The sequence below is a fragment of the Tupaia chinensis genome, unplaced genomic scaffold (assembly GCF_000334495.1).
Source record: "Tupaia chinensis unplaced genomic scaffold, TupChi_1.0 Scaffold000567_1, whole genome shotgun sequence".
Classification (NCBI taxonomy): domain Eukaryota; kingdom Metazoa; phylum Chordata; class Mammalia; order Scandentia; family Tupaiidae; genus Tupaia; species Tupaia belangeri.
In genome coordinates this window covers 2,059,698-2,131,786 of record NW_006160080.1, presented here as the reverse complement: position 1 = coordinate 2,131,786, position 72,089 = coordinate 2,059,698, and positions in this window count along the sequence as shown.

Here is a 72,089-nt window from a genome sequence, read left to right as displayed (position 1 = left end):
TCCTACTCCACTCGCACCAACCTTCTTGGAGGGCTGCCAGCTGCTAGCAAGGACAGAGAATCTGGCTGGAGTCCCCATGGAAGATAGAGTGTGTGGCTAGGACAGGAACAATGAGAAGAGAGGAGATGGGATGGCCGCTTCCCCAGTGAAGGTGAGAAGACAGCCACGAACCTCAAAGTGTAAGGGGCAGAGAGCCAGAAGAAGAGGCTACCAGAGAGGAAGAGAGAAATGAGTCTGAGAAGCAGGGGACCAGGAGAGAGGGAAGGGCCCCATCTCAGAAACTGGAGGACAGGACGAAAAGGTTTCAAGAAGGCATTGTGATCAAGAATGACAAATGTCACCAAGAGGTTAGTGGGAGGGGTTCTGCCTGCCAAGGGCAGACCTGGCCCCTGAGGCTCTGGGAAGGGGGGTGGGGTGGAGTGGCTACTGATGGGAGGTATGTGGTGAGTAAGAAGCCTAGTTAGAGCTCCTTTAAAGAAAGGGGGAGGCAGCCATAGTGTGGTGGTTAAGGCAGCTGGATCCCACATGGCTGATTGCTCAGTTTGAGTCCTGAACCCAGCAGCATTGAGAAATATGCTGGGTGCCTGTGTGTGCATGCCCAAATTTCCCAAATGAGGGGAGAGATGGAGAAGAGATTATGTTGTGATCATGCCTCATGGGGGATGCTTTCTCACTTTCCCTCTCTCTCTCTCTTTATTTGGTGAGATCAGAGAAAGGAAGGAAAGAAGGAAGGGAGGGAAACAAAGAATGGATGAAGCAAGAAAAGGGAAGTCTTCTCCTTAGCTTTGCTCACCAGAAGACCAACAGCAGCAGCTGCAGCACCTGGAGGCTTGTTAGAGATGCACATTCTCAGTCCCCACCAGCCCTGCTGAGTTGGACTGTGAGGGTCAGACCCAGCCATCTCTGTGTTCATGAACTCTCAGATCCACTGGGGAATGGGAAGCCTCATCGTGTACAGATGCAAACCTCTCAGGCCTTAAGTTGAGAATGTATGGTGGGGTGAGCAAAACAGCCACCCTCTACTGCAATCCCTGGCAAGATTGCAGGTAGCTAGTGGCCCAGTCACTAACAACACATTCCAAGGAGATGAACTGTGTTGCTTAGGGTTGTCAGGGCTCTCTATTAAGAGGGATCCTCGACAATGAGGCTTGCAGCACTCCCCCAAAACAATGAAAATGGCTCTGTCTTTCCTCTTCACAGTTATCTTACAATAATGAGGTGGTTGTTAGTAATGATGACCAAAGTAATGCTATAACTAGATTGCTTAAACATGAACAGGTTTTAGCAATTTCCATGGCATAGAAGGGGGGGGGGAAATCATGGGCTTTGGGCCCCAAAAGACCTATGTTTGCATCCTAAACTTCTCTAGCTCTTAGCAGTGTGGCCTTGGGAAAATTATTTGACTTCTCCAAACCTTAGTTTCCTCATTTGTATAAAGGGAAGTAAGAATAACTTATTAAAAAGGTTGCTAAGAAGAGTAAATAAAATAATAGTTATAGGGGCCAGATAGTGGCACAGCAGTAAAACGCAATGCTCTGCAAGGCTGACCCACATGGGAAAGTTCTGGGTTCATGTCCACAGACCTCCCTGAGCATGCTGAGCACATGCGTGCTCATAATCCAGGGCTACGGGGAAGGCTGGGGATGGGGGACCATGTCAAGTCCTTGTTGGGAGTACTATCTCTCTCTCTCTCCCTCTTGCTTACAGAAAAATAATCTTAAATCATATAGTAGACATAAAGCATGATGATGGTGCCTGACATGTAATAAAAACTCCATGAAAGCCATGTCTTCCCACCTGTGTTAGGTCTTCACATGTAATGCTCATACTGTATTTGTTCTGAGGACCCTTACCCTGTAGGGTACCTGATATCTACTATAGCTCAAGGGTTCAAACCGAAATATGCCCCGAATATCTTTCAGATGCCAGGTGCTGTGCTGGGTGCTGGCAGGGATAGAGTAGTCTGAGTTTCATGGGGGCTGATGTCCTAAGGTTGAGTTTACATCCCAGTCCATGTGGCTGTCTCACTTGCTTTGATCAGGAGTCAAGGATACCAGGTCTCAGGAGAAAAACCACACTGCAACTATGTCCTCCCTTAAGACAGTGATAATCTATATTAGGGGTCAACAGACTTTTTCTGTAAAGGGCCTTTACAGGACATGTAGTTTCTTTCACAACTCTGCTCCATTTTGGAAATCAGCCAAAGACAATGCATAAATGCATGGGTGTGGCTATGTGCCAGTAAAATTTTATTCGCCTTTAAAGGCAGGGAGTGGGGCCCAGTCATTGTGGTGCAGATGGAGGGTGCTGCCTTACAGTGGCTAAGACAGGATAAGAAGCTCAGGTTCAGTTCCCAGACCAACTAAACAACAGGCAGGGTATAGTCATGTGTGCCTGTAGTCCTGGGTGACAGGACGATTGCTGACATGGCATGACCCTAAGATAACTATCCCTCTGTCTTCCTTATCTCTCCCTTCCACACACTGTCTCCCCCTCACTTAAAACAAAAACAAAACAAGGAGTGGGTGGAAATTGACCCATGTGCCATAGTTTGCCAACTTCCAATCTATAGCATGGTTCAGAACATAATTATCCTCCCTTAACTGGAATTGACAGGAAATACAGATGTCTCCACAGGTAATTTTCCAAATAACTGAAGTTTATCCAACCAAGAACAGTTTTCTGAAGACTCTTATCATTTAAAGCATATTTTATACTCTCTCTAGAAGAAAATGTTTCCCCTTTTCTCCTGTAGCTAGACTGCATTTCCCAGCCTTCCTTGCAGTTCCTAGGCACAGCTGTATAACTGAGTCCTGGCCAATGGAATGTGGGCAAAAGTGGTATGTGCCTCCAGGTCCATGCCATTCTTACATACTCTTCCCTCCCCTGATAGTTGAACACAGAGGCTTTATGGGGTGGAAGAGCCCCTAGAAGGAAGAAGCTTGGATATCCCAGTGACTGTATGTTGACCTGCATTAAACTGCATGGAAAGTGAGAAATAAGCCACTGAAATGGTGAAGGTTTTACCAGATGAGCATACCTTGAGGAATTCACTTTCCTATTGCTTTAATCAGATGACACAAAACACAATTGAATGCCTTGCAGATTACTTAGGGTCTTTATTAAGAAGTTTATTATTAGTCTTTATGGTAACACATTTCTATGTTTTAAGTGTAGATTTAGTAATGAGTTTCTATTAGGAATTATTTGTGTGTGTGTGTGTGTGTGTGTGTATGTATGTATGTATATATATATATAAAATGTTTATTTGTGTATTTCTTCTATGAGCAATGGAGATGAGAGAGAGAGAGAGAAATAGAAAGAGAGAGAGAGAGCATGCACCTTGCAATAGAGTTTTTTTTTCCCAATAAAGTCTTGGTGCCAAGATCTACCCCCTAGTATCAGCCACTCACTCGACATTCACAGACAACTCAACTTTTGAAATACTCTTACTCCCTGATTTTCTACACATAGATGATAAGCATCATGTGCTCCAAATGTCTACTTTAAATGTACAGTTTCTGCTTAATTATTTAGTTGACACCAACAGATCTTAGTTGACTCCTATTTAAAGGAGCTGGAAGAATTGACTCTAAAAGGGTAAATAATTCTGGGGGCAATTTATCAATAAAATCCAACTATGCTTTAGACTTGGTCTCTGGATTATTCTAATAGGTGGGGATGTGGTCTTTTCTCAGCAGGAGATAGGAAGCAGGAAAGGAATTGACCTGGCCAGATGAAGTGGAGGGAGATTGGGGAACACCATGGGAGTCCAAATACCTTGACAATTTGATTGTACTTCTTTATTGAAAGAACTAAGACAATCAGATTTAAATAATCCTCTTGACCTGTTTTTTCCTCTATAAAATAAGGAGGGTGGAGATGATCTGTAGAATTTTCTCTAGGTTTCTCATTCTGTAAGCCTATTGGTCTATGAGACCTAGAACCAATGATACCTTCCAAAGTGATTCCTGATAATTCATTACTTATGTGTCTCCTTCCCATTTCTGCTGAGCATCCAGAACTGACCATTTTACACACAAATGTCAACATCTTCAAGGACAGTAATGTGTTCTGTGATCTGCCCAGGGATGGATAACCTTTCAGTCCCAGACTAACTGTGTTGGTGACCTTAGGAATTCCACTTGCAGCTCTACTCTCCTTTCAATACACACACACCGTCTTCCTTATGTTTACCAAGGGCAACTTCTTTACTCTCTTTGGCTCCAGTATGTAATAAGACCCAATGAGGAAAACTCAGTTTCACCTCCAAGGCTTACTTCCTTGTAGCAAATTGGATGTCCTCTTCATAGCTCTGGGTGGGCCTGAGCTTGTCTTCCCATTGCACCTTGCAGTGGCACTTTACTACTGCTGCTTCCCACCACTGCTCGTGATGGACTCCCACAACTTCCAGAAGAAATCACTGCTATAAAATGGATCGCTCGTTCATAAGGAGCTGTGTGTTTATTCATATATATTTTATATCATAACAAATGTAAATTAATTTCAGAGCACAACTACCCCAGCTAGTATCTATATGGCTGCCTGTATAAAATTTCTCTCAAAATTCTCCAAACCATCTGGCATAAACTACTGTATTGTGACCTGTTAAAATAAGTAACAGCTGTGATAATCCCTCTCGATTTATAGCAAGCTATAAAGCTTTGTATATACTGGCAATGCATATAAAATAATAAATAAAACCATTATCATTCTGTGCTGTCTTGGTGGAAATTATGATGATTTAGCCAAAATGGAGCCCTATGGAATGCATCAGAGAAGTATTGAGCAGAGGTTTTGCCCAACCTAGCCTTCTCTAGCCCCCCAAGACTAACCTCACTACTAAGATAATCTAGATATGTTTAAAAACCTTATCCAGTGCAAAGGCATCCTTTTTTAAAGAGCATGGTTCTCATCCATTGTTGCCCAACTTCTATTATTTCCAAGCCTTTTTCTCTGATGGTGGGTTTGTAAAAGTCCACGGTATATCCAGACCATAAAGAAAAACAGGCTGTGCACAACTCAAACGTGGGAAATAATTTGTAGTACCAAATCCAGAAATTGTTGTGGAATTGTTAACTGTAAGTTTATGGTTGCAAACACTGCAACCATAATGTATCAAAATCATCTCTCAAAGATATGCAGTAGTGGAAAAAAGAAAAACTGGTATCTGTCAGGAAAAGGGACTGGACAGCTTTGGTTCTGAGTAAGAGTTACTATGCCCACCACACGTGGATTTCAAAAACATTAAGTGGACAGGGAAGGAAACTAGCAACATGAAATGCCTCTGTACTAGGTGTTGGGCATTACAACATAATCTTATTTAATCTTCACAACATCTCTTTGCATTTGGCATTTCTCCTGTTTCATGGTTGACAAAATGACACTCAGCAAGGTTAAGTAACTCCTCCAAGACCATCTAGCTAACAAGTTGGTGAAATGGAGTTTGTACCCAGGCCTGTCTGATTCCAAGGTTGACGCTCTTTTTGTCTCACTATGCTGCTCTTTGAGTAACTGTTCAAAAACTTATTCTGCAATGACCCAGAGATTTACATGGATCACTTACTGTCATGGCCATGAGCAATTGCCACCACTTTTTCTCCCCCTTAATAAAGTCTATGTGAATGTAATTTAGAGTTACCTTATTATTGGAAGACCTTCAAATCTAATTTCATTTATATAGGAGAAGTGTTCAAAGAGCTCATGGAAAATGTGTTATGAAAAAAAAATGCATGGATTTCAATTTTTTGAGTACCAAAATAAACTCATACTTTAACAACATTTTCTCACAAACTTTTGAAGCCCTCTTGTATTTAAAAATTTGCAATTAAGGGTGTCTGGTTGTTATGATAGATTTCAAAAATAACTAGTGATTTTCAGTGTTTCCCATCAAAAGATGGACTCTTCTTCTTCCTTGGATCTGAGGAGGCCTTATAACTTGATGTGGGCCAATAGAATGTGGTGAGAGTGACACTGTACATGTTCTTTTTTTTTTTTTTAAGTTTATCTATTCCCTTCTTCAGAAGGAAGAGAGAGAAAGAAAGACTAACAGGTCCCCATGCCATAATCTACCTGCAGCCCAGGATCATTGGCATGTGCACATCCACCATGTTCAGGGAGGTCTCTGGACCTGAACCTAGAACCCTCCTGTGTGGGCCACCTTTGTGAAACATTGCATCATTGCTGTGCCACTGTCCAGTCCTGACATTATATGTGTTCTGAGCCTGGTCTTAAAGAAGTCTTATAGCGTCTGCTTCTGCTGACCTTGGTACCTGCCCATGCTTACTGCCACTCTGAAGAAATTTGGGCTAGCCTGTTGTTGGTTGATGAGACACATGTAGTCCAGTTGTCACCCCTTGTCCTGGCCCAGAGCCTGCTAGCCACTAGACATATGAATGAGGCCACCATAGGTCATCCAGCTGTAGTTGACTGACTACAGACACATAAGCAAGCCCCTTAGAGCTCAACTGAGCCAGCAGAGACCAGAAGAATCACTCATTAACTTTTTAAAAATTTGCTAGAGCGTGCATAAACTCACTGGAGAGATGGAGAAAGAGAGGGGTAAGAAAGCAACCCCCGGGGGGGATGACCACAAAGCAATCCCTTCTCCTCCAATCTCCTTGGGATTTTGGGCATGCACTCACACACATCTGGTGTTCTTCAAGTCACTGGGTCTGGGACTCAAACTATGCAGTCAGTCATGAGGGATCCAACTGCCTTTACTACGTCACTTAGCTGGCCCAGAACCACCCATTAAATTTTAAGCCAGTAAATATTAAGGTGATTTGTTATGCAGAAAAGGCTAACTGATGCAGTTTTTGAAAATCAATTTCTGGGCATATGGTAAAGCAGATACTATTGGTTGAGAATTGTTGGTCTGAGTACAATGATCCTAAACTGAAGCCTTTTTAAACAAGAGGTAAATCCTGTCTAATGGCTTCAAATATTATCATAGTTCAAGGTCTTCAGATCACTCATTGCACCCTTTGAAAGTGCCAATTCAAAGATGCTTCCTATGGACACAGTTCTAGAAGCTCATTTTCCTTCTGTTGCTAGGCTTGTTGGGTTGATATTAGATCTTATGGTTTGAAGAGAACAATTACCAAGGTGAGTGGACCAGAGCCACCCATCAGTGAATGGAAGGAAGGGAAGAAATGATGAGTTTAAAGACTATAAATACCAAGGCATAATCCCAGAAATTCCTTAGGGAAATAGAGAAGTACTCTTATGAAACAAGAAGAACCGCAATGGCTTATAATGTGGTGTCAGGGGCAGGTCCCACAGCACAATAGTTAGGTACTTTACATTGGGAGCTATATCCTACATGGCTGACCACAGTTCAAGTCCTGGTCTTGGCAGCCTGAAAAATACTGCAGGTGTATATGTGTGAGTGCCTCAAATCCTGACAAGATGGGGAAAATGGAGGAAAAAGGATTACAATGTGACCACACCCCCACTGAGGGGTTCTCTTTCTCTCTGTCTCTGAGACATGCACATGTCATTTTTTGGTTTTGTTTTCAATTTTTGCCATATAGTGTGTGGGCACTTGCCAGAGAGGAGAGAGAGACAGAGAGAAGGGAAATGAAAGACAGAGAGAGAGGGAAAGTGAGAAATCACCCCCTGGGGGGATGGCCATGCTGCAATCCATTCTCTATTCTCCTTTCGTGATATTGGGCATGTGCGCACACACACACACACGCACACACACACATGCCAAGTCTGATTTTTCAAGCCACTGGGTCTAGGACTCAAACCACAGTCGGCCATGTGGGATCCCAGTGCCTTCACCACCATGCCTCTTGCTGGCCCCTGAGCACGTGTGTCTTGTAAGAACAACAAAAAGAGAATGCAGTGTCAGTTTTGTATTCAACAATAATAATCACACTTGTCTTCTTAAGAAGATAAAGTATCTGAGGCCAGATAGCATGGTGGTAAAATATGATAGTCTGCAAGACTGACCCACATAGGAAGGTTCTTGGTTCACATCCAGAGATCTCCCTGAGTATGGCAGGCATGCATGAACCCATGATCTGTATCTGGCTGAGATGAAGCACAGCATCAAAACCATGTGGAGGATATCTGTCTTTTTTTTCTTTCTCTGTGTCCTCTTGCTCACAGAAGAAATAAATACATAAACCTTAAAAACACAAATGGATTAAAAAAAGATAAGGTATCCAAAGACACAGGCAGAAGAGGACAACATAGATGTCTACCCTCCCCATCCCACACACTTAGAACACTTTTCTATGGAGATCCTTAAAAAGAAGGAAGAAATAATTACAAACTAAGTTGGGCCAAATTGAATGATCTGAGAAAGGAAGAAATAATGGTTACAACGAAAAACCAAGAACAGTGGCTTTCAACCTTGGGTATGCATTGAAATTTCAGCATCGTGAAAGCAACTCCAATGCTTGCATTCTTAATCACTACATTAATTACTAATTTTATTTAATAGGGAAAAATGTTCAGCTTTTGAAGTTCTTTCCAGTTTCCACAAAAGTCAAATTTCTTAAAGAGAATGCTGGTGGGTAACCTATTAGTTGATTATTCAGCTATTGTTGTGTGTGGGTATTTGGGCTTTTCTCTTTCCTTTCTTTTCCTCCTTTCTTAGAAAATTTGGGAGCCTTTGAACTTTCAATAATTCCTTTTTTATTTCTCTGTGCCCTCTGGTTATACAAACACACAAAAAAATAATTACAGAGGCAGTGTTTAGATCTATATGTCTATGGCTTTTTCATTTGGTATTTATGGTACTGAGTGAAAGAATTAATTTAGTTCATTTTGGTTGGAAAAGGGGATATGTAATGAAAGAGGGTTCCTTTTAGTTGACTCTGCCAAGGTTTTATAAAGGGCAGATAAAAGAGAAGAAGAGATAAAGCCATTTTCTAATCCTGAGAAGACATGTTGATTTAAACCCTAAACAATGTGTTTACATTTGCAGTTAAACATATACTAATTATTTTCCAGAAAAGGAGGTGGCCTCACCTCTGTAATGCATGACTGCTATGCTGGAAGCCACATGGCCAGCCGCAGGTTCAGATCCCCAGCTCAGCTGACCTGAAACACAATGGGCCCATGTATATGCACACACAGGCACCCAAGATCCCAAGGAGCTGAAGGACTAGGTAAAGGGTAAAGGGGATCACGGTGTGACCAGACTCTGTTGTGGGGGTGTTTCTCTCTCTTTTGTCTCTCTCTCTCTCTGGTGCATGTGCACATAAAAAAGGGAGGAGTTGTTTACTAAGAAACCTGGTTGATTCTCTTTTTTTAATCTCTTTTCCAGTATTTATAGTCTGTCCTAAATCAGGCTCTGAATTTGCTTCTCAACAGCTCTTCCCAGTCTGAAAATGTGGCTAGGACACTGGATTTGGCCTTGCTACACTGGCACCTCTATTAGTTGCCTTCCAAGTAGAATCAGAAATGAAAGTTCCGGATCAGAGTAGACATAAACTAGTATTATGTACCCAACTGGGAAGGAAGGTTTCCTCAATTGAGGATGGGATTGAGTGGAGCAGCAGAAAAGAGAAATGATCAGGTGTGGATAATCATGGCTCCTGTGACATATCAGAAGCTATACTAGAAATACCAGACGGAGAAATCTACCTTTCGCATCAAAAGCTCCTTTTCCATGTTTTTCCACCTGGACTGTGACATGAAAGAGATCGAAGGCACGATGTGGCTTGTCCTTGAAAGGTTTCAGTTTAGAGTAATTGATTTGTAAAAGTACAAGATGGGGGTGTACAAGATGTGCAAGATGTTGAGTACAAGAGTTTTCTGTTCCAGCCAACAGGTGGTGCTGTTGGCCCAGAGCAGCCTAGTGGCTATCCAGACTAGGTTGCCTTGGAAAATCTGGGAAAGCAGATGGTAGTGTGAAGATGGCCAATTACAAAAGGGAGACGTGTTAAAAACAGGTTTATGTAACTGCAGGAAGAGCTGAAATCATAGCCTCTACCCATTTCATTCAGATATTTTGAATGACATAAAGTATAATTCCTTAAAGCATCTTCACCAGGATTCTTAAGTTAAATAACTAGAGGACAAACAATGTTCTTCCTCATCACTAAAAAATCACCATGCCGACCCACCACCACATCCAAGAAACAGTGTGGGAAATTCTGCATTGTAACTTCTTGACCGGCCACAACCTCCAGCACTTGTCAATTCATCACCTTTTATGATCGCAAAAGACATTTACAACCATCTCTTAGGACAGGAATAATTGAACAATATGTCATTGATAAACAATGCTGGGTAATAAATACATCAGTTACAGTTAGTCAGGTTAATTAGCAAAAAGTTCTAGAGTCATTATAAGAATTGAAAGAGAAAGTAACAGGTCTGCCCATCCCCCTACCTTTTCTTGAGACCATTTTTTCCCATCAGGGATTTCAAAAAAGTTCATGAAAAAAAGTGTATTATTACAAAAACTAAGAAAGCTGGCTCCATGGCCTGGATGTTAAGGCAGCCAGACACTGCAGGGTTAACCACATTATTCAAATCCCAGCCCTGGCAGCTTGAAGAATACATTAGGGTTGTGTGCACATCCTCGAAATCCTGAAAAGATGGAGAAATGGAAGAAGGATTGTGGTGTGGTCATGCCCGGTTGGAAGGTGCTTTCTCCTTCTTTCTCTTTCTCTCTCTCTGGTGATCATATGTACCTTTTAAATTTTAAAAAGAAACACACACACACACACACACACACACACACACACACAACTATGCATAGATTTCTTTCTTTTCTTTTTCTTTTTTTTCTTTTTTCTTTTTTTTTTTTTTTGCACCAAATTAAACTTGTACTTTAGTTCCATTTTTCTACAAACTTTTGATGTCCTCTCATATTGGGTCTGACTTTTGTCTAGGTAACACTCTTCTCAGCTCAACAGTTTCATGCTTTGGTGGAGGCTACTTCTGCTGATCAGGTTTACTCTTTCAAATCAAAACTAAGTTCTTTTCTACTTCAGATGACCTAAACGGAGACTGTATCAGAGGCCATAGCACATCTTTGAACTCTTAACCTCATTGAGTGTTCCCACTTTCCCCAAGGTACTGGATGATAACCTAGAACACATTCAGTTTGGGGACATTATTTTCAAATCCCTGCAGGTAGTATAACCTAGTGGTAAAAAGTCTAGGTTTGGGAGTCAGATAGATCTGACCCTGCAACATCTAAACTGTATGTAGTCTTGGGCAGTTATGTACACACTCTAAGCCTCATCCATGGGATGAGTGAAATTGTACCTACATGAGAGGGTTGTAATGAGGATCACTATAATCAAACAATTAGCATAATCCTGTTGAGCTCCTAATAAGGGGTCATTAAATGACTTTTAATATTAACATCCTGATTTTCCCCAATCACTGGGCCTTCAAAGTGTCACAGTCACAGCTAGAGATACCTAACCTACCCAGCACTCAGTGAAAAAACAAGAGAACCAAATTGCGATGTTTAACATCTCCTGAGTCCCCGATGTCAATGGAAACATTATGTTGATCATTTATGGTGCAAGAATACTTAGCCTTCCATCTTAACTGCCAAAATATAAAAGAAATAAGTGTCATTGCCTCTTTTTAGAAGTACCTTTTCTCTGTGACCTGAATAAAATCACTGGAGGAGAAACAGATTAGAAGAAAAATAAGAGTGAATATTTTTTAAAGGTGCTAAAATAAGTGGTTGAAAACAAAGACCCATGAGAGATAATAGCATAGGCTATTGATATTCTATTTATACCTTCACCCAAATAGTCACCCACTACTGAAACTGTAAACCAGGGTAGAAGACGTTATGTTTGCAAATGGAGTAGAGTTTTAAAAAAAATCTTTTTATATTTGATTGGGTCTGTTTTCAAGTTGCCAGGGGTGTACTGATATTAACCAAAGTATGCCAACATATAAAAGCTGAGAGTGAGCCTCAGGAAAAGGGTAATATTAGAGGAAAAGAGGCCATGGAAAAGGGCTTTAATTACTTATGACTGATAGCAGTATTTCCCTATGAAGGACCTGAAGGTTTTGCTCACGCCTTCCAGTACCACCTTCTAATGACAATGATAGTAATCACAGTAACAATGACAACAACCACAGCCATTTATTCCGTCTTTATCACGTACCACTGTGATATGTGCTATATTGTCATTATGCCATTCAGTCTTCACCACAAGCCTATGAGATTGTGTGGAAGAAACAAAAGTTTGGGGATACAACCCCAGAATGCTCCTCCTAGATAATGAATTCCTGCCTATCCATCAAAGTCTAGCTTAAATCTCACCTCCTTCAGGATGTTTCCTTCCCAGTTGCCTCTCTGCCTCCTCCAGCCCATATCTACTTTATTTTTGTTTGTTTGTTTATTTGGTTTGTTGTCTTAAATAGACATACCCCAATTGGTTCTCTTGTTTTTCACTGAGTGCTGGATGGGTTAGGTATCTCTAGCTGTGACTATGATGCTTTGAAGGTCTAGGGGGAGCCTCAGCTTACCCAAAATACAGGGCAGGATGTAGGGCAGATTCTGCACCTACAGAATCTTATCCAGGCCTAGATGTCTATTAAATTGCAATAAATTGGATTTTTGCCCTTTACCAAGTTTCAGATTTCATAGCTATTTTCTGCTTGATATGATGGACCAAGGGCAGAGAAATGTCATTGTCCTACAAAAAGCTCCAGCCACAAGAATATTGTGGAACAGGAAAGGAAGTCATTTTTTATCACTGAATGCAAAAGCTTCCATTCTTATATGAATCAAGGGTGTATCTTATCTCCCAGATATTTCTTCTGAGTCCATCAGTGGCTGGGCCTGCCACCTTCCTATAAAAGGAGAGAAGACAAAGAGAAGCAGAATGTGATTTTGCAGCAAAGAACATTTTTCCCCAGCAGAAAATGGAGTGACTTTTAGCTTATCTGCTGTCACCTTGTTAATGTGGTCATTGTTCTTCAAAATAAAATCTCCTCTTCTTACCCATGATGTCTTTCGTGTAAAGAAAAAAAAAAAGCAACTAAAACTCAGAGGAGAGGGGCAGAAGAGGAAAAATAAAAGCCTAATCAAGAGAAACTACAAATCAACTTCTTTCGAAGGATAAGTACTCAACACCCAATTATCTTAATTCTTCCAGGCAGCCATTTTGCTGGCTTTCAGAGATAGGTGTGGAAAGCAACAAAAACCCATAGCCCCTGTCATCACCTCTGGTTTTCAGGGCAAGAGCCACAGGCCTGCATTAGTTGGGATAGAAATTTATCATCCACTTAAGCCATGGGCTCTGTGAATGTTGATGTGTGCCCCTAGCCTGTTCTTAAACACATCCTTATTTCAAAATTAATCATCCAGTTCTAACTTGCTGGGGAAAGTTTCCAGGGATAAAAACTTAGATGGAAGAGGGATCCTGGTTGTTAATGGCCATGGCAAGCATAACACAAAGATAAGGTGGTGAGAGAACAGTAATTTACTCTAAGTTGAAGAGTAAAACAAAATTTCCTCCTCACTCAATTGTAGGTGGGGAAAGAAAGGAGCAATGATAGCGTGCCTGGGAGGTCTCAGCTCTTCTGAGCTGAGGAAACATTTGCATCTTTTCCTTTACTGGAATTTGAGGTTTAGCCTCTGGGTACGGGAGAAGCAGTTCTGTGTTTCAGTTGTGAGAAGATGTGGCTGAGATTACTTCCCTTCTGTATCTTTTTTCTGTCATTTCTGGAGCCAGTTGATTGTGGTTTTAGCCGCAATCAAGGTCAGTATATTACAACAACACACAAGGCCGTGAGAAGCAGCACCCCTCAGCCCCACCATGCTAGTACATACTGGATGCTGCTGATAGGCAGGCTGAGACCATAGGGGAGGCCCAGGTTCGATTAGTGGCCCACCCAAAAAGCCAGGTGTGGTGGTGCGTGCCTATAGTCCCAACTACTTGGGAGGCTGAGGGAGGGGTATGAGATACAGTGAGAACCTGTCTAAAAACACCAGAGAGAGACAGAGACAGAGAGAGAAAAAAAATTATCCCTCTGGAGAGTAGAGTTCCTCAGGATTCTTGCTGACCCCAAAGAGTACTCAGGAAGAAGGGAGCCATGTTCCCCAACAGAGTATTCAGAAGCACAGGCTGGGCCTTTGAGAACATTAGAAGATTCTGCCTTGAATGCAAATAACTTCTACCTCAGTTTACCCTCACATACAGTGAGGTCATACAAGATGGAGAGAAGTATGGATAGCAGATTACAGTTACTTATAGCTTCCTGTGACCTTATCCCTTCCTAAATATTACCATCTCCTCCATGCCCCCTGATCCTCTAAACTCAGAGATGGTAAGAAGCAGCCAAACGCAAATAGCTACAATAAAACAAAAACAAACCTTCCAAAACTTGATACACCTTAATTTATTTATTGTAACATAGTCAATTAAAAAATCCCCTCCTCCACTGGCTTCCCAGGCTACCTCACAAAGGTATAAATGGGTCCCAAGGCACTGCGTCTAGCCTTTCTGGTGTTCATGGTTTAGTATCCTCCTAACTTGCAAGTCCTCAAGGACAGAGCTTTGTCTTAAAACTGTGTTTGATGCCCAGAGCCAAGTCTAGACCTGAGCCGAGAGCCCAGCACAGAGGTATTGGTCCATAAAGTGTTGCTCCCCAAATTCTCACCTCTTCAAGGCCTGGGCTGTGAACAGTTAAAACCCTATAGAGTGAGAAGCAACCCCATTGAGTAACTAGGAAAGAAGCTAGGTTTGGGACAGAGCAGCTCAAATATTCTATTGAGGAATATTCCACAACAGAGAGAGATCATGAAACCTCAGAGGAATTCTTGAATGGTGAGTTTTCATGCCGAGTTTTTCCTGGATCACCTCGGCATGCTCAACCCAGTGTAACAGTTGGCTGCATGCCCTCCCTTAGGCATACTGTGGGTATTTTCATGTCCCATCTGCCAGTGCCTCTGGAGGACATTAGGATAAGTGAGTTGATCCAGAAAGGACACCCACTGTCCTGGCCCTCTGCCTAAGACATGCAAATGGAGAACAGCTTCTCGGCCACAAAACTTTGGCCTGTGCCAGAGACATATTATTTTTTTATATTATTATTATTCATAGCTTTCGTAGACTGAGCATCTACCAGGTACACCATGCTAAGTCCTCTGCCTGAATTATTTCATTTCATCCTCATTTGAAGAATACACAAGACAGATATTATTATTTCCACTTTATCAATAGAAGTAAGAAAATTGCAATCCTGTAATTTATCCGAAGTCACACAACTGATAAATGGAAGAGTAAGGATTCAAACCCAGATTTGGCAGGAACGAAAGACCCTTTCTCCCATACCATGCTGCCTCTCTAAAACCTACCTATCTAGAGGACAAAAACCAACAAGAAGAAGCTCACATGGTAAAACTAATGGAAATGATCAAAGCCGTACTCTGAGGTAAACTTATAGCTTTTAATTCCCATATTTACTTTAAAACTAAGCATCCAATTTAAGAAATATTTTAAAAGTTTAAAAACTCAAGGAAAGAATAAAAAATCTGATGAATTCATTTAAAAATCAAAACCACAAAATTGACAAAATGGCCTTTGCCTTAGGATGGTGGTAGCTGTGCCTTGCTCCCTTGGAATGCAGGCTTCCCAGGAGTAAGCTAAGGGACATGAGCTGACATTGATACTGATCTGAAAACTTCGTTTCTGGGAAAAGTGAGCACCACGAGATCTGGGCACAAATAAAGGCAATAGCTATTGAGCACCCTAGTTACTGATATAAGGGTCTGGTCCCTAAGAGTTTGCCTGATCAGACTGCATGGTCCTCATGCCTGTCTGAGCCATCTGAACACACTCCTAGGCTAGATGAACAGGAACCCGAAGCCGTGTTACATACCCCACATTTTCCAAAGACCATACTCCCCCTTTTAAGCCTAGCCCAAATACAGTCTATGAGTTTTAAGATCTGACATTGTCAGTATGTGGTCATGCTTTCCTTCAGGTTGAGGAAATGTGGCAGGGGTTGAGGAGGATAGAAAGCAGAAAGCTTTGTTTCTCCCTAAATTATTCCTATGCTTATAAGGCAATCATATGAAACAACTGCTCCATGGCTTTAAATCTAGAACATAAAACTCTCTTTGAGACTCCAGTTTGAAAGATGATGAAGATCAGAGTAACTACAATGTTTATGTAATAAACACACACCCAAAACCTCTAACATCTTCATACGGAAATCTGATGTAATAAAATTTGTGTTGAGGCAAAAAGCAGTCATTTTCCCCTCAGCTTTTATTATGCCGAATACAGCATCCACCAAGGCATCTTTGATTACAGGCCTGGTCTTCTACTTGTGAGCTACCCAGAATCACTGAGGGTGCCCAACCTTCCTGAGACAAATGCCTGAAGATAGTTGAACTCATAACATGCCAGCAGCTTCAAGAAAATTGAGACCCCTGCCAAGTAGCCCTATAACCCTAATCCCTACTGGGCTGTCAACTGCTGCCATGCCTTGCACCTTCAGCTCTGGAAGGTATTTTAAAGGCCTTCTCCTTGAACTTGAACTGGAAAGCGCCAGCAGGCATGGTAGGATCTTTTTTTTCTTTTGTATTCTCTCCCCCACATTACTTAGTCCTTCAGGACTGAAAAATACTACTTGGCTGTTGGACACTCTCCCCAGAATGTAAAAGATGGCGTAGAAGAATGTAGAAGATGGAACTGATCTGCATGAAAATGCGTGAAGTTAGGTCCTTAATTGTCTCACCTGGTTTTCTGAGGGGTTCTAGGGGTTAAGGTGGGAGTAGAGTTCTTATTTCTAAACTAAGTCAGTGATCCTCAACCCTGGCTGCACATTACAATCCACCTGGGGAACTGTAAAAAATACACTGCTGGTACCAGAGGGTGGGTTGCATGGTGGTTAAGGCAGCTGAATCCCACATGCCCAACTGCATGATTTGAATCCTGCACCAAGCAGCTTAGGGAACACACTGGTGCATATACACATGTGCCCAGAGTCCCACATAGTGAATTGAGAAGGAATTGTGGTGTGGTCTTCCCCCTGAGGGGTCATTTCTCTCTCCCCCTCTCTCTCCTGTGAGTGCATGTGCCCCTTAGAAATTTTTTTTTAATTTAAAGAAAAAGCTACCCTGCTGCCTAGGCCTACTCCCAGAGATTCTGATTTAATGGGTCTGGGGTATGACCTGCACACCAGATAATGATTACTTATTACCTCTATGTAAGGCATCAGGGATTTGAACTGGTATAACTTCTCCACTGCAAAACTCAGAAACCACAATGTCCTGAAAAAACTGATATAGCCTCGGTGGACCCATTGGGAGCTGCCTGGCCCGCAGGCACACATCCTTCCTTCCCTAAGGAATCAGGCAACAACGATGCCTAAACCAGTGCCTCATCATATAGGGAAATACAGGGAAAGACAGTTTAGAGGTCTAAAGAAGTCAAGACAAGCCCTCAAATGGTTTAAAAGACTTATTTAAGGCCACCAAAGTTGCAACAGAAACTAAAAATTGGTGATCTCGGTTTGGGGCTCCCAGTTGAAGCCATCAGGAGACAGATTAATTTCTGTCTCTGTGATCTCAAGATGATAGTGAGATACTGAGGAATTCCAAGAAGACAGGAGGGGGCAGGATGCTGGAAGAGAAGGAGTAGTTTGAGCCTATGTAGGACTCATGCCTGTCCCAGAAGCCTGGAGCTAGAGCCCCAGGAACTTGCCCTGGAATCACCACTTGGGCCATCCTCCAGGCCCTCCTCTAAGACATTCAAATGTCAGAGCAGATAAGGTGAGAGAATGAATCCTCCTCACTGTCCTGGGTCTCTTGCCTCAGGAGTGCAAAGTTGAAAACTTTGATCAGCCAGCACTAGCCACCTAATGCCCCCAAAACTGGAAGCGGCTGACACAGAATGTCAAGGTCAACCCTCAGGGAGGGTTAGGCACAGCTCCCCTTTCTCATATCTATTCCTGTGAAAGAGCTCACTTTCTTCAGGAAACATACTTCTCCTTTCCCCCAGAATAGAAAGCCCCATTCCATTAGGCCAGGCCTCTCCCCCACCTCCTCTCCCTTTTAATCTTGCCAGGAAAACCTGCAAACCCCAAATACCTGCATTCTTGGGCATGCAGCAGGCAAGAGCCATGCTTGGATTCCCGCTCTGCTTCTTAAGGACGGGCCTTTTCTTTTATGCAAAGCCCTTTCTGAATGCCAGAGAGCTGAAAGCTGATCTGCTTAAGTCAGCAGGCAGGGCAGGGGGGCAGGAGGGCTAGAGAGGGCAACCTCCAGCAAGGAGGATGGCAGATTTTCACACAACCTCTGTGCTGTTTCTAGGACTCCCCCCCCAGGAGGGGGAGATGGTCTCACCCAAGTGCTGGGCCAGCTGCTAATCCCTTGGGGTTCACGTGAATGGCAAATCAGGACTCTAGGGCAGCCTCTGACACACCCTGTCTCCAGAGGAGGGGCTTAGTGCTTTCCTTTTCCAGCCCTGGAGGAGTTTAGAACACAGGGGTACTTCTTCATAGCCTGCTATTCCAAGTGCAGTTGGGCAGGGGGTCAGTAACATCCATCGGCATCATCTGGGAACTTGTTAGAAATGCAGAGTCTCAGGTCTCACCACTTTGAGGAGATATGCCAAGTGCCATGTGGCTCAGGAAACTATCAGCACACTGCCCAAGACAGAAAACAGGGCAAATACTAAAATCCAGGGAACCATGGCAGCCCAGCCCCTATGCCAACTGCCTGATCGTGAGAAGGAATACATTCCGTCCCATCACTCCACAGCTGCCCCAGGTTGCAACTCATTCTTCTCACCAGGATGGGGCTGGCTCACTTGGCTGTGAAATTTTAGGTCGGCATGGGGGGTGTGCTATCCAGCAGGTCTGCAAATATTTGCAGACACACTGAAAGGACCAGAATGGCAGGGGGTGGGGAGGAGGGATACAATTGGAGTTTGCTCTTTGCAGATTGCAGATCAATTTCTGATCCCCTCCCACCCCCAACATACACACCACCTGTATCAACATATTCGACGTAATGCTGATAACAACAGTAATCGTACATGGAAAGAATACTCAGGCCCCTTCGCAAACATCAACCCTCCTAGACACTGTTCAGATTTTCCTCTTGACGATAAAAGGAGCATTTAGGAACTTTCATGGCTTTGCCCAAGGAGCCTTGTTGTCATGACACATGCTTAACCTCACCCCCAAGCCCAGCAAATGAATTCATGTGCCAAAGCTCAAAGAAGGAGAGGGAGAAAGAGAAAGAAGTACTGGGAAGAACAATGAGCAAAGGCAGGTGGACTTGCTTTCTTCTCAGCTAGGCTCCAGGTCCTCTACGGAAGGCTGAGGATCTCTGCATTGGCACGAAGTTCCTGCTCCCTCATCGTGGGTAGCAAGACCCAGAATGGGTGACTTCACACTTCTCTTTTTTTATAATAGAGAGTATGTGCCCACACGCATATGTATGCATGATATAAAGGAAGAGAGAGTGAAAGAGTGCGAGAACAGCAATCCTGACAAGGTCCCATCATGCCACAATCCCCTTTCCCTAGCTCTCCAGCTCTTCAACATTTTGGCCACATGTGTGCACGTCTGGTGTGTTTTCAGGGCAACCCAGGGGTCTGAACCTGTGGCTGACCAGATGGATTCCAGCAGTGTGGTCCATTTTGATTAAGTCACAGGAGCTGGGCCAGGGCAACTTCATTTCTAAAGAGGGAGTGAATGGTGCTGGGGTGCTGGGATGTGCTAAGACAGAGGCTGGCCGGAACCTCAGCAAAGTAACCCAGACAGAATCATCAGCTTCCCAAACATCTGCAGTGGCATCAGTAGACGGTGTGGCTGTGGTCTGAACTCCCGCTAATCGCACTGCTGCCCTGCATTAAGAGAGTGTTAGGGCCCTGCTGCAGGGACCAATGCAAAGGGCTGGGAGCACGGGGAAGGAGAATCAGCCAGAGATGAAGACCAAGGAGAGAGAAAGCAAAGGGGGAGGCCTTGGGCTTTACTGGGATTTGTGTGGATTCTTAAAAGCAAGCATGGTGGGCTTTTGAGTAAAAAAGCAACTGAAAGAGTATCTTAAAAATTCTTCATCAGAGCCTGTCTTGCCTCAAACAACAGTCACTCATGAAAAGACTCTCACTAGCAAAAGGAAATGCTGCCATTGTTTTATTTTCTCTGGGAAGTCATAATAGGTTTTAAAAGGTTAATCTCCCTCTCAGCCCTGTTTTTTCCCTTCCAGTGACCCCAAGCTGAAAAGGAAAAATATTTGCACTTGATGTTTTAAAACCACAGTGAATTAGCTTTTGTTGTTCATGGCAAAGCCACTATTTAGCTGCCCAGAATCAAACCAGATGTCAGGAGAGAAAGACGGCCCCTCATCCCGTGAACTTGCCTTTCACCTTTGCCGAAGGGCTGAGGGGAACATGGGGCTGAGATGCCAACACGAGGGAGTTTGGGTGGTAAGTGACTCTGATGTTCAGTGGCTTTATGCGAGCATTCATTAGCCCTTGGTGAGACACTGCCTATGAGAGTAGAATGTGACAGCTGTGGGGCTCCAGATACACAGTGTCTCTTTTTTTTCTACCACAGGATGGGTGCACTCACCGGGGAGAAACAGTGAGAGGGAACATAAGAAATCACCCCCAGGGCGGATGGCCATGCCACAGCCCCTTCTCCATTCTGCTCTCGGGATTTTTGGCATGCACACACAAGCTCCCAATGTGATTTTCAAGCTGCCATGTCTGGGACTCGAACTGCAGTTGGCGATGTGGGAGTCCAGTTCCTTAGCCACCATGCTACCTGTTGGCCCCACATACCTCTTTATTTCCAGAAGGATTCTTATGTGAATACCAGGCTAGCAACACTACTCTCACAGGTGTCAAAAACCAACGTGAGCAATACAGGATGGAGAAGGGAATTAGAAGACAGAAAAGCACAAAAAGAGATCAACAGGATTTGCTGGAGCAGTGAATCTATCCATGAAAGTAAAAGAAAAAAAAAAGGAAAAAATTCTGAGGGCCAGTCCCGTGCTGCAACAATTAAGTCCTATGGAAAGGGAGCTGGTTCCCACATGGCCATCCACAGTTTGAATCTCAGCCCTGCAGTTTACATCCTGGCTCTGGTGGTTTGAAAAACATGCCAGGTGTACTTGTGTACCCAGTATCCTGACAGGATAGACAAATAAAGAAAAAGGGATTGTCAGGGACCACCAGGTGGTGTGGTGGTTACGGCACTGGACACTCCCACATGGCTGACCATAGTTCGAGTCCTGGACCTGGTGGCTTGCTTTCTCTCTGTGTGTGTGTGTGTGTGTCTCTCTCTGGTCAAATGAAAATAAATGAATGAAATAAAATTAAATAAATAATTCAAAAAAATTATTCTAAAACAAAAAAAAAGAAAAAAAAGGAATTGTAGCATGACCAGATTCCATGGGGGGAGGTGTTCTCTCTCTCTCTCTCTCTTCCATCTCTCTCTCTTTCTCTCTCTCTCATGCACTTGTACCTTCTGACATCTAAAAAAGAAAAAGGGCCAGGCTTTGGCCTGGTGGTTAGTCGCTGGATAGCACATGGATGACTGTGCAGGTTCAAGTCTTGGACACAGTGGCTTGACAAACACACTAGGCACATGTGTGTACACACCCAAAATCCCAAAAGGAAGAAGAGATGGAGACGGGATTGCAATGTGACCGTGCCGTGAGGGGTTTTTTCTCACTATCTCTCTCTCTGGCAAGTGCACGCACCCTCTGGCAAATTAAAAAAGAAAGAAACAAAAGAAAACTCTGAAAGTAAAAGGATATATTTTCTTTCTGTGGTATTCCAGGACAACATGAAGAGTAGGTTATTATTCTACTTCTGGTTCTTTAGAATACCACCCACCAAAACTCACAACTTAAATTCCAAAAAGAAAGGGAAAAAAAAAAGTTGCTAAGTGGTTAGTCTGGTTCTCACTATTCCCAAGTCCTTTGTACATTTAGAACCTTTTTAACTACTTAACCAACTTTTGCTAAGCCCTGACTTTAATCAGGTATGTGGGTGATGCCAGAAGGCTGTGGATACTATTCCTGCCTAGGAGAAGTTTCAGTCTAATGAGGAGCAGCATTCCCACCAGGAGCATACAATCATACAAGAATCATGGCAATAATAATGGTGAAAGGCATCATTTTAAAAAATTTAACCAGTCTGTGATTACACTTTATATACAGTATCTTATTTAATCCTTATGATAATTCTGCATAATAGATTTCAATGACTAGCTAGGATTTATGCAAAGCAGGGTAAAAAAGTCACACCAGGATGAAAGCAGGAGCTAACAAATTCATCTCTAAGGAAATGACACTGTTTTTACAGAACGGCAAAAATGGACAGGAAGAAATAGTGGTCCAGAGAGGGGCACTCAAGTCAGAAAGAGTTGGGTGCTACTTTGGCTCTGCTGCCTAGGGTTGTGTGAACTTGACCAACCCACTCAGTCTCTTAGTGCCTCATTTTCTTTATCTATAAAATGGGGATAAGAATATAACCTACTATAACAGAAACTGGTTTTAAAAAATTATTTATTTCATTTCATTTATTTATTATTATTTCTAAAATTTGCTATAGGGCACATGTGCTTACCAGAGTGAAAGTGAGAAAGCAAGCTGTCAGGTCCAGGACTTGAACTATAGTTGGCCATGTGGAAGTCCAGTGCTTTAACCACCACACCACCTGCTGGCCTTAAAACTTATTTTTCTACCAAACCTTTCATCTTCTCCTTCACTTTCAAATTGTTTAAACCTCAATTTTTAAAACTGGGCCCACTGCCATACAAACAGGATGCTACATGGCCACAGGCCTCCCTTATACCTAGGAGTCACTACCTGACCAATGTGACTGGTGTGGGATTTCTAGACAATCTTTTCAGACGACAGAGGGCATGCTCCTTCTTTTATCCTGCTGCTCGGGCCAATGATATGGTGATGGGAGTTCTTGTAGCCATTTTGTACTATAAAGATGAGGGCTACAACCTAGGAATGAATGGTGGGACCAAGAGATGGAAGGAGCCTTGGTCCCTCATTATTGCTTAGTTCTAGTGCAAGCCCTTAACTACTACTACTACTACTACTACTACTACTTCTTCTTCTTCTTCTTCTTCTTCTTCTTCTTCTTCTTCTTCTTCTTTTCTTCCTTTTCTTTTTCTTTTCTTCCTTTTCTTTTTCTTTTTTTCTTTTTCTTTTTTCAGAGGTTTTTGCTATAGGGCGCATGTGCTCACCAGAAAGACAGAGAGAGACAGAGAGACAGAAAGCGAGAAATCACCCCCCAGGGGGGATGGCCACACCGCAATCTCTTCTCCTCCATTCTTCTCTCGGGATCTTGGGCACGCATGGACACGCGCCCAGCATGAGTTTAAGCCACTGGGTCCAGGACTCGAACTGTAGTCGACTACATGGGAGTGCAGTGACATAGCCATTATGCCATCTGCTGGTCTATAAGAGACAAAAGTCACATCTTCTCAAGGTCATTGTTAACCTCCAACAGATACCTTTACCTCAAAGGGTTGCTGGAAAGATGAAATAAGATAATATAGATTAAATAATTAGTGTTTGGCTTTACACACAGTAACTGGCAAACAAATCTTAGCAAGCATGTTTTGTTACTATTATCACTATTATCATGGTTGTCATTACAAAATCCAGAATACTCCCTCATTCGGCATTAGATTGAACCACCTTCATTCAGTTATTTAAGTTAATTTTTTCTTTTCTTTTTTTTCCTACACAAAGAACTTTATTAACCTGTATTTCAAACTTTATTCCCAGGCTTCTTCAGTTTAATTAGCTACAAAAAATGAGTTATATACATCAAAAACTGAAAAGAGCAGCAGTGTCAAGAGACTCTGGTTTAAAAATATTAGAGATTTATGGACCATCAGGTGGCATAGTGGTTAAGGTAGCTGGATTCCCCCATGGCTGACTGTATGGTTCAAATCTCAAAGCCAGTGGCTTGAAAAACACACTGGTGTGTGTGCATGCATACCCCAAATCCAAAAAGGGGGGAGAGATAGAAGAAAGGGATTGTGGTGTGACCATGCCCCATGGAGGGGAGGTGCTCTCTACTTTACCTTTCCTGCTCTTTCTCTGTTTCTTTCCAATGAGCACACACACCCTCTGGCAAATTAAATAAATATATATGTGTATACACACACACACACACACACACACACACCCCTCTATATTAGAGATCTATTTTTTAAATCATAACGAAACCATAAGAACTTTAAAAACAAGTTTAAAAGCAGTCATAATATAAAACAGCAGCTCCCTGTAACTTCTTCAGGTTTTATCTTCTTCAGAATAGTCTGTTTGTCTAAAAATACCTAGGATTGTGTCTTTTACGAGAACCTGTACATGAATCCTCCTATCACAGGGTCCCTGATAACAGAACAAAATATCTCTCTTTGAATTTTATCACCAAATCTTCCATGTGACCAACAAAACCAACAATAATGAAACTTTAGGTGTGTTAGTGAGAGTGTGGGGAGGGTGGATGGGTTAACAGGTTGACACCTTCTGAGCACAGAGGCTGGAAAGCATCTGTTAAATTCTAAGTTTGGTAAAACATTCCCTTTTGGAAAACTCCATTGTAACTTGATGCCTCAAAAGAGTCTTCTTTTCTCCAACCAGATAGACCTTTACATTTTAGGACATATAGGGAAAAAAAATTTCAAGATACAATTTGTTTAGAAAATTCTGAGGGCAGCAGTGTATGCTGGACTTAAGAGATTTGCCAAGGACTGTGGATATTTTTACTCAAATCTCTGCTTTTTAGCATCTTTGACAAATTATATAGTTTGTTCCTAAAGTTGATCAATGAATGCTTCTTAGAAGGTCTAAGAAATAAAGATGAAGAACTAAAATGAGTGGTTCCCATTAGTCAAAGGACTGCCTACCATGAAAATTTCCAAGGGCCTACTTAGGAAAACTATAGGATCTCAGGCCTCACATCAAACCCACTGAATCAGAATTACTGGAGAAGGGACTAGGGATCCATAATTTTAAGGCTGCCCAGAGATTCTGGTGTGCAGTCAGGTTTGGGACTCCTCACAAATACCCATACTTCCCCAATTCTATCTTGAGTTGGCTTATCTAGAAGCAAAGTCTAAAATGGGGATTCTTGTTCAAGTAATGTCTGGAGGGGATGCTCTCAGTAGAAAGGGCATAAGGGAAGCTGGACATATCAGGGGAAGGGACTAAACCAGAACGTGGCCTCAGCTAGAAATTTGCTTCAGCCTGATCCTGAATAGCACTCTTGAGTACAAATTGCACCACAGAGCTAGTCGCACCTGGAGGCAGTAGGGTTTGTAGGGCTTGCATTTGGTGGTGATCAATTCTCTGAGGAAGCGGCAGCTGTCATTTTTGGCAGCCAACACTCACAGCAGCTGGAGGAGGGGTATCCCAGCTGATGAAGGACATGTAAGCAGAGCACCAAGTGTCTACGGCCAACTCCAGCCTGCTAGACTGTAGTGGGGATCAGCACTCAGTATTTTATGGTTTTGTTCTGGGGCCCTTATATCCCTTTGCTGACTCAGCCCAAGACTCCTTATTAGAGGGTCTTGAAGAAGAGTTTAACCTGTAGGAATGTCTTCAGAATCCTATATGGTCCTTTCAGTGACCAGGACTACTAAGTCAGCACACCAGATTACCAATGCATCTGCTGGGGTTATCATTTGCATGCTAAATTGTGCCAGGAATTGGCTCAAAGTCAACTTCCCAGAGCCTCATGAATTCCAGCCCTATCCACTTATTTGCTCCATAACCAGTGACTCCGGGAATCCAGGTCCTGGTGATCCATACCCTTTTTTTCTCTCTTGACAAATCAAGATGCAGGCCACTGAACCTCTTTTGCCTTATTCTGGATGACTCCTAAATAGGTCACATCACTTTGGAAGGTGGCCAGAAGCTAATTTTGTATTCACCAATGACCTGCTTTTTCCTCTGGCATTTCAGGAAAAAGTTGGGTGAGTGCCTTCTTGTCTTACTTGCCTGAGTCCCCATTCCCTGGAGCCAAATTTGTAGCTCAGGCCAATGTGATCTATTCAGAGCTACTGCTACTTGTCAGTGGACTGTTGGCCTAAGTTTGCTTGCTGCCCATCTGCTGGATTCCCGTACATATGTGAACATGTGTGGAAAATTGAAGGCCCAGCCGGCAATGACCTGAAGCTGTCCTGCCCTACAGCTGCTCCAGTCTCCACCAGACCTGATGCTGTGGGTTGTTGAAGCAGTCCTCATCACATGGTCAAGAAATGGGGAGAATCGATGGTAGAGCATATTGAGGCCCTGAGTCCATCAGTTGATTTTCACCAGGAGGTCAGCCATGCAGTTCATGTAGCAGTCTATCCCCTTACAGACCCACACAACTACTCAGCCTCTGCTCTCATCAAGGAAGTGATGCCATTTTGGTTTCTTGTATCAAGGCAGTGACCAGCACAGGAAGCAAAGAAGGAAGCAAAGATTGAGGAGTACTGAATAAAGGGGAACAACATGCTTTGCTTTTGTTATTCATTCAAATCCAGGAAGAATCTCAACCCTCCCACCAGTCAAAGTCTGGAGCTAAAAAACATGAAAAACAGGCCTGGCACAACTGTCTCTTGGAAGCTGTTCTGTGGTGATGCCTTTATTTAATTGCAAGATGTCAATCCCCCTCCCCCGATCATCCCAGATTTCATCGCTTGTTTTGTTTTGAGGCATTTAGTTGTTGTTTTTCCATATTCTTCATATACTGAGAAATCTCTGCAGATGAGCCTGCAGGGCAATCTGGCCCTACAATAAGAACAGAAGTTGTGATGCTTAACTCTTCTCCTTGTTTTTCCCACTAAATCTAAAGACACCATGCAATGAAAGGTAACTCATGGTAATTATATAATAATAATAGAATTAACATTTTATTCTTTTATTGAATATTTACTGAATATCCACTCTGTCAGCATTGTTTTAAAATTGCCTTGTATGTATTATTTCAGTTAATCTTCACTGCAACGCTATGAGGTAGATACCAGTATTGCTTCCATTTTACAGACCAGGAAACTAAAGTGTAGAGGGGTTAAATAACTTGCCTTAGGAATTACAGGTGGTCAGTGGCAGAGCCTGGGCTCCTAACCACTATGCTCTAAGGATAAAGGTTCCCCTCAGAAAGCAGATTCACCATCTCTCATCACTCACTTCACAATCCTGAGGCAACAGACAATAAGCAAGACTAGAATTGAATTCCCAGCTACTCATAGGAAATGCTGGTTACTTGTTTGCTGAATGCTTCAGGAGGAACATTCATGTGCAGGGTTATGGGTGGATATGTATGAGTCCATTTGTGCACACATGCATGTGCATGTATGCATACCTACATATACCCCCTTATTCCATGTTCTCTATTTAGCCTGGATAAGGGGTTTCCATTTATAATGAAATAGAAAAACAAGACCCTAACCTTCCCACTCTGTATGACTTCCTGCTGCTACTTCCACAAACTGGGAGAGGAAAGGCACTAATATGTCCTTCTAGCAAGGCTGGGAACACTCACCTTGGGTCAGAGCTGCCCTCAGTATCAGAACCTCCTACTAGGAAGGGTCATATTATGGTGAGGACAATTAACCAAGTACCTGGATCACCACAGGGAGTCTGAAGAGAAATAATTACAAGTAAAGACATTTTAGGAGAAGGGGCAGGAGTCTTTCAAGTGGCCAAGTGCATCCTCAAGTTCACAGTTTGGGGATTTTTGCCTTCGAGTCTGGCTCTACTTCTTCCTTTTCCAACCTCTTGGCCTTATTCATACAAAATTTTTATTTTACCACACCTTACCCTGACCCTTCCTTCTCACCCAAATGAGAAACCCCTGATAAGAGTTTAAGCCTTTCCTAGGGTATTTTCATTTTTGTTGCAATTAAGCCTAATGTTGAAAGAACAAATCTGGAATGGCAGAACAAGAGACATCAGCCAGCAGGTGGAGGAGGATCTGGGCATGGAGGAGGAGATCCCATGGAGCTTTCCATAGTCTTAGAACTAGCTAAAACTTCACTAAGATTTTACAAGGATCTTAGTAAAAGGAAAACCACATTTTATCCATAAAGGAGAAAGAACATTAAAACAGTCTGAAGAGCAAGATCATTCAGGGCCGGAAAGACAGAATAAGATGATCCCCGAGATTCATAACCATTCTAACAGTCTGATTCAACTTGTATTCATCTTGTGATGACTCTGGCACCTTTATTTAATTTATTTTTTTAAAGAGATTTTTCCTATAGTGCATGTGTGCTTGCCAGAGAGACAGAGACAGACAGACAGAAAGAAATCACCACCCGGCGGGGGATGGCCATGCCACAATCCCTTCTCTTCCATTCTCCTCTTGAGATTTTGGGTATGCGTACACATGCACCTTCAAGTCGCTGGGTCCAGGACTCAAACCACAGTCGACTATGTAGGAGTCCAGCAACATAACCATTATGCCATCTGCTGGTCCCACTCTGTCACCTTTAGTGTTGAAGAAAAGGCCTGGCTTCCCCAAATCCAAATGTATTCAAGATGGTACACAATTACTATGTGTCTTAATTAAGCAATTCTTGATTCTGAGAGTTAAGTATTTCATGAAAGGCATTTTGTGCCTAGTCTGCAGTATCATTTGGTCATGGCTCCTCTGATACTGTGTACTGTTGCTTAGAGACAGAAAAGTTAGAGAATCTAGTTCAACAGGAAGTCCAGGAAAACTTCAGTCTTGACATATCATCTGGCATGAAATCATTTCAACCAGAATGATGCTAGTCTTCACAGAGTTCCTGACGGATGAGAATTATTTAGTTTGGCTACCTCAGATAAGGAAGTTTCAGAAGTCTACCAGTTCCTTTTAGATTTACTTGAAATGACATCATGCAGTTACATGCAGGATTCTTGCAGGGGTCCAACATTAGGAGATCGGGTATGATGTAATGATAAGATCAGCTAAAAGCTCAAGCAGTCAGCTTGAGAAATGGAGAACATTTGATGGAGATAAAACTCATTTTTCTGACTTGCCCACTCAGTGACAACTAATTGGCCAGCCACTATACCTTGCAACAACAGGATCAAATGGTTAGATAGGATTACAGTCTTTTTCATTCAGGAAGTATAAGATACTCCAACATGTAAAATGGGGTAGCTTTTCATTCTCTTATATTTGGAATGGTTTAGAGGCAAAGCAGTTCACTAACACAATAACTTATTCATTTATTTATTTATAGTTTGCTATAGGACACATGCACTCACCTAAGAGAGACAGAGAGGAAGAGAAAGACAGAAAGTAAGAAATCACCCCCTAGGGAGGATGACCATACTGCAATACCGTCTCCTCCATTCTCCTCTTGGGATTTTGGGCACACACGTACACGTGCCCAGTATGTTTTTCAAGCTGTTGGGTCCAGGACTCAAACCGTATAGTTGGTCATGTGGGATCTAGCTGTTTCAACCACCACTCCACTTGGTTGGTCTCAAAACAACATCTTTAAATCATGTTGTACAGGTTTTCTTTGATTTTCTCTTTTAAAACTTGTTATAAGAAGCTAACCTCAGTACTGTATCTTTGTCCTGAGTATTTCTGGCCTAGAATTTCATCCCATTACTTCCCTTTACCTTTTGAATGGCATACCAAAGAATAATAACAGGGAGACAAACAGCAAGAAAACCTGCCTTATCTCTCTGACTCTGATATGGAGTTCATCACTGAAAACTTACCAAGCTTTCTAATGCTTAGCCTAGATAATCAGAGCAGCCTGGGCTGAGTCCTTCTCGGTAACATCCCACTGAAGTTCCTGCCATGTCCAATCACAGAGTGCAGTCCATTTCAGGGCTGGCTGGGCAGCAGCATATTCCACAGCTGTATCAGGAATGTGAGATTATTCTTGGTACACGAAAACATCAAATGAGAAAGTCCTGGAAGCCAAGCCAAAAGGCAAACTGTGACCCCAGAGTGATTCTCATAACCCCAGTTCTCTCTTTGTCAAGTGGGCTGTGACATTAGCTTTCTAGGAAAATACTGAGAATGAAGATTTTCTAACCAGGCTTTTCATCACTGGAGAATCAAGTGCTTTGAAAGATAAGAAAAGCAGAGGGTTGAAAATTTAGGTTCTGGAGACCAGCAGATGGAATAATGGTTATGTCCCTGGACTCCCATGTAGTTGACCGGGGTCCAAGTCTTGGACCCAGTGGCTTAAAACTCACACCGAACACATATGTGTGCATGCTCAAATTCTGAGAGGAGAATTAAGGCAAAGGGATTCAGGTATGGCTATTCCCCGGGGGGGGGGGGGGGGGATTTCTCGCTTTATGTCTCTCTCTGTCTCTCTGGTGAATGCACGCACCCTATAGCAAAAATCTCTAAAAAAAAATAAATAAAAGGAAGAAAATTTAAATCTGTTTTGTCCAATGTAGTAGCCATTAGCCATATGTGGCTATTAAACACTTGAAATGTGGCTTGTATGAGTGAGGGACTAAATTTTTTATTTCATTAATTTGAATGCCAAGAATCTATTTGATATTGGACAACCTTTAAGTATGTTTGGAAGAGCCTGAATATGTGAATCTACTTTTTCAAATTTTATGGAATTGTCTGGAATCTAAACACAGATCAAGTGTTTCTGATGAAATTTTACCATCTGAATTGAAACATGCTATAAATAAAAATACACACTAGATTTTCAAGACCCGATGTGAAAAGAGAATATAAATGATCTCATTAATATTGATTTTATTTTTATAAGATTATATTTTATATTAATTTTATGTGTCAAAATGATGATATTTTTTAAATTTGGGGGTCAAAATAAAATGTGTTATTAAAATGAATTTCTCAAATTTATTTTTCCATTTTTAAATGGCTACTAAAAAATTTCAAATTACATAAATGACTCACATTATATATATATATAATAGACATTGTTGGTTTAGAATGCACAAAATGAAACAAATTTAAGGGTTATAAGGTATTGAAAGAAAATATGGGTTTTTAATCAGCTAAGAAGGGAACTAACTCATGGCAGTTTGAAGTTGACTGACTTGCGGATGTCTGCTCCTTGGAGGTATCTATTCTAAAGTTACTTGGCACTTGGCTATGGTGTTCAAGAACAGTGGTTTTCAAATTTTGTTCAGGGAACCTCTAAGGGTCTTAAGATCCTTTCAGAGAATGTGCAAAGTCAAAACTATTTTCATAATAACACTGAGACACAACTTGCCCTTTTCACTCTCATTCTCTCATGAGTGACATGTAATACCATATCAGATGGAAAGCATAAGCAGACATGAACATCCAGAAGCCTTCTATTAAGCAACTGTTCTAGTCAAGAAATTTGCAAGAAAAAAAGTAAAAGAATACCATTCTTCTCATTAACAATTTTCTTTCTTTTCTTTTTTGGAAAATAGAGAACTTTCCCCTCACAATACTTTGTTTATGAATATGTATACATACAATTGTTAGTTTCGATATAAATTACCTGAAAAAATCTTTTTTTTTTTAAGACAGAGATTTTTGCTATAGGGCGTGTGTGCTCGCTGGAGAGACAGAGAAAGACAGAGAGACAGAAAGTGAGAAATCACCCCCTGGGGTTTGGCCACACCACAGTCCCTTCTCCTCCATTCTCCTCTTGGGTCCTGGGCATGCACACACACAGGCCCAGCGTGAGTTTTAAGCTGCCAGGTCTGGGACTAAAACCATGGTCAACTATGTGGGAGTTCAGCGACATAACCATTATGACATCTGGTGGTCCCACAGAAAATCTTTTTTAATTTCTGTTTTAGTTCCTAATATTATAAATATTGATATAATTTATATAAACAAATGTTCTTTGTGATCCTCAATAATGTTTAAGAGTATAAAGGGGTCTTGATCGAAAAGTATGAGAATGACTGTTCCAGAGGGACTTAGTAGTAAATATGGTTGCTGTCCCATCCCATAGCTCTTTGACCCACCTGTGAGTCTACCTGTAACTACTGTGGGCAGTTGCTGTGCACCCCCTGCCTCAAACACCCTAGAATCTCTGTTGCTCTGCCCAAGAGCTTTCTCTTGTGCTGCAAGAATATTAGCAAGAATCCCGAATTAGAAAAACCAAATGCTAATTAACAGTAAAATGGATAAATTCTGCCATTTTCACATCATGGAATACTATACAGCAATAAGAATGAACAAGTCACTGCTCCATGCAACAATACAGGTTAATCTCATGGATATAACATTCGATAAAAGCCTGACTCCAAAGAGTACATTTCATCTTATAAACAGTGCGTAAATCTGATCTATGGCATTAGAAATCAAGATAGAGGGCCCAGCAGTTGGCGTAATGGCTATGTCACTGGACTCCCATGTAGTCGACTGTGGTTTGAGTACTGGACCAGGCGGCTTAAACTCATGCCGGGAGCGTGTGCAAGCATGCCCAAGACCCTGAGAGGATAATGGAAGAGAAGGGATTATGACGTGGCCATGCCCCCTGGGGTGTGATTTCTTGCTTTCTGTCTTTCTGTCTCTCTCTGTCTTTTTGGCAAGCACACATGCCCGATAGCAAAAACCTCTCAAAAAAATAAGAAAAGAAATCAAGATAGAGATTTCCTTTAGAGGATAAGAGCACATGGAGATTCTGGGAAGTTAATAATACTTTAGGTCTCAACCTAGCTGGCTATACAGAAGTATGTGTTCATTTTGTAATACTTTATTGAACTGTATTATTTGGACACTTTTTCTGTAAGTATGTTAGACATCACTTCAAATGTAAAAACTCAAGTAGTAATGATTGTTTTAATACATTCTTTGCTAGGCATAGGTGAGGATTAAATAGAATTTTCAGATATAGCTTATAGTTCCTTCTCTTTCATCAGTCATTATGAGAGATAAATAATAAGATTTTATTTGGGGGTAAGCAGTTTGGGGTGGGTCGTTTGGCTTGAACAGCACAACGGCTTATTTTTTGATTGATTGTAAATGTCTTTATTTACTTTACTATGCTACACAGGCTCTGTCTCACATTAAAGCTAGACCTGAAAGCACTTGATGTTGAGACTTACAGCTCAAATGATAATTCCTGAGGTGAAACCAGCTATTGTATCATGGAGACCATGGTCAGCTCACTGCACTGACCAGGATGGCCAAGGGTAGGACCAGAGAGGAGAGGGAGGGAGTCTGAGGAAGAAGAACTTAGAGAACTGATTGTGCTCTATGTTCCTCAGGAGCCCTCTCAGGGGGATGGTGAGGAGACAGAGAGGCCAGGATATGAGATAAGGCACTGTTGTCTAGAAGATATGAATGTGACCTCACCAACAGACCCCTGGAAAATTTCTCGTCCAAAAGTCATGTTTTCTATGCTCATCTCCTCCAATATGGAGTTTCATGCCAGTCAGGACTCATGCCTACAGCCAATCATTCACACAGGTTTCTGGGAGAGATTTTGAAGACCTTTCAGAAGACCCAGCACTCTAGCCTTGAGTAAGCTACACCTCCTATTTGCTTCAGTTTAGCTTGCCCTCTCTACTTGTTCCACATAGACACATGCACATGAGAAAAGGAGAAAGAGCTTAGGATTCACTGTCAGGCATGTCTCCACTACAGGGAAGGTTGGGAAATACAGTCTATGTGCTCAGGAGGAAGGAAACATGGATATTGGTAAATAGTGGCTGTCTCTGCCTTGTGTTAAATTCTCTCCTCCTGCCTCGAGAGACAACAACACTTGGCAGGAGGCATAATAGAGGCTGCTGAGAAACCCCTATTTGCACTGGCATTGAAACTTATGTGGAGCCCTTCCATGCACCTTGCCTCTAGCTCCCATGTTCCAGACTGCTAGACCTCTCAGACAACCACTGGATGCAGAGCCCTAAATGCTTAGCCAACTGGCTTACAGTAACTATCATAGCCTACATCTGTCAGGAACCCTTGTTCTGCTGGCTAGGCCATTACTGCTGTTTAGTAGAATCACAGCTCATCTCTGGTTACAGCTTACACTTTGGATAAAAAGCAACAGTTCAGAGATTATCAACTTATTCCCACCCCAGCAGGTTTGGATGCTACCTCAGAATCTAAAGTCTGTGCACACATCCCACCTTAAAGTGAGAGGACAGGTACTTCAGGTTTCAAAAGATGATTTTTTTTTTATTTGCTATAGGACACATGTGCTTGCTGGGATGTGGGGAGGAGAAAGTGAGAAATCACCCCCGGGGGTATGGCCATGCCACCATCCCTTCTCCTCCATTCTCCTCTCAGGATTTTGGGCATGCACACACATGTACCCGACATGTTTTTCAAGCAGCTTGGTCCAGGATTATATAGCCCTGTAGGATCCAGTCACCTTAACCACCATGCCACCTGGCTGGTCCCAAAACATGATCTTGTGTGAAGGTCTGGACTTCTACCCTTGCTGGAGGAGATAAGGTTGCTTCAGGACTCCCACAGAGTTGGTAGCCTGTCTACATAACAAATGAACCCATTTTCTCTCTTCAGCCATTCAGAATTATTTGCCCAAATAACCAGGGCTCACAAGCACATGTTGGCATTTAGAAAGCCCTCAACTGAGGACGGATAATTATGCACTGGAATGTGCTTGCCAAGGACTTTAAAAGCTGAGCTGAGCTACATTCTCTCTGTGTAGTTCCAAGGCTTTGAAATATCTCCTATTCTCAAATAATGAAATTTGGGGCATAAGGGAGTTGAATTAGGCCTGTGAAATAGTACTTCCCCATACCTACATTGGAGTCTTAGGAATTCAAATACACCCAGTCAGAAGATCAAGGTTTGAAACTGCAACAAATCAGGTGGTTTGTGTGTGTGTGTGTGTGTGTGTGTGTGTGTGTGTGTGTCTGTTTTAAACTGCCAGAGGGTATACGTGCTCACCAGAGAGAGAGAGAAAGAGAGGGAGAAAGCACCCCCCAGTGGGGTGTGGTCATGCCACAATCCCTTCTCCTCCATCTCTCCACCCTATCAGGACTTAGGTCACACATGCACATCTACACGGTGTGTTTTTCAAGCTACTGGGGCCAGGATTCAAACTGCGCAGTTGGCCATATGGAATCCATTTCCTTTAACCACTAGGCTATAGACTGTCCCTTGCATGTGTATTTTTAATTGAAGCTGAATAGCTGTAGCACACCCATCCTCCACAGGGCCATGCGGAAAAAATAAAATAAAATAAAATAAGAAAGAAAAAAAGACTAAAGAAAAGAAAAAAGCTTTTCTTTCTCAGGTATTGATGGCCATTATACCAGCTCCTACTGTCAATTCAGGAAGAGGCCACTCACTTCACCCCGAGGGCTGAAACAACTTAGAATCAGAAAACATTAAAGCTCAAAGTGCTCTTCAGGCCAATTCCCACATTTTGCACATGAGGAAAAGGAGGCCTGGACGACACAGCTAGAGAATGGCAGAGCTGGGTTGCAGACTCAAGTTTGCACACAGATTCCACCCGCTTCATCAGCTCATTAGTAATGTTTGGGGAATGAGCCACCATTTGGGGTACTCATTTTCTAAAGCCACAGAGAAGGAATGAAGGAAATAGCAAGACCATATGATAGCAAGGAGATCTCTGAGGATAAAAGCAAATGCATAGAAGCAGAAAACAGACCAAGAGAAGCCAATATTGTAGCAGATGGTGTTAGAGGGGCCAAAATGACTGTTTAGCAACCTTTTTACTTTATGACAGAAGGTACATGCATGCGCAGAAAGAGAAAAAGAGAGAGAGAGAGAACCCCCAAAAGGGGCCTGGTGCCACAATCCCTTTTCTTCTAATTCTCCATCTCATCAGGATGCTGGTCACACATGTGTGCCCTGTGTTTTCAAGCCCCTGAGGCTGGGACTTGAAGTCTGGTCAGCCATGTGGGACTCAGCTTCTTTTGCGGCTCAGTTAACTGCTGTGGTATGGGGCTGGCCCTGACTGTTCAACATCTTGAAAAGGAGATAGACTGTGATGCAAAAAGTTAAAAAATAGTAATAGTAAAAAAAGAAAAAAAGATAGCATGGCCCTACCACAGTAGTGCACACTGGTAGACAATGATATGTGACAGACCTAGGCCACATGAGAGGCCCAAGTTCAATTCTTGGCCCACCCTAAAAACCAGGCATGGCGGCACATGCCTGTCATCCCAGCTACTTGTGAGACTGATGCAAAGGATCATGACACAGTAAGATTCTATCAGCAAACCAAAGTGCAGTGCTAAAAGTTGTATGGCCAACTGCAGATTTTGAACCCTGGGAATCTGCCTGAAAATATGCCAGTTACATGCATGCTCAATATCCCAATGAGCTCAAGCGCCAGGGAAAGCGGATCATGGTGGCATGATGGGACTCTAAGGTGCTATTCTATCATGCACACATAAGTACTGTGACAACATCTGATTGCTTGCCCCAAATGCCTGCCTCTCTTCTTTTGGCCTAGCCACATATTCAACTGCCTCCTGTGGATTTCCTGCTAGCAATGCCATGGTACCTCAGACTGGTCACATCCAGAACCAATCAGCAGCCTCCCCTGCAGACCTGCTCCTCAGGGTTTCTTGCCTCAGAGGAAGGCACCCCCACCTCCACCTCCAAATCCAAGCCAGCGACCTAGTCATTGCCCTGGACTCCACCCTCTGCCTCAATCCGCACACCCAGCCTACTTCCAAGGGCTCCAAGTTCTACATCCCAAGGAGCTTCAGAAGTGGCTGCTGCTTTTCATAGCTTCTGATCAGGCTTCCATTTGGAGCTTGGGTAGGGCAATTTCTCTACGGAGCAGCCAGCGTGTTTTTCCTAAAACACATGTCGGCTCATTTCTCTCCTTTGCTTACAATCTTTCTCATGGCTCCCCACTGCTTTCAGGCTTAAAGCCAGACTCTGGAAACAGAGCAAACAAGGCTCTTCGTAAACAGCTCTCTGCCTTGTCTCTTGACATCACTCCTTCTGCAATCCTTTACTTCTCCCTCCCTCCTTCCACCTAAGATATCTCTGCTCTCAGCACTCAAGACATCTTTCCATTCCTTGACAGTTCACTCATCTCAGGGCCAGATAAATCCTTAGAATGTCTCTTTTTCTCAGAAAATTCCTCATGAAGATTTCTATATGGCTGGCTCTTTCTTATCATTGAGGCTTCAGCTTACATGTCATGGGAATATCCCTGCCCCAGAGGCCTTCCTGACAATGGAATCTCTCTGACCCAGGCACTTGCCATCACATTGACTAGTTTGCAATTTTTTACAGAACTTTATCTCCATTTTCTTGCTTGCTTATTGTCGGTCTATTCATCAATCAACTATAATCTCCTTAAGAGCTGGGTCATTTTGTCTGCACCACTGTGTCCCAGTATCTAGAATCAGGCTCTGCCATAGAAGACGCTCAAAAAATGTGTGAAGAATGAATGGATGAAAGAGTGGAACATCAAGGTCTGTTCTGGACCATAAACTAGGTTGTCTTTAATTTCTACTTGTATTTTTTTTTTTAGCTCTAAAATGTTTTCACTAAGGGACATGGGCCACCAATTAGTTGAGCTAAAATTCTTAAAAACTCACAGTAATAAAAGGACATCTGAAAATGGATCCCACCCTTGTTTCTAATTCTTATTTGTGTTTTGACTGTTAATAAAGTTAAAGTCAAAATTTCCTATTTTTTAAGCAGGAAAAATGATCCAGCACACCTCACTTAAGTAACCTGAGAACGAGCTCATGAATGTTCCTAAGGCCAATGCTCATGCTTGGTAACCAAAATCCCATTGTCATTAATTCCTTTAATCATTCAGTCAACAACATGTGTGTGCTAGGCATTGGGCAGAACGCTGGGGACACAATGGTGACACAAGTTGAAATGGCCCTGCCCTGCCCTGCCCTCTGAGATGTATGGTCTACAAGAGAAGAGAGTCAGCATCAAGAGTTAGACATTAGCAACCAGTGAGGTAAGAAGCCTATTATAGGCACATAGGCATGAACACAGGGTGAGAACCCTGGAAGGTAAGCAACCCAGACAGGTTAGGAAACATTTCTTAGGGGGCAAAATTGAAGCTAATGTCTGAAGTCTTTGATAATTTGTATGGATTTCTGCACTTTCCCCTCCCTCCTCCAGGGAAGTCACTCACTGAAATGATCAGTTTTTGCTACATGAAACTGTCCATGGTTGCATCTGCCCCAGATAAAAGGCTGACTCAAACCAGAAAATCACATAACCATGTGGCTTAATTGGATATGGTGATCAAAAGCCACATGGCTCATTGGTTACGCATTTCCACGACCTACTGTTCAACACCAGCAATGTGCTCTGCATGCCCCTCTGAAACTTGTATTACATGTATGAGGAAGGGCTGATTCTCTGCCACATCTACAAGAATATTAGTTAGGGTAGGCTAACTTGTGTAACAGACAACTCCCAAATCTCACTGGCTTTAGACAACAGAGGTCAATTTCTTGCTTATGTCACACTCAAGGCCATTCAGCTGAGATGCCTTGCTCTGTACTGTCACCAGAGAACCAAGTTTCTCCATCTTTTAGCCCTGTCATTTCCCAGAGTCTAGCGTCCTCCACCAGATTCCTTACATTTAGCTAACAAAGAAAGAGACCATATTTGGAGGACTAGGATAGAAGATTTAAGGTCAGGGCTAAAGATTTCTAGGTCATTACTTCTGCTCACATCCCATTGGTCACAACTCAGTCGTAAGAGTCCATCTAACTACAAGGACTGTTGGGAAATGTAGTTTATTTGTGTGTCCAGGACAAAAAAGAAAATAGGGTTAGGTGAAGACCTAGAATTTTTACTGCCAGAAAGACACTTAACGGTGTGATAAAGTACAGGATGGATCAAGTTAGTGAAAATAGATCAATAGTATTGTGTAAACCCAACAACCAGCTATGGGGCCACTGGTATAATTAAATCATAAGCTAAGTCTTAAATAACTGTGCTTTTCAGTTGGTGAGTTAACCCTACTTACTTAATCAAAGCATTTCTTCTTCCAGGTGAAAATCAGGAGAAGTTATTAATTGATTAAAAAAACCTCCATCTAATACACATGATTTAACTTTGAAAATGTTCAAGTATAAAGAGACTTAATAAAGTTCATGGAAAAAATGGGATTAAAGTATCAGTTTATTTTGGTGCAAAATAACTAAAACCCATGCACAATGTTTATTCATAATATGCATTTTCCACAAACTTAATGGAGACCCTATGTATATAGAATTAATAAAAGAACCAATGCTTGGCCATATTCTCAGGAGTCTATATGACTCTGTATCTAATCACTTACTCAAGAGATATTTATTAAATATGTCAAGCAAAATTTAAGTCTGCACATTTTATGTCCACATTCCAAAGTGAATACATAGAAAACCATCATTTTTCTGGCCCATTGAAAAACCCCAGCATGAATAAACACCCTTAAATATGCATGGCTTTCTGAAGATAATTTATTTGTGCTTAGAGAAATAAAAGTTTGCAGAAGGTCTTGTGATTTTCTGATGAAAGTTGCTCTCTAAGCACAAAGCATTATTTGATTTGTCTGAACAAAATAATGGAGCAAGGTGAAAGACTGGAGACTTTGGGAAGAAGCCAAGAATTAATGATGTGGATTTGGCTGTAACTGTGCCCAAGAATTTTTCATAATGGTGGTACTGTGCTAACTTCAAAAGTAATCATGATTAAATATACTGGGTACTTATATATCATCAACCCCTAAACAAAGCCAAAAAACAGATAGTTCCAATGGCAAGAAATATGTCAGCACCACACTGTCACAGATCACAAATCCAGACCACCCTCGGGATGCTTATTTGGATATGTAATGAAATAATTGACAAAAGCCATTCTGAGGGCTGCGACCCAAATGTGTCGGCAGATCTGAATGTCTAAAGTTCATGTAGCTTGGTAGCACAGAGGCCTGCACACATTTTTCACATTAAGGAACAGATGGGAGCTGTAATTCCTGCCATAGCTGAGGGATGCCTTGCACCCAACAGCAGCAGATAATAAGCTCTTTTGGGGAGAAATTTGCCATTTTCATCCAAGAGCTCAGTGAACTGCTGCTGAAGCACTCATCCAACTGTGGACAGCATGCTTCCCGGAGGGAAAGAAGAGAGAGGCTGCACCTGTTTCAAAACCCTTAAGGGTCTAGAGTCATTTCAGTTTCCCCCTAGGCCTTAAATCTCAAATCAGAGCCAGCCCCAGGGCCCTGCCTCACCCTCACAGCATTCTGGAGAAATCAATTCCTAACCCTGGTTTCCTATTATAAATAAATAATGCCGAGTGCTTTCACGGTTTTGCATGAGACACAGGCTAGATACTGGCTTAGGTGACACACCTCATTTTCATTTGTTCCAGAACATTTTTGGTCTAAATTCTCCAAGCTTTAAATTGGTCTCTAGGGCGCCATTGGATGGGAAACTTGAAGGGGGAAAATATATTCAACTATTTTGGATTTGGAAAATAGGCTGTTTGGCTGAGAAAGACGTTTTCCACATATTTGATCACTCAAAAGCAGTTAAGCACTGAAACTTCAAATATGTTCTAATGTGATCAAAGCTGTGAGCATCTGAAAACGAGGTGTCCCAGTGCTGCAGACGATGTAACGTGCAATTGACTTGAATACTGTGAGAGGCTGGTGTAGCCCACAGTTGCAGAGGGAGGCACAGACCAGTAGGTGTGGGGGCAGCTGCGGTATAGATACAGAACCTAATCCATAGTCCAGCCTGGCCAACAAGCCTGGGAATTACAGAGGGGCTCTCATTCCTGCATTTTCAAGAGCTTTGCCAATAGCATCCTATTACCTTTTATGGCAGCCCCAGGAAATCAGCAGCTGGCTCCAGTTTCCGGAAGAAATTGGTGGCAAGGCTAAGAGGGTTAAGGGGAGAAGGCAATTGCCTAATCAGAATCTCTAATAACGCTCCTGGTCACACTTATTTTTCCTTCTTTTAAAACCAAATGGGCTTGGCTCTGTGGTGCAGTGGTAATGCACTGCTCAAGAGAAGCCAGATCCTGTATGGCAACCAAAGTTCAAATCCCCAGCCAGATCCACTTTAAACATGCACAGTATGCGGACGATGTAACGTGCAATTGACTTGAATACTGTGAGAGGCTGGTGTAGCCCACAACTGCAGAGGGAGGCACAGATCAGTAGGTGTGAGTGCCCAAGATCCCATGGGCTAGAGGGCTGGAGAAGAGGATCATGATGTGACTAGACCCTGTGGTAGGGGCTTATCTCTCTCTCTCTCTCTCTCTCTCTCTCTCTCATGTGCACACACTAGTGCTCTATCATGAGTAGAGAAAAAAATCTTTTTTAAAAAGAATTATTTTATTTGTTTTTATTTATTATCATTATTACTATTATTATTATTTAAATTTGACCAGAGAGAGAGAGAAGGGGAGAAGTGAGAAAGCAAGCTGCCAGATCCAGGGTTCAAACTGCGGTCAGCCATGTGGGAGTATAGTACCTTAACCACCATGCCACCTGCCAGCCCTGAGGGGAAAAAAAAAACCTAAAAAAATATTAGGTTGTGGGGGCAGAAGACTGAGCTAAATAATACTTAGAAATCATTGCACCCTAGGGTCACATGCCCCACATGAGGGCCACTAAGCTATATGTGTCTATTTGGGCACTTGAAAAAATATTAGTGTGTCTGAAGAATGACACAAATGGCAATTGTGAGTAATATTGCAATAAACATTGCAATATTTTTTGACATACTAATTTTCTTTCCTTTGGGTATATAGCCAGTAGTGTGATTGCTAGATCATATGGTAGTACTACTTTTAGTTTCTGGGAGCAGCCATACTGTTTTTCTGTTCCTTTTTTTCCCCTGCTAGAGGGCATGTGTGCTTGCAAGAGAGACAGAGAGAAAGAGAGAGGAGAAAGCACCCCCACACACATACACACACACAGGCCACAGTCACACTACACTCCCTCCTCCTCTACCTCTCCTTCCTTTTGTGATTTTGGGCAAGCACACATACATACCTGACATGTTTCTCAAGTGCCCGGATTTGGGACCTGAACTGTGTGGTTGGCCATATGAGATTCAGCTGCCTTAACCACTGGACCATGGGGCCAGCCCTCTACTGTTTTTCATAAGACTGTACTAGTTTTTATTCCAGGGTTTTTCCCTTTCTCCACATCCTCACTAGCATTTATTATTTTTTGTCTTTTGGATGATATTCATTCTAACTGGAGTGAGACAATATTTCATTGTGGTTTTGATTTGCATTTCCCTGATTATTAGTGATGTTGAGCATTTCTTCATATATTTGCTAGGAATTTATACATCTTCTTTTGAGAAATGTCTATTCAGATCATTTGTTCATTTAAAATCTAATTATTCATTTTTTTCCATTGATCTACTATAAACTTTATGAACTCTAAATATAGGGCAAGTATTTCTGAAGAAAATGAGCATTCGAATTAAGATATATTAAGATATAATGAAGATACATGTATGTCCAACACATACCAGATTTTGAGTACAAAGAAGAATATAAAATATCTCATTAATAATTTTAAAAATTAGTTGCATTATTAGAAGGCAATAGACTGGATATATTGGACTAAATAAAATCTATTATGAAAATTAATATCACCTGCTTCTTTTTACCTTTGTAATTTGAGTACTGAAACATTTAAAATGACATGTTTGACTCACATTGTATTTCTGTGGTACAGTGCTATTTAAGAGTTAAAAGAAGGAGTCAGACAGCAGTATAGGGGTAATGCAAAGCACTGCAAAGCTGACCCACATGGGAAGGTCCTAGGTTCAAATCTGGAAAACTCCCAAAACATGCCAGGCACTCAGCATGCCCACCATCTGGGGCTGGCTGAAGCTGGAGGTAGATCACAGCATGAAGATACTGTTGGGAGTGCTGTCTCTCTTGCTTATGGAATAAAGAAGAAAGAAAGAAAGAAAGAAAGAAAGAAAGAAAGAAAGAAAGAAAGAAAGAAAGAAAGAAAGAAAGAAAGAAAAGAGAAAGAAAGAGAGAGAGAAAGAAAGAAAGAAAGAAAAAGAGAAAGAGAGAAAGAAAGAGAGCGAGAAAGAAAGAAAGAAAGAGGAAAGGAAAGAAAATTTTAAAAAATTAGTTTCACACAGACAGAAATCATTTATGTGCCCACCTAAGTTTTTGCCATAGACACATATACAGACCCACCCAGTGTAAAAAAAATAACAAATCACAAACACCTAGTGCCAAGATCTCTGAGGATTGTGACAGTGCCCCTAACTTAACCTGTCTGTAGAAGGATGTGGGACAAATGAATCCCATTATCTGGCCCTACAGTAGCAAATGCTAACTTCTCTTTACTTCCAACACAGAGAATATCATTCACTCCCTCAGCTCATTTATTGGGCTCCCATTAGAGCCAGGCTGCTTGCTAGGTGCTGTAGTAGGACACAGAGACAAATGAAACATCATCTCCGGGCTCAAGGAGCTTGTGGTTTAGTTGCTTCTGAACGGTAATCAACATGAGCAACAACAAAGACAGACTGAAATAGATGCTGAAATTGAACTCATGCTAAAGGGCTCTGGGAACATGGGGTGAAGAGTGATAATTCTTCTTGTGGAGATTGTGGTGGGCTTCCTGTGCAGTAGTAGAAGATGAACCATGATATACACAAATACAGATGATGAAAACAGCCTGTATCAAGGAATGGATGTGACTAAGGAAAGGGAGTGTTCAGGGAATGGTGAGGTGGTAAAGGAGAAATCCTGACAAATAAGGATAGAAAAGTCCAAAGGGACCAAATGCTGAAGAACCAGGCATGTCAAATGAATTGGTTGACATCAGTATGGTTTTGGAGAAGAGAAGTGACAGGCTCATGGAGACCATGGCAACATCCTATGCAAGCAATGATAAGAGCCTGCCCTGGGACAGGGAAAGAAAAAATGGAAAAGAGGGGACAGTGGAGGAATACTAGCCTATCAGGGGACCGAGGGAAGAGAGAAGAGTTAATGGTATCATTAAGCAAGAATAAGGAACGCAGGAGGAAGAACAGATAGGACATGATGTGATGTCTGAAAAAGAGCACTGCGAACTCTTTGGAAGAAAGCCTGGATTAACACAAGACGCTGATAACTGACCCAGAGACCCATGGACCCACTGTGTGCCTAGTGCTGCACCCGGCTGTTATCAAAAATCTTTATCACTCAGTGAGGAAGGAAATTGCCAAGGAGGAAAAATAAATATTCATTTTGGAATTTCCTGAGTTAATTTTGAAGCATGAGATAGCATGAGTGTAGACTGTTGACATTTAATACATGAAGCATTGGAAATGAAACAAACACGCATTAATGCCTGGGCTCTGGAGTCCTAGCAATACACCTATAAGCAGTTGGAAGTTAAAGCTGTGCCCTTGGGAAATGTAACCCGCCGTGATGAAAGGATTAGGTAATTTTTTTCGGGGTCAAAATTATCAGAGAGTTTGCTTGTACAAGTGAAACATACACCAACATCCCCCAACCTCCACCACCATAGCAACACGAGCTCATGTTTCAAAAGCACGCTTTCTGCCTAGCCCCAACCCTTGGGCTGAGGGTCTGTGGTTTCAGATTGGTTTTGGCTTCAAGCAAAGGCAAGTCCTTCCTTCAGCTCTCTGAACTTATTCCAGCATTTATGGCTGAGCCTTGTGGCCCCTTGTCTGCTGACCATGTGGAGAGTTTCAAAGTCTTTTCAATGTGATTATTTGTTCTGTCAACAGCTTCGTGCCTCTGAAAAGTGAGGGCCACTGCTTATAGCTCTCACTCATCCTCTCTCTCAGTGTATCACTTCTCAACAATGCAGACCTTCTTCTGGAAGACGCTTGGCACTTTAACACCACCTCCCCAAGCCAATCAATACTAAGTGATACCAGGTGTCGCTTTTAATCTCACAAGAGCAAACCAAACACTAGGCTCCTATTCACTCTTCTAAACTAAAGTGCATATTGAGCAAAATAGGCTTACTAGAACAAACCCATTAATTAATTCCATTTCACAGGGAGCTGATGGATCTGTAGCTTCTTTATATTTTATCCATCGTTTTTAGTTGTCTTCAATAGAACCACTGATCAGAATGATTTAGTCTGCCATTACCTGAAGTGCAAGTCCCTTGCGGTTAACTGCACTCCTCACTATTTATCCCACTGCCACGGTAAATTTAAAATATTTCTTTAAAAGTTCATCTTGAAAGGGATCAGCAGTTAGCGTAATGGCTATGTTGCTGGACTCCCATGTAGTCGACCACACTTCAAGTCCCAGACCCTTAACCACCATGCCACCTGCCAACCCATTTGTCATTTCATAGCCTAAAAATGGTTTTCAACTCATTACACTGTGCATTCCAGGACTTCTAAAACTAATGTCAAATGGGACCAGCAGTTAGCATAATGGCTATGTCGCTGGACTCCCATGAAGTCGACCACGGTTTGCGTCCTGGACCCGGTGGCTTAAACTCACGCCGGGCGCGTGTGCATGCGTGCCCAAGATCCCGAGAGGAGAATGGAGGAGAAGGGACTGCGGCATGGACATCCCCCCTGGGGGGTGATTTCTCACTTTCTGTCTCTCTGTCTCTCTCTGTCTTTCTGGCGAGCGCACGTGCCCTATAGCAAAAAAAAAAAAAAGTTCATCTTGAGAGAAACTGAATGGAATAAATGCACTGTTGGGGGGAAGGGTCATGCTCTTATGGGAAATTATGGAAACAGAAGTGGGGGATGTGCTCTAAACATGGACCTGGGTTGAAGTCAAATGCCAGGGATGGGTTTTCCTCCATTGCTGACATTAGATGTGCCTTCAGAAACACAGTTTTTCATGCTCTTAAAAAAAAAAATAAAAAAAAATAAAAAAACACAGCCAGAAATGCTGCTTTCATCACAGGCAGTCAGAAGGCAAGAGCTCTTGTTCAAAAGATCACAACAATCAGAATGAGTAGACAGTCTAATGGAAATGAAGCCAGGCACCCCAAATAAACCGACTCTGCAGGAATTACTGCTTTGAGTACAAATGTTTATTTAGATCTTGACCTTGGAACTAGAGGTACAGGAGCACTACCATAAAGACAGATGGTGAGACACAGCACTACCATTACTTTTTTGTTCAGTGTCATTACTATGAGATATGTTGAAGAGTGATGAAAATAGCAGTTACTCTGGAAAAATAATCAATCGCTATCTCTATCCAGCCCACCTATTATACACAGGGAGCTAAGGGGATGCAATCTAGTTTAGAAGAGAAGACATGCATGCAGGGGAAAAAATGCCTTGTGGGGTTGTGTTTGAGGATAACCAAAGGGAGTGGTACAGGTGGTGAGAGCTGTGAATTAAGGAGAGATCACTTCCATCTGTGGAAACCAGAGCTAGGCCTGAAGAAATGAACAGAATTTGGGTGGAAAGAGAGAAAAAGAAGGCACAGAAAGCAGGGGGAAACAATGGCTCAGCAAATGGAAGATCCTAGGCATTCCCAGAGTACAGTGGAGAACAGAGCAGTAATCAGGGTAAAACAATGTGGATCTAGTCTCCCATCTGTAAAATAGGGATAATACAATAGCTACTTTCCTTATATGGCACTGCTATGATGATTAAATGTCATAGCATCCAGAAAGTGCTTTGTATGGGGTCTGGCAAGATAAAAAAATATCCAGCCGATTTGGGCAGGGCAGTAGCAACCAGAAAGGAGCAGGGCAGGCTGCAGAGGTGTTTATAAGGGAAACCCATTAGGACCCAACTGGAGAAGCTAAGGACAGGGAACACCATCAGTGGTGCCTTTGAGATTTGAGAACTTAGGAAGTAGGAGCATAGCAAGGGGGGGGGGGCTGGTTGATAGAAGCAGGGGGGGGGGGGGGGGAGAAGAACAGGTTTTTTAAGAGAGATTTTTGTTATAGGGTGCATACACTCTCCAGAGAGAGAGACAGAGAAACAGAACGCCAGAAATCACCCCCACCATGGGAGTGGCCCGCCACAATCCATTCTCCATTCTCCTCTCAGGATTTTGGGCATGCACACACACCTGCCTGGTGTGTTTTATGCCCCTGGGTCCAGGACTTGAACTGCTGTCAACTATGTGGGAGTCCAATGACATAACCATTATGCCATCTGCTGATCCCCAAGATGGACAGTTTTAAACCTATGGTGTTCGAGGTACCAGAAGACGTGTTTCCATTTCAATAAGGTGAACAGTCATGTTTCTACAGTAATACAAGGCACCCAAAAGTCAAGGGGAAATAACACAAAGTAAAACTGGCCTTTGAATGCACTCAGAATTCCTGCTACTTATTGCACTTAGGTGATGTCTGGTACTTCGAGAAAAAAAAAAAAAACTGCTGTTTGAAATTTTTCATAATAAAATGTGGTGAGGGGACTAGCAGTTAGTGTAATGGCTATGTCGCTGAACTCTCATGTAGTCGATCGTGGTTCGAGTCCTGGACCTGGGAGCTGAAACTCATGCTGGGCGCGTGTGCGTGTGTGCCCGCCCAAGATCCCGAGAGGAGAATGGAGGAGAAGGAATTGCGGCATGGCCATCCCCCCCTGGGGAGGGATTTCTTGCTTTCTGTCTCTCTGTCTCTCTCTGTCTGTCTGGTGAGCACACGCGCCCTATAGCAAAAACCTCTCAAAAATAAAATAAAATAAAATGTGGTGAGGATGTGCATCTGTGGGTGTCTGTGTGTAATAATTCTAGAAGAAACTATTCTTGTACCGGGAGGGTCAAGAATGAATTTTACTACTTAATATAGACCCACCACACATTTGTGCATTACCAAAAGCTAAATTCTTGTTCTTTTCAGATACCCAAGATTTGAATAGCAACTAAAACTGACCTTCTTTGCTTCCTTGACAGTTCTCTAACTGGCTGTGTCTACACTCTTGAGAACATACAAATCCCCTGCTTGATAGTATGGATTTGAAGACCCTTGGCTTTCACTCCCCTAGAGACATACTCAGATAGAAACAAAGAGCAGTGCTTCTGCTGGTAAAACAAGAGTTGATAAATACTCATCTCTTCTCTAAGTACCTAAATATGAGTAATTTGCCTCATTTGTTTGTTGAAAATATTGGAAGTTTGAGAATTTTGCCCTACTATTTTCCCTAAACTCGCCATAGATGAGAATTTAAATGAAAGTAACATTGCTAAGCCAAGTTAATTATGAAAAAGACAGACAAGTTTCTATTAGAAACAAAAAACTTTAAAGAAATGGTTTTCTTTCCACTGATAGTTCTTCCCCTTAAGTTGCTTTTGGTAGTAGTAGGGTTTTTTTGTTGTTGTTGTTTTGTTTTATTTTTAACCAGGGACTCACATGCCATGTTTCAGTAGTGGGAAAATCAAATGTCTTTGGCTGTCTGAGAGCACATTTTGTCCACTGATCTAGGCCTGAATGTAGGAAACGTGCCTCTGGAACAAGGGAAAGGAAAGCACGGGAGGCTAGGCATGGCTGAAATGAACCACGTGCGTTTCTTCTCCCCTCTCATTGTGTTCTCTGGCTTCCCTCACAGAAATGGAAGTCTGGAATTAGTTCTTAAATCTGACATTGTGCCTAATGACAGGATATGGGTTGAGATCAAATAACCAACCCAAACAAGGGGTCTGTTTCACCTCAGCCACTCAGCATTTTGCTTTTATCTGCCTATTTGTTTCATGATAACTTTCAAAGGAGCTGACTGATTCTGATCAAATGTGGAGCATGGCTAAAGGGTTTCAAGATACATCTTAAGCTCAATAAGTGGTCCCGTCAGCCATCCTGAAACAAAACAGTAGCCAGTAAAAGTTTCTAAATGGGTATATCTGTTGTAATCTCTTACAGACTTCACCACAGTTCATACATGGGTAGTGGCTACAGATCTACGTAATCACACAGAGTGAAGTTTGCAGATCACAGACCCATGAAGGGATCTGAACTTGCTACACACAATGACTTCTCACAGCCTTTGGAGAGGCGAGCATTAACTATGCTTAGACAAGGGGGAATAAAAGCCTCAATAAAGGGAGACAAACTTACGCTGCTTTGGCTACATCCTGTGAATGATTCGTAAGAGGAACAATTCAACAGTTGTAGAATCCAATCCAATAGAGGCAAGTCAAGCTCCAGTAGCTAAAACTCTGCTAGTTGAAACAGGATCTTGGAGAACCAGTGCAGCCACAATGTGATAGGTCTGGATGTCAGAAGAGAAACTGTCCACCCCAATGTATTGGAATGAAGGCATTGTACTGGTGATATCAAAAGATGTCTTGGAGGATGGTTCATCCCTCTAAATCACCATCTGATGCCCACCAAAACACACCCCAAATGAACAAATAATTATTCTCCCTCTAAACTCATTTAAATACTCTTTTTAATGAGAACAAAGTATGTAGTTATACATTTTCCTTAATTGTATTTGTTTTATTTCATTTTGTATTGATCAGTCCTAGGCAACTGGTATCACTCATGTATGAGGTAAAAAAAAATGTGATTTGGTAATACTCATAGAATGTTTTATTTTATATTTGTTCTTTTTTTGTTCTATTTTTAATGACCTATGATACACAATTCAGTTCAAAATAATGTGCTTCCTATTAGGAATTACCATTAGGAGAGGAGTCCCCTTCTAGCCAGGCAGTCACCTTTAGGTAAAACTATGCAGTAACCATAGGACCTTGATTATATAACTCAGAAAGAGCTAAAAGTTAGAAATCACTATCCCCAACTGTAGGGCTAGAAAAGATGACAATGGGTTTCCAATTACCTTTTGGAGCAAATACTTCAAAAGTCTCCTGTCCAGAGCCAAACATCCCATTTTCACCCAAAGCTGCTGTGCATCTTAGTTTAACATGTCTGTTTCTTTGGCTAGGTGATGCCACGGTAATAATTAATAATTAATAAATAAATAAATAAATAAATAAAGTTGTTCTGTGTGGCAATCCCACCTGAGAAGGTTCCTGCTTTATATCCAGAGAATTCCTTGAGGACACTGGACACATGTTTGCCTATGATACAGAGTTGGCTGAGGCTTGGGGGAGATTGCTGTGTGAAGATCTTGTTAGGGATGCTGTCTCTCTGTTGCTTTTGCTTTCTTTCTCTTTCTGTGTCTCTCTTAGTCACAGAAGAAAGAAAGAAACTTTTTTTTTTTTTAAAGAATGTCTATTTCTACTCTGTCCACTGAGCTGGGATTCTCAGAAACACCTTTGTCTCCTCCTGTCTTCCAAATCCAATAGCCAAGGGCTGTGGATCCTCTATCTCAATGCCTCTCGCTTTCATCCATTCCTCTCTTCCTGAGACTTTGGCTACTGCCATAGAGGTTAATGGTCACCCTAACTTTCACGTGACTTGTTGTTTCCTTGCTACTTTCCCTGACACTAGTCTGTTTCTTCCCTCTAGTCACTCTGACAGAAGCCTATTATTGCCATCTTCCTCCTAGTCCAGGCCCACCATCTCTTTACATGCTAAAACAAACTGCATTGGCTCCCTGTTGTTTACAGACTTAAATCTGTTCTTGCCACAGCATTTGAAGCACTGCAGAATAAAGCACCAACATAGATCCCCCATTTTACCTCCTATTGAACAGTACCTCAGCATCACTACTTGAACTCTGCTCCAACCAGAAGGCACTAGTAATTCCTCTCTCTGGTGTTTTACACTTTGCTCCTTCTGCCTAGAATGCCTTGTTTCCTAGTGGGCTCCTACTCATCCTTCAAGGTCCACATCAAATAGTATTTTCTCCTTCAAATTTCCCTGGTTAACTCCATGTCAAAGTAATATCTTTTTCCTCTGGCCTACCACAGCTTTTTATAAACGCCTCTACTTTAGCCTTGGCTCAAGCTTTTCTATCAGGCAATAATTTATTTGAATATCCATTTCCCTCTGTATCTGACTCAATTTAGTATTAAATAAATCAATTATGGGGTGGCTCAGTGCCTTCTCACTGAAGTCATTGCATTTCTTAGAGGCTTGGCATAGCCACCATATCCAGGGGTGACATTCAAAATATTTTACAAGTTCTTAAATCTGACATTGTGCCTAATGACAGGATATGGGTTGAGATCAAATAACCAACCCAAACAAGGGGTCTGTTTCACCTCAGCCACTCAGCATTTTGCTTTTATCTGCCTATTTGTTTCATGATAACTTTCAAAGGAGCTGACTGATTCTGATCAAATGTGGAGCATGGCTAAAGGGTTTCAAGATACATCTTAAGCTCAATTTGTGGTCCCGTCAGCCATCCTGAAACAAAACAGTAGCCAGTAAAAGTTTCTAAATGGGTATATCTGTTGTAATCTCTTACAGACTTCACCACAGTTCATACATGGGTAGTGGCTACAGATCTACGTAATCACACAGAGTGAAGTTTGCAGATCACAGACCCATGAAGGGATCTGAACTTGCTACACACAATGACTTCTCACAGCCTTTGGAGAGGCGAGCATTAACTATGCTTAGACAAGGGGGAATAAAAGCCTCAATAAAGGGAGACAAACTTACGCTGCTTTGGCTACATCCTGTGAATGATTCGTAAGAGGAACAATTCAACAGTTGTAGAATCCAATCCAATAGAGGCAAGTCAAGCTCCAGTAGCTAAAACTCTGCTAGTTGAAACAGGATCTTGGAGAACCAGTGCAGCCACAATGTGATAGGTCTGGATGTCAGAAGAGAAACTGTCCACCCCAATGTATTGGAATGAAGGCATTGTACTGGTGATATCAAAAGATGTCTTGGAGGATGGTTCATCCCTCTAAATCACCATCTGATGCCCACCAAAACACACCCCAAATGAACAAATAATTATTCTCCCTCTACACTCATTTAAATACTCTTTTTAATGAGAACAAAGTATGTAGTTATACATTTTCCTGAATTGTATTTGTTTTATTTCATTTTGTATTGATCAGTCCTAGGCAACTGGTATCACTCATGTATGAGGTAAAAAAAAATGTGATTTGGTAATACTCATAGAATGTTTTATTTTATATTTGTTCTTTTTTTGTTCTATTTTTAATGACCTATGATACACAATTCAGTTCAAAATAATGTGCTTCCTATTAGGAATTACCATTAGGAGAGGAGTCCCCTTCTAGCCAGGCAGTCACCTTTAGGTAAAACTATGCAGTAACCATAGGACCTTGATTATATAACTCAGAAAGAGCTAAAAGTTAGAAATCACTATCCCCAACTGTAGGGCTAGAAAAGATGACAATGGGTTTCCAATTACCTTTTGGAGCAAATACTTCAAAAGTCTCCTGTCCAGAGCCAAACATCCCATTTTCACCCAAAGCTGCTGTGCATCTTAGTTTAACATGTCTGTTTCTTTGGCTAGGTGATGCCACGGTAATAATTAATAATTAATAAATAAATAAATAAATAAATAAAGTTGTTCTGTGTGGCAATCCCACCTGAGAAGGTTCCTGCTTTATATCCAGAGAATTCCTTGAGGACACTGGACACATGTTTGCCTATGATACAGAGTTGGCTGAGGCTTGGGGGAGATTGCTGTGTGAAGATCTTGTTAGGGATGCTGTCTCTCTGTTGCTTTTGCTTTCTTTCTCTTTCTGTGTCTCTCTTAGTCACAGAAGAAAGAAAGAAACTTTTTTTTTTTTTAAAGAATGTCTATTTCTACTCTGTCCACTGAGCTGGGATTCTCAGAAACACCTTTGTCTCCTCCTGTCTTCCAAATCCAATAGCCAAGGGCTGTGGATCCTCTATCTCAATGCCTCTCGCTTTCATCCATTCCTCTCTTCCTGAGACTTTGGCTACTGCCATAGAGGTTAATGGTCACCCTAACTTTCACGTGACTTGTTGTTTCCTTGCTACTTTCCCTGACACTAGTCTGTTTCTTCCCTCTAGTCACTCTGACAGAAGCCTATTATTGCCATCTTCCTCCTAGTCCAGGCCCACCATCTCTTTACATGCTAAAACAAACTGCATTGGCTCCCTGTTGTTTACAGACTTAAATCTGTTCTTGCCACAGCATTTGAAGCACTGCAGAATAAAGCACCAACATAGATCCCCCATTTTACCTCCTATTGAACAGTACCTCAGCATCACTACTTGAACTCTGCTCCAACCAGAAGGCACTAGTAATTCCTCTCTCTGGTGTTTTACACTTTGCTCCTTCTGCCTAGAATGCCTTGTTTCCTAGTGGGCTCCTACTCATCCTTCAAGGTCCACATAAAATAGTATTTTCTCCTTCAAATTTCCCTGGTTAACTCCATGTCAAAGTAATATCTTTTTCCTCTGGCCTACCACAGCTTTTTATAAACGCCTCTACTTTAGCCTTGGCTCAAGCTTTTCTATCAGGCAATAATTTATTTGAATATCCATTTCCCTCTGTATCTGACTCAATTTAGTATTAAATAAATCAATTATGGGGTGGCTCAGTGCCTTCTCACTGAAGTCATTGCATTTCTTAGAGGCTTGGCATAGCCACCATATCCAGGGGTGACATTCAAAATATTTAACAACTTTATGGCCTGGGCATTGACCAATCAAATGGATTCCTGGCTGGGCTGGTGTGTTCCAACTAAAGCTCAACCTTGGCCTTGGCCCGACAGTCAGGATTTCAGTGAAGAGTGTTCCAAATCTGATTCAGTCTTTAAAAACTGTTCAGGTTTCAAGCTGATTAGGTCAGCTAGGGCCGAGGCTTTGGGTACTGTTTGTTAAAGCCTTCAGGATCCAAGAAATTGCCCTGAATGTAGATAACACTTTTGGAAAAAAAAAAAAGTACCTATCATAATTATTTTTAGAAAGACTGGAGCCAAGAAGGTGAACAGTAGCTAATTGTGAGATTGCTTTGTAGCGACAAGGGCCTCAACACACACACAAACTTATATCCAGAAAAAAAAAGTCTTTTTTCATTGTCTCTGCAGTCACAGTATAGCCACACAAAGCAGGCTTTCACTGATGGCTCCTTCTCTCTGGGAAGCCAGTCCTGAGAGTAAAAGATATCTTAATGTTCCCTTTCAAGGCTGCTGAGATTCAGAAACAAAGATTGGTAGGATGCTACAGTATCAGCCTTTCTTTTACTCCCCTCCTGCCCTTGCTCTTACCTCCTACTTGCCTTTCTTTAAAAGGTGATTTTTAAGCATCTTCTGCTTTGCTTAGCTACACAGAAATCTGTTCAAAGTAAGTAGCAGTGGGAAGAAATTCAAATCTGAAGAGAAAGACTAGATTTGGGTGTTTGTGGCCCATGTTCATAGATTTAAGTTTTAATACAACAATACATATTTGGAAGCTGTAGTTCTGGCCATTGATCAAATTTTATTTGGTGACATTTAGGGACTTATAATCAGAATACTCTGGACGAGGTTGGGAAGAAGGGGCTTGATGCCATGTTCAGGGTAGGAAAGTGCTAGAGCTATACTGTCCACTACAGAAGCCACTAACCCCATGTGATTACATTTAAATTCTAGTTTATTAAAACTAAGTAACTTAAGTATTCATTTTCTGGAGCCGGCAGGTGGTGTGGTGAAGAGCACTGGACTCCCACATGGTTGACTGCGGTTCAAGTCTTGGACTTGGCAGCTTGCTTTCTCACTTTCCTTCTCTGTCTCTTTCTCACTCTGTCCCTCTCTGGTCAAATTAAAATAAATAAATAAATATAATAAAGTTCAATAAAATAATTCTTAAAAAAATTCATTTTCTTACTCACATGAGCCATATTTCAATAGCTACACATGGTTTGTGGATACCCAACTTGTAGTGTTAGCAGTGATTTGACTTTGTTTGGCCAAGGGTTGGAGCCCTTTGGTTCACTCTTGTATCTTCAAGTTTATTCTGATTATAAGTCCCTAAATGTCACCAAATAAAGTTTGACTCATGGCCAGTACTACAGCTTCCAAATGTGCTTTGTTGTATTAAAACTTAAATCTATGAGCATGGGCCACAAACACCCAAATCTAGTCTTTCTCTTCAGATTTGAATTTCTTCACACTGCTACTTACTTTGAACAGATTTCCAGGTAGCTAAGTAAATCAGAAGAATTCTTAATTGGAAAAGTGCTTACACATCGATGTTTATTGTGGCACTATTCTCGATTGCTAAGACATGGAACCAACCCAAATACCCACAAACAGATGAATGGATTGAAAATTTGTGGCACATATACTCCATGGAATACTATTCAGCCAAAAAACCAATAAGGCCCTGGAATTCGACAGGCTATGAAAGAGAGACATTGCATGTCTACACTTAACATATACCAACTGTCTGCACTCTATGGTAGAGACTGAAAGACTGGAGAACGTAAAAGTATTAAAAATTGTAATGGAGCCCAGAACAGCCCTTCTTCAAGAGACAGACAGCTCCATGGCTCCTGTGATCTAGCCATTTGGGGATTTGGAGGAGGGATACGGAGACAGAGCGTTGACGGGATGGGAAAGTGTGGTGTTATTGGTGGAAGATATTCTGATCAACTAGACTGGGGAGAAATGTTCACATACTGAAATGTTCACTTTGTAAGCTAAACAATGTGATCGAATGTATATAAAAAATTAAAATAAAAAGTGAATAAAAAATTTAAAGGAACCAGCAGTTAGCATAATGGCTATGTTGCTGGACTCCCACGTAGTCAACCGCGGTTTGCATCCCGGACCTGGTGGCTTAAAACTCACGCCGGGCGCGTGTGCATGTGTGCCCAAGATCCCGAGAGGAGAATGGAGGAGAAGGGACTGCAGCGTGACCATCCCCCTGGGGGGTGATTTCTCGTTTTCTGTCTCTATGTCTCTGTCTGGCGAGCACACGCGCCCTATAGCAAAAAAAAAACTCTCAAAAATTTTTTAAAAATTAATAAAAAGAAGGTGCTTAAAAATCACTTTTTAAAAAAAGACAAATAGGAGGTGAGAGAAGGGCAGGAGGGGAGTAAAAGAAAGGCTGATAGCATCCTACCAATCTTTGTTTCTGAATCTCAACAATGTTTAAGAGAAGGTACATAGTAAGTGCTTATTGAGTGAACAATCCCAATAGGGTCAGGTGTCTCTACTTTCCTCTATGAGGTAGGAAACTAAAACATCCTCCACATCCTGCTTGGTTGGTGGGAAGTTGCTATCTGGACTCACAAAGTACAACAAGGACCACCAGGGAACTCTCAAATGGCCTCAATCCTCACTTCCCTGAGGCCAGACAAGATCTTGCTTTCATTAGCAGACTCAGAGGTGGTTGAAAACTCAGGTTCTGGAAACAGATTCCCCAAGTGTGAACACTGTCTTTGCTACTTACAAGCTGTGTGACTTTGGGAAAGTCATTTAATGTGCTCTGTGCCTCAGTTCCCTCACATTTATAATGAAGATAATAAATAATGGTTTCTACCTCATAAGATTGTTGTTTGCATGTTAATATGACCAAAGCACTTGGCACAGCTCCAAGTTTGTAATAAGTGCTCAATAAATGTTGGCTATTGAACTCCTCCTGCCAAGTCCAGCCTGCTAAATGAGGAGTCTCAGTATGAATTGTTGCCAGTGAGTCCACAAATAGCAGCACAGCTGAATACGCTCAGTAAAATGAAGCACTGAAAATATGCTCCAGCCAACCGAAACATGGATGTTAGGAGGCTTCTGGGAGGGAGGTAGTTGAGAGATTTAAAAGCAGTATGAACCACCCTATAAATGGGAAACATAAAACTTTTAGAAAAACTAGGAATGGAAATCCTTTTCAGCCCCTCCAACTGGTCACTTTTGTTCAAGGACAATAAATCAAAGGGTTCAATTTTAATGGAAATGGGCTCTGGATATCCTTCAGGGATAGAGAAATGACTTGCTGCAAACCTGATGTTTGAAGGGCCAGACCAGTACGGGTTAGGAAACTTGACAGAAGACATGTCACATCAGCCCCAGCAAGAGCAGAGAGCATGTTCACACTCTTGTGACTCCAGTATCTGTTGGAGGCCTCCTTTGGTTCATCCAAATGCTTCAACTTATAAGACTGCATAGGCCACAACTGGTGTGAGTCTACTCAGAAAGAAACTGGCCAGCAACCCCTGTGGCCAGCAGGGCAACTTCAGACATCCTTCCTCTGCAGGGTCTTTGTAGGAGCCTTCATATGATAACTATCCAGGGGCTCATATTGGGACCCTCAAGTGGAAGCTCAGGTGAAAATAGACAAGATGTACATGAGACAGTGCAAGGTCCACCTTGATTTAAAAGCCCTATGCCCCACAGGAGCTAGTTTCTCTTGTGAAAAACTCGAGTTTCCAGGGGTCCAAAAAGGACATGCCAGTACCAAGAGTTTCACACACAGGGAAGTTCAAAGCTATGGCTTCCTGCCAGGTATTTACAGTCATTTGCAATTCTGAAGTACCACAAGCAATTTAACAATTGGGTCATTTTTACTATAAGCAATATTGCTTGGTAACACAGATGATATTCCACCTTCACCATGTTTCCAGGGCAACAGAGCTAGAAAGTTAACACAAGGACAGATCTCCACAGAGAAGGGGAAAAGGTTATGTTAACCCTTTATCCACAGTGACAAACTCTTTCATAGATGAAAGCCTGCCAGTTAGTACCTCTGAAGTGGACACAAGGACGGGATGGCATGCAGGGAAGCTGGACTTAAACCTAGGCCAGAGGGCAAAGAGCAGTCATCAGAAACCCTAAGAGGAATGATGCTTGCCTGGCAACAAACATTTAAGATTGCAGTTATGGCTAAGCAAGAGCTCTTTAGGACTTCAATATTAAAAGAGGCAAGATGGCTGACTCATGGTGAGGAAAGTATCATAAGTTGTACTACCAAGGCAAACATTATAAGCTCAAAGAAAGAGAAGGACATCAAAGTTAACAAAGTTACTCACTGAACTACAGTTAAGGTCTTAGGACTTGCTCTTCAACTAGTTTCTTGCTTAGCATTTGTGTGGAAGATGCACTCCTCCAACCTCTATGAGAACACCCTCATAATTCTTGTTCTAATAAGATACATGTATCTGGGACCAGCAGATGACATAATGGTTATGTCACTGGATTCCCATGTAGTCGACTACGGTTCATGTCCCAGAACCAGCAGCTTAAACTCATGCTGAGCATGTGTGCGTGCATGTCCAAAATCTCCAAGAGGAGAATGGAGGCATGGCCATCCCTCCTGGGGCATGATTTCTCACTTTCTGTCTTTGTCTCTCTCTATCTCTCTGGCGACCACATGCGCCGTATAGCAAAAATCTCTATTAAAAAAAAACAGATACATGTATCTGAAGGAACAAGCTGTTTTCTCTTTCACTCAAGAAAGCATATAAAACTGGGAGTGAGAGTGAAGTTAACTGGAGCCTTAAATCTGCTCTAATTTATATTTAAAAATAAATCATTCCCAAATGTCTGCCATTAATAACAAAGTACTTGAGGCACTCCTTAAAACCAATACAGTGATACTCAAGTCAAACAGGAAGACACTGGGTATTTCTTGCCCCAAACTATATTGCCCTTAAGTATTTAATTGGGGTCAGTGTACAGTTCTGGGACATCCGAGGTCATCCAGTACTGCTATTTCATCATATGGTTTGGTCATTTATTTAGTGTAAGGGATGCCAAATCATCGGGGTGCACTTTGTATTCTCACATGACCCTGGGTCAAAGCATCGGGATCGGCTAATGCTTGACTTAATCTTGGAGAAAGCATTCATTCATTCGTTCATTCACCCAACTCAAATACCTATGCTACATGCTGATGTAGGTGATCACCAAGAATCCTAAAAAAGTTTCTGGTCTCAAGATCTTGATTATTCAGATACCTTCCATCATCATCTCCTTCCTCCCATCAGATTGTCCCAGATATTCTTTATTGCTACAGAACATGGCCTGCCTGACCTGTAAAGAACAGCACTTGCAGGAAGTTACTTTTGAAAACAGCACCTTCCAAAATATGTTTCATGGGATCCAAGTCCCAAATGTGATCATAGTGCTCTATACTCTAATGAGCTTAGGAAACCCTTCGTGCTTGATCCTCTTTAGAGAATTTCAATGTAATTCAGGATATTAAAGGCTTTGATAGGTCCTGCAATAAAGAAAACTGGTTTTTTAAATTGTTTTTAATAACAATTTCTAATTATTTCTCAAACCTTCTGGGAAAAAGAAATGTGTGTATATGCATGTGTGCATGATCATATGTATGTGTGTGACCTATTAATAATGTGATGAATCCACATGGTTTGGGAAATACTTTATTAAGCAATGAGGAGCTAGAGAGTGGAGCAGCAGTAAAGAATGATACTCTATAAGGCAGACCTACACAGGAAGGTTGTTAGTTCAGCTCTAGAGACTTCCCTGAGCATGTTGAGCACACATGGGCCCATGATCTTGGCTAGCTGAAGCTGGAGGTAGATCACGGCAATGAGATCCTCTGTATCTCTTTCTATCTCTCTATCTGTCTCTCTCACTCATAGAACAAACAAATTTTAAATAAAACAATGCAACCCTAATTTGTCCCCCACTTGACATAACCCATATCTGGAGATGTATTAATTAACATACATTTGTATTACATAAAATCCCTTACACCTGTACACTGCCATTAATTTGATATATTTTAATGCTATTATTAAAAATATTTTAAACATTAGTTCATTATGTGGATACAATTATTGTCAAAGTGACATTCTTTTTTTTTTTTTTTTTGAGAGGTTTGCGCTATAGGGCGCGTGCACTCACCAGACAGACAGAGAGAGACAGAGAGATAGAAAGTGAGAAATCACCCCCCAGGGGGGATGGTCACGCTGCAATCCCTTCTCCTCCATTCTCCTCTCGGGATCTTGGGCACGCACGCACATGTGCCCGGCATGAGTTTTAAGCCGCTGGGTCCAGGACGTGAACCGCGGTCGACTATGTGGGAGTCCAGCGACATAGCCATTATGCTAACTGCTGGTCCCTCTAAGTGACATTCTTAAGGTCTCAGCATAGGATGATGTGAAGTGGAGAAAACAGGTTATCAAGGAGGCAAATTCATACCCATCAAGGAAGTAAATTCATAGCCATGAAGGAGCCCAGAGTCTTCCTTAGAATGACTCAGAGAAATCACTGAAATCAAGTCAATTTCTCTCAGGAGCTATTGGCAAAGAAAGTTTGGGCAGCTTATTAAAATATGTGCCCCTCTCTTACTGCCACTCTAGCTTTGGGTGTCAATCAGAATTTAAGCTAAAAAGGTTTAAAGACTTGGTCATGGAAGCAGTAACCTTATGGTAGTGTGAGTCATAGAAGCATCTTTTAGTACTTATAACTGAATTTTATTATGTTATTTGTCTGAAGCATCAATAATGGGAATCTGAATGACTGAACAAATGTCTGAATAAATGTCTAACTATATAGTAGTTTGGCAGTCATTGGTGAGGAACTGTGGACTCTGGAAAAGGAAAACAAGAATGCAAATTTATTTTGTTCTATTTTCTGAACTCTGAGATATCTTGGAGAGAAGTTTGAAATGATTAATTGTTGGGGACAATTCAGTGGTCCCCAACAAAGCCAGAATGTTTTGTCTGAAACTATTCTGTCCCTTAGCTGATGTATTTTTTGAATTCTACTCTTCAGAAAAAAAAAGGAAAGTAGTTTATCTTGATTTAAACCCTCATGCCTGAAATCACTGTTGCTAAATTCCAAAGAAAAGAAATGCAAATATGTGTGTAAATGCATATAAAAATGGAAATCAAAAGTTTAACAAATTTATCATGTTTACAGTAGCTGGGTTGTTGCCAAATAGCCCCATGATCTAAGAACTACACCTCCTCACCCACCAACATACACACAGAAGAAACCTCTCTTAAAGAATTATAAAGAATTTTGTTCTCTCTTTGAACTTTTTTCTTTCCCCAAACACTATTCTCAAAAAAGGAAGGTCAAAGTTGACTTGCTTAGCAAAGCAGCAGGGAACTTTTAGCATCCACACTAGGCTACCCCATAGTGTTTTCCATGTAAGGTCATAGATACTTCGCCAGTGTATTTCCTCTCCAATCTACAGCAAATACACTACCGATCTCTTGGTGGTATCTCACTGGCACTTTCTAGAGCCTACTTTCTGAGAGTGCAGTGGGCTATCATCTTCAGTTGAGCAATCTCCCCTGTTCCAGCCCCGCCCAGTTTCTGAGGCCTGATAGGAGACATTTTCAGTTATTACCAAATACCGAGGCCCATGAGGAATGAATGTGTGACCAATTCTAAGCATTCAGGGTCTTTCCTGGGAAAAGTCTAGAATCACTTCTCAGATTATCCCTTAGTACACCAAGAAATGCCTTGTGAATCACACAGGCAATGCTCTGCGTATTTGTGTGTATGAGAGAGAGAGAGAGAGAGAAATAAGTTTTTATATGTCACCTGGCCAATGATACTCCTTCCTTAGGAATCTTAGCTTGCATGAAGGAGAGATTGTGTTTGCGGCTCTAGCGGACAGCTCTAAGCTCTGCAGGAGGACTTTGTTCAGGACCTCTTTTCTTCCTAGCATGCACTGACATCTCACATTTATATGTTAAAGGCCACTTTATAAGTGCACCTGATGGAAAGTGACTCTCAAGGTTAAATAACAGTAGTTGGGAACTTGATCAGGGTTTTTAAATAAGCTTTGTGACTTTAGACAGTGACTTAAGGCCCCTGAGTTTAAATCTCCTTTTATGTAAAAGAAGCTGATCTCTCTCACAAGATGCTTCCCAGAATACTGAAGGCAAGATCAAATGAAGCACGAGCTAACACCAAAGACTTAAAGAACAAGTAGTTGTGTTCCTCTCAGGCTGAAATGTTTTCATAAATATCATTTAGGACTGTGCTCCTGAATCCACTTAAAAATCTACTAAGATTGCTAGTATTCAAGTCAATCGATCTGAATGAATTTTCAAGCAATATTTCTAAAGAAACCATAGAAACATCTTTTAAAGCTCTAGACATAATGTTCCTTCCTCATCCAATAATTATGTAATTTTTTAGAATAATTGTCCTTTCCTATCATCAAATCCATTTGCCTTGATTTAAAATGTCTGCATTGCTCATCATAAATAATTCTGCCACGCCCAGAATCTTTATGTTTTTTCCTTCCATGTTTACCCTGTAGTGATGAACTGATGTTCCTTTGCTGGCCTGTAATTAGCAAGATCCTGGTTTACCCCCTACGAATGACAAATGTTCTGCAGAGTTATCTCTCCATTTAACAACCTTTCTGTTTCTCCATAATTGTTCAAAACATAATTAGCAGGAGACAGAGTGTCCCTTCTGCATCTCACTGAGAAATGTTATCCATCAGATCTGCTGAGTTTACAACTTAGGTTTTTCCAAGAAACCTTAAAAAATAGACTCTATACCTTTCCCAGCTCCCATGACCTGCCACCAACATCCCCTCCGATGCTACACACCTCCATGATTTCCCCACTTTTTAATTAGTTATGAAGCTGGCACCCATAATGGCTTCCCAGCTGTTTCTATGACAATTTATCAGTGACCTACTTTCTCCCTATTTTTTTCGCTTCTCTGTACCCCGAAACCAGCCTAACAAATTGCTTGTTTTGAGTCCCTTTATATTTGTTCCTGAAGGTTTGATTCTGGCATTTACTGTTGTATGACTGGCATCTTGCCTTGGGGTCCATCACGTCAGATAATGGTACCAGAGTAAGAAAGCTTGTAAACACCCACTCATAGTCTCATTCTTTCTCTCTCTTCTCTTTCTCTCTTTCTTCTTCTGTCCCCCACTTCTTCTCCTCCTTCCAATCCTCCCTTCTCCCCTCGCCATCAACTGAATTCTCTCTAAATTCCACCTCTCCATGAATAGAGCCTGATAATACCAGACAGCTGAGATCTACTGGAAAATACTAAAAATAATTGCCTTTTGTTATTAAAGTCAGATTTGGGGCTGCTGTTCCCTCCCAGGAATTTGCAGAGTTTCCAGCAGGGATTCAGAGGTCTGTACCCCAGTGCTTTTTTTAGAATGCAAAGGGCTATTTCAATAAACATGCCACTGAATTGAGGATGTCGTCTTAAATTAATGTGTATTGTCTCTTGTCTCATTTAGACCTGGCTGCTGCTTTTCCAGAACTTGCCAATGGAATATTTTATACACTGCTCTCTTCCGGCTGTCCTCCACACCCTATCTGACATTAAAGTTCCTTTTGAGATTGCAAAGGAGCCAAAATCCCCAACTCTCACTCTCTACCTCAGCTTCTTTGCCCACTGGAGACTAGCTGCATCATTTATACTTTTCAGTGCAAACTTGTTACTCGTCTTGGGAAACCTAACTCAAGCGTCATCTTCCTTAGGATTCTGGTATTAACAACTTCCTTTTGTCCATGTACCTTTACATTACTAAAATGAGAATTAATGAGTGTCTTAATTTCATAGCCCAGAAAGCTATATGACCCCTGAATTTAAAATATTATAGGGACTATTTACTGGGCTTATCTTTTTATGTCTAGAACATAGGTTTTCAGGCTTTTAAGAGAATTAGAAGCACGTGAAGTTTCTTGCTCAAAATACATATTCGCAACCCAGCCACAGTGGTGCAGACAGTAGGGGCACTAATGTGTCATGCTGAAGGCCATGTGGGAAGGCCCCAGGTTCACATTCCCTGTCTACCTGAACATGCTGGGCACAAAACAGTCACACTTGTGATCCTTGCTGGCTATGATGTGAAGACCCCATTGGGGTCTCTCTTTCTGTTTTTTAAAAGTTTATTTATTTTCTCCATGAGCAAAAGTGATACAATGAGAGAACATCCTAAATGGGGTCCTGATTCACCTCCATCCTCAGCCAGCCCCAGACTATGGGCATACACATGCCTGACAGACTCAGGAAGGTCTCCGGACATGAATCCAGAACCTTCCCACATGGGTCAGCCCCACAGAACATTGCATTTTACCACTGTGCCACCTGCTGACCCCTCTTTTGTCACCTTTTTACTCTCTTATGAAGGAAACAAATAAACTTTAAAAAAAAAGGCATCCCCAGAGACTTTGGTTGTTTGCATGGGATGAGGCCCAAGAACTGGTATCTCAACAGGATCATTAGGTACTTCTTTAGCCCACACTTGGACAGCCACTGACCCAGAATGATCATCATAAAGGTTATGCCAGGCAATAACTTCCCTGCATCATCTGGTGGGTCTGACTTCATCAAACAAAGAATTGTAGTAGAGTCTTCAAGCCATTTGAACAATGTCACTGTAAAACTGGTACCTAACAGCTTTCGATTTGAAATACTGTCATTCATTTCTCAGGTGTGTTTGCACTTTAAAAAGAAATACACAAATGAGAACGTACTAGTACTGGCTCACTAATGATAAGAAATATGCCATATCAATGTAAGATCTTAAGAATAGGGGAAACTGGGTGTGGGGTATATGGGACTCCCAATACTATCTGCTCAATTTTTCTGCAATCTAAAACTGTTCTAAAAAGTAAAAACCTATTTTAAAAATAAGTGCAATACATGCCATCCACCAGAATGGCTAAAAACAAAAGGACAGAGAATCCAAAGTATTCACAAGAATATGGAGGAGCTGGAACTTCCACAGGTTGCTGCAGGGGATTGTCAGTTGGTACACCTGCTTTGAGAAAGTGGCAATAACCACTAAAACTGAATAATTGTATAACCCATGGCCTTGCACTTCAAGGTATAAACCCCATGGAAATATGCTGATATGTGCACCAAAAGACATGCACATAGCAGCACTATTCATATTGTGTCAAACTGAATTATTAGCAAAATGCTCATCATTAATAGAATTGATAATTCATGTGTCTACAAAATGAAAACAAATAAATCTGAACCACACCCAGCAACAAAGGTGATGCAGAGGGGAAGAATCAAACATGAAAGAAGGCATAGTGTATGATTCCATCTATATAAAATTCAAAACAATTCAAACTGCCCCTTCTGAAAAAGTCAGGGTCAGGAGTTATCCTTGAGCTGATGAAAGTAGTAAAGGAGCTCTTCTGACACTGGTGAGATTACGGGTATTTTTTCGGGAGGGGTTCAGTATTTGGGTATGTTGAAGTTTGCAAAGATCTGAGCTGTACTCTTAGGATCTGTGTATTTTTTGATATGTATGTCATCATTTTTTTTAAAAAAAAAAACAATTGCTTCTTTCATGAGAGAGAGCAAGAGACACTGAGAGAGCACCCTAAACAACGTCAGGGATGCCACAATCCATCCCAAACCTCCACCAGCTCCAGATGATGGGAAAGCACACATCCAGGAGTCTCCATACCCAAACCTGGAACTGTCCATGTGGGATTGCCTCATGGAACATTACGTCTCATTGCTGTGCTGCTATCCGGCCCCTGTTATACCCTTCTGTAAAAGCAATGCATATTTTCTTTGGAGAAAGAACATAGAGAAACCAGACTCTGAAACTAGATCATACATGGTACATGTCCCAGGTTTACCACCTATAAGCTGTATGACCTTTGTAAGCCATTAAGCCTTTCTCACCTCTACAACCTTATCTGTAAAGTGGGGATAAGAACAGCTGATGTTATGGAATTACTGTGAGGCTCGAATGAACTAATATTTGTACTACACTTAGAAGAGTGTAATGCACTGAGTAAGCACCATGTAAGTGTTTGTTAAGTAAAATCATTTTCATTTCAGGGTGGGGGGACGGTAGAGGGTGCACTTAAAAAGTCTTTTAATAATCACTACTCTAAAGGAGACTGGAGAAGAGTTAAGAAAATAAGAAAGGAGTTAAACTTATTTCCCAGGCAGTGTTCTTGCTTATGAGGGAAAATATTATCCTGGCACCAGGCCAGTTAATTCTGTTCTTTTTGACTTGGAGTCTGGGCTTCCAATAGGCTCCTGGGCATCAGTCCAGAGGCTTGACAACGAGGCACACTTGGGACTGCCAGAAACTGCCACAAAAGTCTGCCCTGGAGGGTCTGTCAGAATGGCTGGGAAGGGAGAGTCATCCAGTCAGGAGCCACACCAGGCCAAAGCCCCCCTGATACTGCCTGCTGGGTAGGGCAGGGCCTCATCCCTTGCCTTTCCTTCAGCTCCCTGCCAGAACCTTCCCTTCCATCACAGGTCTCCTCCAAAAAGAGCTGACTTAAGACGGGACTGTGTTCACAGCCAGGAAAGAAAGGAAAGAAAAGAGAGCGAATTGAGCAGGAGTGCCCTGCCCTCCCAGAAATGAGCCTGTGAGCATTCTGGCACCCTCTCTCAGTTGAGTTTGTTCTTCCACGAACATCCCTAGTGAATGAGGAGCCTGAGGAGTGTCTCCTTTTACAGCCAACCTCCAGAGTCCACCACAATCAGGTACCTGCAGCGTGGCTCGACCCACTCTTCCTCTCCCTGTTACTTTCTGACACAGCTGGCTCCTCAATCAAAGCACAGTTTCCTCTTATCTAATCCTTTGCTTTAGTCAGTTTAACTCACCCTCTAAAGCCTGTGCCTGAAAAAAATAAACCCAAATGAGAACAATTTTTTATCTACCGTTATGAGTGTAAGTGGATCTACTCTAAGTTGGCAATTCTCCGGGAGTATTTCGGTAACTTTTAAATCGTTTCTTGCCTGCCCTCTTCTTTGCTTTTTTCCAGCTCTCTTCCAAATGCTTGCTGAAGAAGAGTATTCTGCTTTCCCTGGCCCTGCCTCCTCCTTCTTCTTTTCTTTTCTACTTTTCTTTTTTCTCTTTTCTTTTCCTTTTCTCCTCCTCCTCCTCCTACTCTCCTTCTTCTTCTTCCTCTTCTCTTCTTCATCTTTTTTTCTAAAAGAAAAGTCTCAAAATTCTAGAACCGTGGGTGACAGGTAGACGAGCTACTGTCATCTTGGACACACAGCTGAATGTATTTTCTAGCCTCTCGTGTATGTTAGCGAGGTGTGTGACAGTTCTGGCCAGAAACCCATAAAAACTTCCTACGCCAACCTCCAGGCTCTCTCGTTCGCCTCTTCAATATCTGGATGCAGTAATTCAGGTTGAGGACTTGAAGGCCTCAGGGGAGGGCAACTAAAAAATAGAGTTTGGGTACCTGGATGCCTGCATGGAACACAGGTCCAGTCCTTTCGGAATGTGACAAGAGCAGGAAATAAAGCTTAATTTGTGTGAAGCTCCTGAGGCAGTTTTTACAGCAGTTAGCCTACCCTGACTAATACACCAAGTTCCAGGCTCTCAGACTTCTTTTTGCAAGCCAGGGCACCCTCACTCTCCTCAGGTGCATGGTAGGCCACACCACAAGTATTAGCATTGAAATCTCAAGTCCTGATCCTTAATTTCTGATCTTTATTCATATTTCAACTCTTAAATCCATTTCTTGCTTATTTATTAAAATGTACTCGTTGAAAATGAACAAAAAGTCTCAGAAATGGTGCCCATTTCACTCAGAACTGAGCCTTTGGGCCATATGCTCTGTGCATGCATGTGGACATATTTGGGATATTTGAGTTAGTTCCATTGGCTGGAGAGACGCACAAGCAAAGAGACTGGAATCTGCCCACTCTCTCCATGCTGGACAAGTTCTCCCAAGCCATCCTTTCCATTCTAAGGAAGAACAATTACAAGTATATTACAGAAAATGAGCTGTTCAATATTTTGGCTTTGCCTCTGCCCTGACTTGTATTCATAATGACAAGAAACAGGCCGTTTTGTGGTAAACGGAGGCTGGCATAGACATACAGACTGAAAAACTGAGTTGATTTATTATATTTGACTTTGTGAGATTTGACAGCTAACAGATTTCAATGACTACTGACTGGTGAGTACAACAAATCTTCAGGTTCTTCTTTGTTCTCACCCCCTTCTCCGCACCCCAGGGAAGGAGTAGGTAAGCAAATTATCTGTAATTTAAGACCAGCTCAGGACTTTGAACATCCTTCTGTCAGTTATTATGTGGAGGAAAATAGGAGCTCTTAGAGATACATAAATTCACTTTTCCATTACTAAAAAACCAACTAAGTAACTGTTTGACTCAAGTTAACATTCTGTCTTTGGAATAGATGATGAGTAAATATTTACCCACTGGCATAGCTGTTGAGTAATTGCCCATTAAAGAAGTTAAATGTTAATCACTTATTTCTGGATTGAATAATTTGAGCACAATCCTATGACTAATCCTCAAGGTCTAAAAGGCAAGAAAGAAAGAAAGAAAGAAAGAAAGAAAGAAAGAAAAAACATATCCGTTGGTTTCTTTCAATCTTGACCATACAGGAAAGGCACACACTTAGGAATGTCTCAAATTAGACACATAACCAGTTTTTACTCCCTTAGCTCTCCAAGCCAACTAGATAATTGCCTTTTCATTGTTCTTCACCCAAAGATACCTTGACCCCAGGTTAAGTATTAACAGGATTTGAGAAGGAAGACTTGTACAGGAGTTTAGAGAGAATATAGGGAACTAAGAGGAAAAATAAAACCTGGGGATCGAAGATAGAAGATGTAACATTGATATTATAATGTTGGCTGTCCTACATCAAAGGGAATGGTGCATGATAAATGCCACTGAAGTCAAAACCCTTAGCTATATTTCACCAAGAATATGACATTTTAACTGAGACAGAGGGGTAGCCCAGCAGCAGATGTCCAGTAAAGAATAAATAGGTAGAGTCTTTTAGACTTTAGACTCCAGTTCACCTCTTCACATTCCAACTAAGAGTCTTGCACAACAGAAATTAAGGACGTTGCTCCAGCACTATAGTCCCTGTTGTTCTTATCGCCTGGTGCACATACAATGTTACTTTTCAAACATTTTCAGCATTACTCTGAATTTTGTAAATTTTTATATAAATGAATAGAAAAAAAGGAAATACATTAAAATGCTAATCAAGCAATCAAAAAAAAAAAAGAATGAATAGATAAAGTCTCTACCAACAGACTCATGGGGTAAATCCCTACTTGGTACCCCTGTCCTCCAGGATCAAAGAATGAATTGCCAAGTGGACTATCTCCACCCAACTAGTCTGCCTCTAGATGAGAAGGACCAAATAGTTGCAGAAGTTCATCATACACTCCATGCCAGCAGAAACATACAGGGCAGCTTGGTGGGTGTATTGGATGCTATAGATGTTCTACCCAGATATCCTTAATTGGGCTGTAATTCCCTGCCTCAGCAGCTGTGAGTGTTGGCTGCTAAGGGCAGCTTACAGCTTATTCCTTCTCTGGAGAACTGCCCTAGGCCAATGGGACTCACATAGCTCAAAACGTTATGCCCTCTTCCTCAGGGGCAGCCCATAGCTACTAACTGGCTGATATGGTGGTACAAAAGACAGTCTTTTTGTTTCAAGGTGGGATCAACTCTGTGGTACAATTCCTGCAGCAGTGCAATTAGACTACAGCTAGTCTCTAACTAACACCTCAAACTTGCTTAGCTCTCAACCGCTTCCCCCCACCTGCTTCCCATTCTCCCCTTACTCTTGAGAGCACTTGCTCAATGAAACATATGCATGAAAATCAATATCTCAGTGTCTTTTCATATTCTGATTCTTTTACTGAATGTAAACAAAGACAGTAGGATAAGCAAGACCTTTGGTTTCCCTAACTGCCACCATATTGCACCCATGGACAAGTGGAGTAGCCTGATCCTGGGGGTGCCCCAGGCAGAATAGAGATGGAATAACCTACCCTTATTCTTCCAACCAGTGACAAAATTCTATCTAGAACAAAATTCTAGGAGTGTAAGACTGTCTCTTCTCCCTTTGTTGATCCACACTCATCCTTCATCTGTTACTGAGCCTTCAGCGTGTATCTAAGCAAAGACTTCCTTTCTTCCATTGAATTTTCTTCTGTCTAGTGGCTCCCTGATTCTTACTATGGTCTATGAGTTAGTGACCCTCTTCCTCACTTCTACACTGGCATGGATAGTTGTTGCTTGAGGAATCTCTACATTGCAAGGTGTACAAAAAAGAGCAAGTACTTACATAGTGTGTGAACGTGGGCAAGTTCTTCAGTGTTTTTAGCATGAATTTCTTCACCTGTAAAGCAGTATTAGTAAGACCTATCTTATAGAATTGTTATGATGATTAAATGACATAAAAGCTAGATGTTCATTGTTACTCTACCTGGTACACAATAGATGCTCATTGGTAGACTATCTGGTATACCAACCGTAGGCTCCTCTCCTTAGTGATAATTTCTAAAAAAAGACAAGCCATTATAAAAAAAGAACTGAAAAATAACACTCCTCTCTTAGCATACAATGACACACAAGTATCTTGCGTCAGGTCAGTTTTCTCGATCCATCCACCCATCCATCTACCCATCCATTGATCCATTTATCCATCTACACCTCCACTCACTCTCCCATCCATCCATCCATCCATCCATCCATCCATCCATCCATGCATCCATTAAACAGAAAGCTCATAGTCTCCCTTATCAGCCAAGTATTGTGGATAACAGAAGTAAATTACACAGAGACCCTATGTAAGAAGCTTACAACTCATTACTGATGAAAATTGCATGCTTCTTTCCCTGGAAATCCAGGGTCAGCTGGAGAGAGGAGGAAGCAGGAGGCCAGGAGCTCAGTTGCTCATTGAAAGGCCATTCATTTTTGAAGTCCTTCCCATGTCAAGGATTCTTGCACTCTCACCCAATGAAACAACTAAGTATCCCTTGGGATTTGATATAAAGTCTTGACCATTAAGTGGTTGGTGTAGCCTGGACAAAGCACCCACACCATAAAGTTCCAAGAAATTGGGACTGCTAGGAGCATCCTCTCCTTGTGGCCTAAGAGTTCCTGTTTTCCTAAAGACCAAAGGAATAGGTTCTCCCAAATATGCTCCCTCCCCTGGGCCCATTGGATTCTATTGGGATTCTCAATCTGCTTAGTATATTAATGGTAAAAGCATTCAATAAAATGCTTAACAAGGCCAGGTACAGTTCTAGGTGCTTGACATATGTTAATTTCTCATGGTCCCAACAACTTTGGAAAGTGGGTGTTGTACCCTCATTTTACAGCTGAGGAGGACCAAGGTCACAGAGGTTAAGTGGAATAAGCCAAATAGAGTGAGGCTACAAATAGAGTAAGAGGCATAATTTGAACTTGTGTCTTACCACAAAGCCTATGCTCAATATAACTTTTGTGCTGTGATGTCTCTGTAAGTATGGTTGTGTATTAAGTATGCTGCTTTTCTCTTCTACTTACTTGCTAAATGACCTTGGCCAAGTTTCTTTTCTTCTTCTTTGTTGATTTTTTGGGAGAGGGACTTTAGATTCTTACTGCAGCAAATGCTAAATTTCTAACATACTTTCCCAATAGACAGAATTTTACAATGGAATTCCACATATCTATCACACATGCATAACAACCTTCTAAGGCCCATCTGCCCCAGTCATATCCCCATCTACTTCTTCCCCCTCCAGCTTGCCAATGTCAAAAGTCAAACCCCATTTGTCTGCTTCCAAAGCCCCTCACCAAGCTGGTTCCTACATTTTCCTAGCACGAGGCTTTATTACACCACTTCCCAAGATCCACCTTAAATTATTTCTTCTCTTATTTTACTTCATTGTCGAAATGAATAGATTTTATATAATATTCAAGTTGACCTTATAGAACATTTCAGGGTTTATCCTCAGACTTCCATTTGCCAAGCAAAATTCTAAGATGCCATCACTGAACTACCTTGGTGATTATTGAAACAATGTTAAAATGGAATAGACTTCAAAGCACTTTTGCTCCAGCTAAAGTATATATAACCAAGTCACTGGCTTGCCAATTGGGGAGTACAAGTTGTTCTTTTTCTTCATCTTAATTACTTCTCAATGGAACATTCTAGAATACCCAAGGCGTAAGTTTCCACTAATCTTCAAGCCTCTTTAAAAGCCAGTGCCAACACAAAAGTTAAATATAGAATAATATTCCTTAAACAAAATCTTGAGTCTAAGACTCCAAATGATTCAGACATCATTTTTGTTTATGGCTTACAAAGAGAGTGACCTGAATTGTGTCAAGAGGCCCAATACCTGTAGATAGTATTACATTGAAGTACAGAGGACATAGAAGATCCTCTTCAAGGAATTTACAATATGAATCAGTGTATGAACTATGCCCAAATGAAATCAAAGTGATATATAACTATATAGTGACAGTTACATACATAGACTTATGATTGCACACCATTTCACATACATGTACACCCATAAGTGTAGATGTACGTGCACACATGAGCATGTAGCACACACGCACACACACACACACACACACACACGCACACACATTGGCTGACCACCCCAGCCCAGATGCAGTCATAGTGTGATGCAAACACAGAAATAGAAGACTATGCAGGGGGAATGAGAGCCAGAAGCCTTAGTTTCGGTTTCAAGTAGACCACCCTGGAAAAGACAGCCCAGGGAAATGAGTTAGGCTGCTAGACAAAATTCCTCAATTGGAATGTATTCCCTCC